The sequence below is a fragment of the Triticum aestivum genome, chromosome 1B, assembly GCF_018294505.1.
Source record: "Triticum aestivum cultivar Chinese Spring chromosome 1B, IWGSC CS RefSeq v2.1, whole genome shotgun sequence".
Taxonomy (NCBI): domain Eukaryota; kingdom Viridiplantae; phylum Streptophyta; class Magnoliopsida; order Poales; family Poaceae; genus Triticum; species Triticum aestivum.
This window is the reverse complement of record NC_057795.1, coordinates 8,700,923-8,762,807: the sequence shown is the minus strand read 5'-3', so window position 1 is coordinate 8,762,807 and position 61,885 is coordinate 8,700,923. Positions and strand designations below refer to the sequence as shown.

The window sequence follows — 61,885 nt, the reverse complement described above, 5'->3', positions numbered from 1 at the left end:
GCTATTAAGCAAACATCATCTTTATTTTATACACAATCTGCTTAAAGTGTAGGCTCTTTTGCTTGGCGAAAAAGACGAAATTTATTTGCTATTATAGGTCACTATTCATGCTATTTTGACCAAAAATATGTCTATTTGAAAACAAGTCAAAGAGTAATTTTCTTTTTGTGGAACTTTTCTCACGAGTACAATGAAAGGTCAAGTTTTTAAAAAAAATCAGAAATTTTTGACTTTTTATTGAATTACTAAAAAAAATTTCATCCGTGGCGTGCTGAGATCCACTGTACCGCTCAAGGACAAGCATAGATGCTAAACCACTGTATCTTAACTTGGCACTGACAGAAGTAAATGACACCCTTATTTTGGCAATTTCAGAAAATGGCGAGATACAGCCTTGTTGCACAAAGGCTTTGCCCAGCTGGTCCGCGAATATTTTAGCATTGTTTTCCATCACAGCAGCATTGTTTTCCATCACATTAGCATGTTTCGATAAGCTGCAGTGCACGACAGAGATCTGGTCTTTCATCCTAACATCGACAAAATATACAAACCATTCTTGCTGGTGAATGGTAGGAGAAGATACCTGCAAAAATTAACATGTATTAGAATGTTGATTGTATTATCGTTAGAATTCTGCACCACTTACGAAAATCTGCTCTATTTGCTTTGGTTTTCCCGGTCTGATTCTCTCATCACGTCTGATTCCCTGATCAGCAACCACTTTCGCAATACTTTCCAGAACTCCATCGCTGGTCTGCACCATGGATAACTTTATGGATAACTTTATCAACAGATCTCAGGACTTGTTCATGGATAACTTTATCAACAGAAAAACTTACCAAGTCTTGTGGAGGGATAATTATTCTGCGTTTGATGTAGCCGTTACTCTTATCGTCATCCTTGAGGCATTTGACAAATGCATTGATAATGCCCAGGCCATTGTCACCCAGGCCATTGTCACCTTCCTCAAAGAACTTTACAAGTTCGCCCCCCTTGATGCTAGTCCCACACACATTCAACAGCTCAGTCTCATTGCTTCACGGATTAAAAACATGAAATGAATATCAGTCAGTTAATCAATTAAAACAACTCTCAACAATAAACTTGTTAGTATAAATATCCACAAACTGACCATTCTGCTTTGACTAATTTGTAGACCTCGTCACAACTGATAGAAGACAAGAATTGACGTTCGTCAAAAGTAACGACATCATTAAACTTGATAGGAGCAAGACATATCCTCCTGCCTGGTTTCAGAACTGGTGTATCTGCTAATGATGAATTGGGGGATTGTGTGCTCTCTTCCAGGTCAAGATCAGGGTTGTCCTGTGTTCTCTCTTCCAGGTCAAGATCAGGGTTGTCCTGTGATCTCTCTTCCAGGTGATGGGCGTTGTTGTCTTGCCTGGTCTCTTCCTGGTGAGGAACAGAGTTGTCCGGGTTACTGACAACATCTACAACACCCATGCTCTCATGAGGTTCGTTCTGAGAGACAACACCCATGATCTCTTCCTGCCAACTGACATGAGGTTTGGGGTCTTCCGCATTTTGGTGGTCATCATGAGGTTCGTTCTAAGAGACATGAGGTTTGGGGTCTTCCACATTTTGGTGGTCATCTTCGGGGTTGTCCTGTGTGATCTCTTGACCGCCCCCTGCATTTTCCTCTTCCAGGTGATGGGCATGAGGTGTGATCTCTTCGGGGCGAGGAATGGAGTTGTCCTGGTCACTGCCTGGATCAAAATCCATCCTCTCTTCCTGGCCACTAACCTGAGGTCCGACCTGAGGTTCGACCTGGTTGTTCTGTGTCTCTTCCATCCTCTCTTCCCTTGCATCTTCCGCATTTTGGTCATCTTCGGGGTTGTCCTGTGTGATCTCCATCCTTTCTTCCTGGCCACTGACCTGAGGTCCGACCCGAGGTTCGACCTGGTTGTTCTGTGTCTCTTCCATCCTCTCTTCCCGTGCATCTTGGAGATGAGATTCGTCATGAGATTCGTCCATGCTCGTTTCCTGGTGACTGACAAAACCCTCATCATCATCCTCATCCTCATCGTCCTCCTCCTCCTCGGCTGCTCGGCATGGAAGGTTTCTCTTGTTCAAATTGTGACGGAGGAGGCTGATAGAAAGCTCCTTGCGGAACTTCAACACCTTTTCCTGCATTTTTCAGGCATAAATCATTTGTTTCAGAATTTGAATATAACAAAACTTGAAAAACAAGGCTCAATGTTTACCTCATCGATGTTAGATACCGCCATCTGCTCTAGCCCTTGGATATATAATAGAACATGAAATCCGCAATCACGACTGCAATAATTTAATTGCAATAATCAGCGCTAGAAAAGGTGGTAAACACAGACTACGGTTTGTGTCATCCACTTACGTATTCTTTTGATGTTCAACCTCTGGAAACTCTACATCATAATAAGAAATGTTGATGTTATGTTTAGCGCTTAAATATGATTCCAGCTTAGTCAACACATCACGTGCCACGTCTTGATGTATCCCTGGACAGGAGTCCAGGATATATTTCTTTTTTGCTGTAATAGAAACGGCAACCAAGGAATAATGATGACGGTAAACTATAGGAATGAATAGCTGAAAAAAAATCTACTGTCAAAACTCATGACATTGAAATACAAAGATCTGATACAATAAATACACAAACCTGTGTCATATCCTTCACTTTCTCTGCTGTAAGCTGCTTGTCCAGATATTTAGTTTCATCATCTAGACGCAGCAAATCACCCTGGAATAATCAAAGAGACGACAATCATAGGTCAGTCATACGTACAGGTTAGGGTTTAGGGTTAGGGTTTAAGGACAAGTACTTACAACAGAAAATTCTTCAAGGATAACTTTATCCTTCCAGCCCTTTGACCATATGTGGCATACTAAGTGTAGTATATTCGATTGCATCTGGCCAAGTGGTTTGAAACAATCTACAAACGTAGACTCGTGTACACGATAGTCACCAATCTCTAATACAATAGAGTCACGGGTTCTTTGTAAAACATATTTCTTGTTCAAATCATCAACACTATTGTCGTCAGAATTCTGATGGTAGAAATAAAGAAAAAGACTTTAGTTAGCGGTATACATATATTGGGTGGTAACATCTTGAGAAATATAAGAAGTTGCATCAAGATATTCAAGAAATATAAGGGGAGTGGCAGACATATGTTGGGCTGTAACAGGCCTTGAGGAGAAACAGAATTATATTGTGTGCTAACATACATATATTGGGTGGTAACATCTAGGAGGAGTAACAAAAGTACTATGGGGAGTGACAGACATATATTGGGCTGTAACAGGCCTTGAGGAGTAACAGAATTATATTGGGTCACCCAAAATAATTCACTCGTGCCCTAGGGGATAAGAAACTGTAGCACTCCGTATCCCCTGCCCCTCTTCTTTCACTCGTGCCCTAGGGGTAATCGCCGCACCGGCGAAGCCGAGGTGGACGGCGACGACGGCAGCATCCCCTGCCCCTCTCCTATATGACAGATTCATCATCATCCCGAAAAACGCAGCACGACCACTCCGCATCCCACTTTGGTGGTAGCATTTAGATACATTACTAGTAAGATGCCCATGCATTGCACGGAACACCAAGATTGGGGGTGGACGGTGCCGGCAGTGGCCATTACACCAGATTGATCCATAGCCTCAGATCCAGATCCGACGGCTGTTGGTGATAGATGGCAGGCACACCATCATCACCAACTCAGGTTTTCATATACAAATAACTAAGCACTTTTCCTTCCTATGTGACCGATTCATCATCGTCCCAAAAAACACGACGCAACCACTCCGTATCCCCTGCCCCTCTTCTTTCACTCGTGCCCTAGGGGTAATCGCCGCACCAGCGAAGCCGAGGTGGACGGCGATGACGGCAGCATCCCCTGCCCCTCTTCTTCCACTCGTGCCCTAGGGGTAATTGCCGCACCGTCGAAGCCGAGGTGGACGGCGATGACGGCGAACCACCCCCTCCTAGCGACCCGGATAAGTGCCATGTAACCAAGCGACATATAGGACTTGAGGAGTAACAGAAGTACATGAGGAGTAACATGTCTTGAGGAGTAACAAAATTATATTGTCTGGTAACAATAGGAGGAGTAACAGAAGTATAGGACTGCTAAATCCAAAGTACATAGGAGTGTTCAACACGAAATTACATAAGAGTGCTCAAGAGTAGATGCAAATCGCCGCACCGGCGAACCGAGGTGGACGGTGATGACGGCGAACCACCCCCTCTTAGCGACCCGGATCAACGCCAAACAGGCCTTGAGGAGTAATAGAAAAGGAGCAGGGATACTTACCAATAATTTGCCATAGCAACTTTCCTCCCAGCTAATCAACTGAAAAGGACAAAGAAATATAAAGTGGCAATAGCAACATAATTATAGAAAGATGAGATGATTTGTACTTACATTAATGTCTTCTAGTTTCTTCGTTTTCCTCACACCATGCCTGGACTTAGACTTCTTCTGAAAGGGACATAAACAAAAAAAAAGTTGCATCAACAGAAGTCCATAGTTGCATCAACAATTACTAATAGATTTCCTTTACGTAGTTTCTTACCATAGACTTCTTCTTGGGCTCAGCAGGTTCACACAAAAGATTGGTGACCATGGCATCAGTATACAAATTAACTCTACAAGCCTTTTCCATGTCCACATCATTTCCCTCGATGCAGTCCAAAAGAACAATCTGTAATGATTCTATAGTTAGCAATTACCAATGTAAAGGAAATCTATTATTTGCAGCAGCTCCTACTGAGCTTCTAGTACTTACCAAGGGCATAACCAGACAACCAGTCATAATAAAATCCTTTTTATCCTTTTTCTGCTGAAACTCGTAGTAAGCTTTCTTGAAGTGTTCAAAGACTATATGTGCCCAGTCAATGTCTTGCAGTTCTACCAACTCATTGACTGCTCCAATTATACTTGGGGTTATATAATAAGAATTTCCTGCAAGTAGATATCTGTCTAACACAACCCCAAGTATAAGCTTTACGAGCATTTCCTTGTCAACAAGTTTCGAGACCACGCTGTCTTGATATTTGTCAACCAACAAACGAATGTTTTTGTCGCTGAATAAACGTCTTTTTGCGGAGGCTTTCAACTCATGGGGCGCGACGTTTTCCTCATCGGTTCTGCCCTCGGTGTCCACTTGATTGCCCTCGGCGTCCGCAGCGTCCGCTTGATTGCCCTCGGTGTCCACTTGATTGCCCTCGGCGTCCGCAGCGTCCGCTTGATTGCCCTCGGTGTCCACTTGATTGCCCTCGGCGCATCCAGCCTTTTTTTCTTTTCCAAACGTTTTGGCTATGTAGCTCAGTGCTGTGAACATATTGTTATATTCTCCCCCTGTAGTTTCTGAACTTGGGAGCTCCTTCAAGCCCACTGGCAGGGTAAGAACATGCTGCACCACCTCCTTCGTTATCCACAATGATCTACCTTCCTTGATGCGGAATTCAATTTTATTTTCATCTTCGTGAATAATTGCTCTCTCCATGAGCAGTTTACACATCTTTCTGTTAAGTACTGATAGCTGTAAGTTGAGCAGATTAAGGAGATCTAATCGTTCAATGGTCTATTTTACTTCTTTTGGCAGATTCTTAGAGAACAGACGCACAGCAAGAAGACAGCACCGTGTGCCAATGCCTTTTTCCTCACTGCTTGGCATATTCGGACGTGCCTGATATGCAGAAAATCAAGATGAGATGTTAGTCGAAGCTCTAGCTCCCAAATGGCTGTCATTTAGTAGTATTAGTTAATACCGAGCAAGTTGCTTATGCAGACAAGATTATTTTGAACAAGCTATTTAAAGTCAGTCTATAGAACTATATACAAGGAATTGATGCCAAAAAAGCTGTTATTTGCATTAGGCGATAACAGCCCGCAAGGAGTAAAACTATGAACCAAAGGACTTTGGATCGTAACAGGCCTACTCTAAGAAGTAACAGATATACTTTGGAGTAAGGAGTAACAGGTATACTTTGGACGGTAACATGAAAAGAAAAGTAACATATCTACGACTTAAAGTAACAGCTCCACAAAGTTACAGACGAACTTTGGGCAGTAACAGATCCCGAAAAGTAACAGATCCACTTAGAGCAGTAACATGCCATCATTAGATGGTAAGATCCCCAGAGGAGTAACAGAGGTACTATGAGCGGTAATAGTGCCTATGGAGTAACAGAGTTACTTTGGAGGGTAACATCCATTACGGAGTAACAGGTTGCTTTGGACCGTAACAGTTTGTCGTGCTTATGCCAAACTTGGTTGCCTAAGATGTGGCAAACTGCTGCAACAAACCAAATAGGCCCTAAAGATAATAAAATTGACTGAATAACTGTCCTACAAGTACCTTAGGATCAACTTCGACCTCGACCTCTTCCCCACGGAAAACGTGTTGCTCCCGTTGGCGTCGCTGCACCTGGCCATGTCCTCGTGCTCCGCTGGATCGCCGGGTTGGGGCAGTGACTCCTCTGGTGCTGGCACCAAAGGCAGCCTGAAAAACAACAAGTTGTTTTCAGAAAATCCACCAAACACACAACTCAACCTCTTCTCTGAGATTAGCACCACCAGACAGCAACTTATAATTCCAGTAAAGGAACAAAACATAACAAGCATCTAAGTTGTCTAACATGACAAAATTTGGTTCATTGATGATAAGTGGCACTGAGGCTGCGATACTCTACCCAGAAGTGAATCACTTATATTCTCTCCAGTCAATATTCTCAGTGGAGGTAGATGTATAATGTTTAAAAAAACTATGAACAGAAGGCAACTAACTAGAGCAGTTACCACATTATTGAATCATTAAATGACAACAGAACATCAAACTGAACCTCGTCAAATATCGCAGCCTCAGTGCCACTTATCATCAATGAACCAAATTTTGTCATGTTAGACAACTTAGATGCATGTTATGTTTTGTTCTTTTACTGGAATTATAAGTTGCTGTCTGGTGGTGCTAATCTCAGAGAACAGGTTGAGTTGTGTGTTTGGTGGATTTTCTGAAAACGACTTGTTGTTTTTCAGGCTGCCTTTGGTGCCAGCACCAGAGGAGTCACTGCCCCAACCCGGCGATCCAGCGGAGCACGAAGACGTGGCCAGGTGCAGCGACGCCAACGGGAGCAGCACGTTTTCCGTGGGGAAGACGTCGAGGTCGAAGTTGATCCTAAGGTACTTGTAGGACAGTTATTCAGTCAATTTTATTATCTTTAGGGCCTATTTGGTTTGTTGCAGCAGTTTGCCACATCTTAGGCAGCCAAGTTTGGCATAAGCACGACAAACTGTTACAGTCCAAAGCAACCTGTTACTCCGTAATGGATGTTACCCTCCAAAGTAGCTCTGTTACTCCGTAGGCACTATTACCGCTCTTAGTACGTCTGTTACTCCTCTGGGGCTCTTACCATCTAATGATGACATGTTACCGCTCTAAGTGGATCTGTTACTTTTCGGGATCTGTTACTGCCCAAAGTTCGTCTGTAACTTTGTGGAGCTGTTACTTTAAGTCGTAGATATGTTACTTTTCTTTTCATGTTACCGTCCAAAGTATACCCGTTACTCCTTACTCCAAAGTATATCTGTTACTTCTTAGAGTAGGCCTGTTACGATCCAAAGTCCTTTGGTTCATAGTTTTACTCTTTGCGGGCTGTTATCGCCTAATGCAAATAACAGCTTTTTTGGCATCAATTCCTTGTATATAGTTCTATAGACTGACTTTAAATAGCTTGTTCAAAATAATCTTGTATGCATAAGCAACTTGCTCGGTATTAACTAATACTACTAAATGACAGCCATTTGGGAGCTAGAGCTTCGACTAACATCTCATCTTGATTTTCTGCATATCAGGCACGTCCGAATATGCCAAGCAGTGAGGAAAAAGGCATTGGCACACGGTGTTGTCTTCTTGTTGTGCGTCTGTTCTCTAAGAATCTGCCAGAAGAAGTAAAACAGACCATTGAACGATTAGATTTCCTTAATCTGCTCAACTTACAGCTATCAGTACTTAACAGAAAGATGTGTAAACTGCTCATGGAGAGAGCAGTTATTCACGAAGATGAAAATAAAATTGAATTCCGCATCAAGGAAGGTAGATCATTGTGGATAACGAAGGAGGTGGTGCAGCATGTTCTTCCCCTGCCAGTGGGCTTGAAGGAGCTCCCAAGTTCAGAAACTACAGGGGGAGAATATAACAATATGTTCACAGCACTGAGCTACATAGCCAAAACGTTTGGAAAAGAAAAAAAGGCTGGATGCGCCGAGGGCAATCAAGTGGACACCGAGGGCAATCAAGCGGACGCTGCGGACGCCGAGGGCAATCAAGTAGACACCGAGGGCAATCAAGCGGACGCTGCGGACGCCGAGGGCAATCAAGTGGACACCGAGGGCAGAACCGATGAGGAAAACGTCGCGCCCCATGAGTTGAAAGCCTCCGCAAAAAGACGTTTATTCAGCGACAAAAACATTCGTTTGTTGTTGACAAATATCAAGACAGCGTGGTCTCGAAACTTGTTGACAAGGAAATGCTCGTAAAGCTTATACTTGGGGTTGTGTTAGACAGATATCTACTTGCAGGAAATTCTTATTATATAACCCCAAGTACAATTGGAGCAGTCAATGAGTTGGTAGAACTGCAAGACATTGACTGGGCACATATAGTCTTTGAACACTTCAAGAAAGCTTGCTACGAGTTTCAGCAGAAAAAGGATAAAAAGGATTTTATTATGACTGGTTGTCTGGTTATGCCCTTGGTAAGTACTAGAAGCTCAGTAGGAGCTGCTGCAAATAATAGATTTCCTTTACATTGGTAATTGCTAACTATAGAATCATTACAAATTGTTCTTTTGGACTGCATCGAGGGAAATGATGTGGACATGGAAAAGGCTTGTAGAGTTAATTTGTATACTGATGCCATGGTCACCAATCTTTTGTGTGAACCTGCGGAGCCCAAGAAGAAGTCTATGGTAAGAAACTATGTAAAGGAAATCTATTAGTAATTGTTGATGCAACTATGGACTTCTGTTGATGCAACTTTTTTTTGTTTATGTCCCTATCAGAAGAAGTCTAAGGCCAGGTGTGGTGTGAGGAAAACGAAGAAACTAGAAGACATTAATGTAAGTACAAATCATCTCATCTTTCTATAATTATGTTGCTATTGCCACTTTATATTTCTTTGTCCTTTTCAGTTGATTAGCTGGGAGGAAAGTTGCTATGGCAAATTATTGGTAAGTATCCCTGCTCCTTTTCTGTTACTCCTCAAGGCCTGTTTGGCATTGATCCGGGTCGCTAAGAGGGGGTGGTTTGCCGTCATCACCGTCCACCTCGGTTCGCCGGTGCGGCGATTTGCATCTACTCTTGAGCACTCTTATGTAATTTCGTGTTGAACACTCCTATGTACTTTGGATTTAGCAGTCCTATACTTCTGTTACTCCTCCTATATATTGTTACCTGATAATATAATTTTGTTACTCCTCAAGACATGTTACTCCTCATGTACTTCTGTTACTCTTCAATTCCTGTTACTCCTCAAGTCCTATATGTCGCTTGGTTACATGGCACTTATCCGGGTCGCTAGGAGGGGGTGGTTCGCCGTCATCGCCGTCCACCTCGGCTTCGACAGTGCGGCGATTACCCCTAGGGCACGAGTGGAAGAAGAGGGGCAGGGGATGCTGCCGTCATCGCCGTCCACCTCGGCTTCGCTGGTGCGGCGATTACCCCTAGGGCACGAGTGAAAGAAGAGGGGCAGGGGATACGGAGTGGTTGCGTCGTGTTTTTTGGGACGATGATGAATCGGTCACATAGGAAGGAAAAGCGCTTAGTTATTTGTATATAAAAACCTGAGTTGGTGATGATGGTGTGCCTGCCATCTATCACCAACAGCCGTCGGATCTGGATCTGAGGCTATGGATCAATCTGGTGTAATGGCCACTGCCGGCACCGTCCACCCCCAATCTTGGTGTTCCGTGCAATGCATGGGCATCTTACTAGTAATGTATCTAAATGCTACCACCAAAGTGGGATGCGGAGTGGTCGTGCTGCGTTTTTCGGGACGATGATGAATCTGTCATATAGGAGAGGGGCAGGGGATGCTGCCATCGTCGCCGTCCACCTCGGCTTCGCCGGTGCGGCGATTACCCCTAGGGCACGAGTAAAAGAAGAGGGGCAGGGGATACGGAGTGCTACAGTTTCTTACCCCCTAGGGCACGAGTGAATTATTTTGGGTGACCCAATATAATTCTGTTACTCCTCAAGGCCTGTTACAGCCCAATATATGTCTGTCACTCCCCATAGTACTTTTGTTACTCCTCCTAGATGTTACCACCCAATATATGTATGTTAGCACACAATATAATTCTGTTACTCCTCAAGGCCTGTTACAGCCCAACATATGTCTGTCACTCCCCTTATATTTCTTGAATATCTTGATGCAACTTCTTATATTTCTCAAGATGTTACCACCCAATATATGTATACCGCTAACTAAAATCTTTTTCTTTATTTCTACCATCAGAATTCTGACGACAATAGTGTTGATGATTTGTACAAGAAATATGTTTTACAAAGAACCCGTGACTCTATTGTATTAGAGATTGGTGACTATCGTGTACACAAGTCTACTTTTGTAGATTGTTTCAAACCACTTGGCCAGATGCAATCGAATATACTACACTTAGTATGCCACATATGGTCAAAGGGCTGGAAGGATAAAGTTATCCTTGAAGAATTTTCTGTTGTAAGTACTTGTCCTTAAACCCTAACCCTAAACCCTAACTTGTACGTATGATTGACCTATGATTGTCGTCTCTTTGATTATTCCAGGGTGATTTGCTGCGTCTAGATGATGAAACTAAATATCTGGACAAGCAGCTTACAACAGAGAAAGTGAAGGATATGACACAGGTTTGTGTATTTATTGTATCAGATCTTTGTATTTCAATGTCATGAGTTTTGACAGTAGATTTTTTTCAGCTATTCATTCCTATAGTTTACCGTCATCATTATTCCTTGGTTGCCGTTTCTATTACGGCAAAAAAGAAATATATCCTGGACTCCTGTCCAGGGATACATCAAGACGTGGCACGTGATGTGTTGACTAAGCTGGAATCATATTTAAGCGCTAAACATAACATCAACATTTCTGATTATGATGTAGAGTTTCCAGAGGTTGAACATCAAAAGAATACGTAAGTGGATGACACAAACCGTAGTCTGTGTTTACCACCTTTTCTAGCACTGATTATTGCAATTAAATTATTGCAGTCGTGATTGTGGATTTCATGTTCTATTATATATCCAAGGGCTAGAGCAGATGGCGGTATCTAACATCGATGAGGTAAACATTGATCCTTGTTTTTCAAGTTTTGTTCTATTCAAATTCTGAAACAAATGATTTATGCCTGAAAAATGCAGGAAAAGGTGTTGAAGTTCCGCAAGGAGCTTTCTATCAGCCTCCTCCGTCACAATTTGAACAAGAGAAACCTTCCATGCCGAGCAGCCGAGGAGGAGGAGGAGGATGAGGATGAGGATGATGAGGAGGGTTTTGTCAGTCACCAGGAAACGAGCATGGACGAATCTCATGACGAATCTCATGTCCAAGATGCACGGGAAGAGAGGATGGAAGAGACACAGAACAACCAGGTCGAACCTCAGGTCGGACCTCAGGTCAGTGGCCAGGAAGAAAGGATGAAGATCACACAGGACAACCCCGAAGATGACCAAAATGCGGAAGATGCACGGGAAGAGAGGATGGAAGAGACACAGAACAACCAGGTCGAACCTCAGGTTAGTGGCCAGGAAGAGAGGATGGATTTTGATCCAGGAAGTGACCAGGACAACTCCGTTCCCTCGCCCCGAAGAGATCACACCTCATGCCCATCACCTGGAAGAGGAAAATGCAGGGGGCGGTCAAGAGATCACACAGGACAACCCCGAAGATGACCACCAAAATGTGGAAGACCCCAAACCTCATGTCTCTTAGAACGAACCTCATGATGACCACCAAAATGCGGAAGACCCCAAACCTCATGTCAGTTGCCAGGAAGAGATCATGGGTGTTGTCTCTCAGAACGAACCTCATGAGAGCATGGATGTTGTAGATGTTGTCAGTAACCCGGACAACTCTGTTCCTCACCAGGAAGAGACCAGGCAGGACAACAACGCCCATCACCTGGAAGAGAGAACACAGGACAACCCTGATCTTGACCTGGAAGAGAGAACACAGGACAACCCTGATCTTGACCTGGAAGAGAGAACACAGGACAACCCTGTGATCTTGACCTGGAAGAGAGCACACAATCCCCCAATTCATCATTAGCAGATACACCAGTTTTTGAAACCAGGCAGGAGGATATGTCTTGCTCCTATCAAGTTTAATGATGTCGTTACTTTTGACGAACGTCAATTCTTGTCTTCTATCAGTTGTGACGAGGTCTACAAATTAGTCAAAGCAGAATGGTCAGTTTGTGGATATTTATACTAACAAGTTTATTGTTGAGAGTTGTTTTAATTGATTAACTGACTGATATTCATTTCATGTTTTTAATCCGTGAAGCAATGAGACTGAGCTGTTGAATGTGTGTGGGACTAGCATCAAGGGGGGCGAACTTGTAAAGTTCTTTGAGGAAGGTGACAATGGCCTGGGTGACAATGGCCTGGGCATTATCAATGCATTTGTCAAATGCCTCAAGGATGACGATAAGAGTAACGGCTACATCAAACGCAGAATAATTATCCCTCCACAAGACTTGGTAAGTTTTTCTGTTGATAAAGTTATCCATGAACAAGTCCTGAGATCTGTTGATAAAGTTATCCATAAAGTTATCCATGGTGCAGACCAGCGATGGAGTTCTGGAAAGTATTGCGAAAGTGCTTGCTGATCAGGGAATCAGACGTGATGAGAGAATCAGACCGGGAAAACCCAAGCAAATAGAGCAGATTTTCGTAAGTGGTGCAGAATTCTAACGATAATACAATCAACATTCTAATACATGTTAATTTTTGCAGGTATCTTCTCCTAGACAGAGCACAATTTAGTCTTATGTTCTGATTATACTTCAGTCAGCAGAGCAGCTTTATATTTCATAAAATTTATTAGAACCATCTTTAAGATTAACTAACACCACGAGATTTGAACCAAGGAACAGAAAAGCCAAGAAGTGCTAACCTGGGATAGGACCAATACTTGGAATAGAAAACCAGTACATGTTTGGATCTATTAGTTGGCGTGTCTGCCAAAGATCAACATGGCACAAACAGTAAGCATGATTGGTTAAGCATAAACTCATCGTGTAGATGCAAACCATTAGTTTTTTTGGTAAACATGAAACCAGTCATACTGGAGCCATGGCATGTGAATACGGAAATACCCATGATAATGATCCCATGGAAAATACTTACCAGGAGACCAGCATTCATCAATAAGGTGATATGTTTATCTCTTGCATCACCACCATGTGATAACAGTGAGCACTGTGATGAAAAGCAGAAGACGTGAAAAGCCTGGTTAGAGCAGTACTATTTCTTGATATAGTACTAGGTATTATTACAAAACAGTATACTAAAACAAAGTGTCAGCTCAAAGTGCCCATGATAGATCCTCGCAAAGTTTCACAAAGTTAAAACTTGGTAATAATGAACGATTCTACGGAAAGGTTAAGATAGAATTCTGCAGGATCAACACTCAGCTCCAGTAAACTTGCTGAAACTTACCAGCTCTAGGTGATCAATGCTAACATCCAATTTCGAACGCAGAACATATTTCTCAAACCAATCAAACACTTCACTACCATCTTTGTTTTTACCCGTTGACCTCCTGACAGCAGATTCCATCTGCATACACTCAGTGTAAGAAAGGAACAGATCCATTGAAGCTTGTAGTACGAATTATCACATTATAACTAAAACTTTATATCAACAAGACATTAGCTACATATTGGTGTGTCTATGATGGTAAATTTGCAGTTCAGTTAGCGTGAGCTTGGTTTGTTAAACAAGGTAAATGGGATAGAGCTATCTAGCTTGGTAAGGATAGGCTTGAATGAGGTGATCCGGGTTGTCTGCTTGGTTGGGTGAGAGTATTACAAAAGATTAATTAGCTAAACAGCACCCTCTTAACTTCCATTACATTAACACCATTGGGACTGTAAAATTAAAGGCTGTGTTACAACCTACAAGTGAAAACAAAAGAAAAGGATAAATTTTGTGCAGAAATCGTACTGAATCACCATCATAAAAGGAAACACTGAATTTATATAAACATATTGCAACATGTTTTTTTTTCATTCTTACATGGAGTATTGCCACATCTTTCCATTACGAGGAGTAAACATAAAAAACAAGAGTTTAGCAGTAGGCAAGAAGCACCTCCCTACAAAGCACGGACACGGCAGAAACTGCCGATCTGCCGTTCTGATACGGCAGGATACAGGGACACGGCGGGATACGGCAGGATACGCGAACTGAGCAGTATCCCCGATTTTTGATTTTTTTAAAAAATGAAAAAATGCAGGGATACGGCAGGACACGTACGTGACAAGTTTGGGATACGGCTGGCCCAGAAACAGCCTCGGCCCAATACCTAACCCTACTCTGCACGGGTTGCACGCACACTCTCCACGGAAGGACGAGGTGCTCCCAGCCTCCCAGGCAGCACTGAACACGCCGCCGCCTCCTGGATCGAGATGCCGCCACCTGAACTCGCCGCCGCCGCCGGCGAGGCCTGGACTGGAGAGGCGACCACTACCCCCAGACCAGCAGCCTCTCCTCGCAGTCACAGGTAACCCGACAGCCTCTCATTCCTCAACCTCTTCCTATTTTATTCTTCTGATTTTCTTCCATTAAGCTCCTGGATGTTGCTTGCTGGCTTGCCGCTCTTTGAATGCTTGTGATGTTGCTGTTTGCTACCCATGTTGTGCTTCGGAATGCTTGTGCTGCTGCTGCTCGGTCGAATAGTTGAACAAATATTTATGCTTGTGCTGCTGTTCGATCTTGAATGATGAATGCTTGCTTGCTGATTGGCTGCTTGCTCTTAGCCTGTTAGGTAGCATGGCATCTGGGAGGACGGGGATCAATGAAGATAAAGAGAAAACAAACGGGGCAGTATTCTGATGTCTTTCTCATTAAGCTCTGTTTTAACTCTATATTACATGGCATATTTTTATTTTATTTTATATATACTCGCCGTATCCCCGAATGGCTGTTTTTGAAAAATGCCGTATCCTGTATCCCCATATGCGTATCCCAGTCTTTCCGTCCCCGTGTCCGTGCTTTTTAGGCACCTCCCCCCCCCCCCCCAACCCACCCCAAAAAAAATGGCAGGCATGAACCATCGCTCCACCTATGCGTTGATGTTGTTGACCATCGTCTGAAGCTCCTGGCTCTCTCCCTAGAACACTTAGTTGTGCCTCTCTCCAAATGGATGAAATTTGTAGAATCACTATCGAGTCCAGGACTTTCCGACAATCTTTTGGCAATAATTTTCACCAAGACGGTCACTAAATTCATTTGGAGCGGCGAGCTGTCCATCTTAAAATGATTTGCCAGTTACCTCAACCAGGAGCAGTGTTCACCGTCTCGGCGTGTTTGGGCAGCTGCAGGCATTTTAGCTGGTCAACTCCCAGCAATGGTGCTGCAGTGCTAACCAGATGAAGAAAAGGCACTTGACAGGCACTTTGGCTTTCCAGAGCACCTTGTGGCACAGGAATACTGTCCTGACACGAAGAATGTCCTATCAGAGAGCTGAGCTTACTGAAAGTCTGGACATAACTGTTTCCTTTTCTAAAGTCTAAATTCACACATCATACATAAGCATTGTGGATTGTGGAAAAGATTCATGTGAATTGCATAACATAAGTATCTAGTAGGTGGTTTAATGTATTTAATTAACAGCTTAACCTGCTGAAACTCAATCAATGCAACAAAATCAAACATGTATTTATGATATTATTGTTTTCCAGACAAGATTGAAATAAAAATAGAGCATGCAAATACCTTCTCTAGCTTTGGGAACTGTGTGCGCATCAACTGTAGAGCTATCAAAGTATCACTGAATATAAGGTTGTCCTCTGCATTATCAAAATTGCTAGATGTTAAAACAACTTCACAGCTTGAGATGTACAATAATCATTGTCACTGAGTGGAACATTTTTCACGTACAATTTGTAGAATCTTCTTAACAAAATATAATGTCTTTGATGTTGAATGTCAAATGCAACAACTAGAAGTGATCTAAAAATAGGTTGCAAATTATGTTGAAAGATTACTAGACTTATTCTGAGGGTGTCAGCTAGGTACCCGCTCTCCTGACTTGCACATTTGGGTTACCAAAACCATATAATCTCCAGAGCCCAAGCTAGTGTGTCCATCCAGGGTCTCTAATCATGTTCCCAATTTCGCAGCAAGCCACAGGACGCCTATAGTCCATTGTTAATTCCTCTCTGTATGTAATCTTGTTCCAGACCCACCCCAAAGAAGCTAATCAACCGGCGCTACAAATCTCTCGTACAACAGCGGCGACTAAGGACGCTCGATCCCACCAGTAGCAACCATGGTAGATACCAACGGTGGTGGTGCAACTCTGTTTCCTACTACATCAGCCACGGCAATCCGTCCTCTGCTACCTGCAGTGTCCTAGAAGGAATGGAAGCGAACGGGAGAGAGCGTCTGTAGCATATAGTGGCCCGACATATAACATTTTGTTTTCAGCAATCTCTGTAAAAAGTTGAAGCCTCTCTTGACTTGTTGCAGCTGGCCAATTTCTGCCATGTGCTAGCTGCTACGAGACCAATTTTCTAGGAGTATATAACCGAATGAACTACTGCAGCATACATCATATGAGTTTCAGTGTTTATCAGGCATGAACGTTCAAAAAGAAGAAAAAGAGACAGTGTACGGGGGTTACACGCATAACTGCACTGACTCATAGTCATCTATGTGATGCGGCAAGCTGGTGCTGATACACGGTGACCCCCTTGATTTAATTTTGACCAAATGTGGAAATTAAGAGAACGGTGACCTATTTGACAAACTTGAGCAAGTTTAGTGAGCAGCGTGTAATTTACTCAAACAGAGGATAGAGAGCAGCAAACCAAGGCTTGTGCCATGCTCGGATCTGCCTTGTGAACTTGTGGCATCGTCATTAGGAGGGCGTGGTCGCTTCTTTTTCCCACGAGATGATGATGAATACGATGGCTATGGTTCTGCCATTTGACTTTGCTGATTGTCCAGTCCAATTTAAGTCGATGGCATGAGACAAGTAAGACAAATGTCTGTCCAATCAGGAGTCAGATCCTCTATCTTGCTTCAGCAGCATGGAGCTTCCTTCCACAATCCACACTGTAAATTCAATGCAAAAGCACGGTACATGAGCAAACTGATAAGACTGATGACCTAAACTAAAAGTCAGCCATCTTTCTAACGGGAAACTGTCACTTGCGAATCCACTGGAATCTCGCAAGGCCTGTCGACACTATTTAATCTCCTTGACAATCCACAGGAGTTTGGGGAGTCAGAGAGATTCTCAGATCAAAGCAGCCTCTGAAGTGAACCTGCAAACAAATGCTAATCCCCTTCTGTTGCTCCCAACAACCTGAATCCACGCTCATTGCACAAACAAGTGAGTAATCAGATACTTGGGCACATCAAATTACTTGTATGCAGTCCTCTACCGCGAAGAAATAGGGATTTCTCCACCAACTTGATGGTATCGCCGCGGTAACAAACAGCCTATATGTATAAAGAAATTCGTCTCTGCTGCTAATATATCCATACCAGTGCTAGCATACCGAGCAACGAGCACTAATTTGATGGGCAGAGATTGGATGCCGCAGGAGCTCTGGTCTACCGCGCCGGCGGCCCCCCGCGATGGACGGCGGACTAGTAGTTTTCCGCCGTACAGGGCTATCGCGGACGGCCGGAGATGCGACGGCGGCCTCTTCGGGACACCCGCCGACCTCCGTATCTCCTCGACCTCTCCTGCCGCGCGTGGCCGTCAGCGCGCAACAACCTACGCCGCGGCGGCGGCGGCGGCGGCGGTGGCGAGGTCTGCGGTGGGGATCTGTCGCGTGGGGAACGGCAGAGAGGCCAATCAGGATTTTCTTTTTTTTTTCCAACAGATTTGATAAAAATGTATTTTTTTTTCTAAATGACAGACAACACGTGGGATCTGGGACCACCTGTCAACGATATACCTCCTTTTATCTGTACGCTGAAACTTATGACACTAGATTTCCCAAAAACAATAATATGAGAACTGGTATGTTTCTTCGTCAGCCCATCTAGGAACGGCGGTGAGTCTTCGTGTCGGTCTCGGGCGAGGAGGTGATCCGTCATTTTTTTCTTCGCAGGTAACGGGTGTCGGTGTTAAGCTCTGTAATGTTTTCAGTTTTGTCATGTCAGTCGTTACGTGACTTATACTTTATTTTTTAAATATGAATGAGACATGTATTACCATGCAAAGAAAAGAATTAACGCATTAAATTTCCAAAAAAAATCATACGAGAACTCCCATCCTATGCGTGTGTGTCTACGTGTCCAAAGTGTTTTGCACATCCTCTTTGTGCTCCTCGTCGACGGTGAAAATGCCAAAAGTTATGAATGTGATCGTAAACAAAGGGTGTAGATTTGGACTGCGGCGTCGTTGACTCATTGTCCGATGGGGCAAACACGGGCTCCCGCTTCACAAAGAGAGTGGCAGGACAAATGGACTTGTACCACTGAAGAGCAGGATAGCAAGAACGGTTGGGTGTGAGAAGATACATGTATTTATTTTTCTCTAATATTTTAGGTCGACTTAAGGTGGATAGAGAGGAGAGCAAATCTGAATTCATACCCATTGACATTCCAAAACGATGGAGTATATATATATATATAGGACATCTGTACACATCTCTTGTCTTTGATAGCTCTTTGTATTTCTAGCAAGAAAAACATGTGCTCATGGGATATGTGTTGAGCAAGTCATTCAAGAAATGCTTGTTTAATCATGTGACTAGACTACAGAATCATCTGACCATCCTACTTGCATGTTTGGTTAATCTCCAACTTCCAATTAGAAGAGCGTAGTATGCATTGTATGCTAGTTCTCTCATATGTACCATCACGACCAAGTCCATTGCATCATCTAAGAGGTGTGAAACACGATAAGTGATTCATTTTAGCTATCTTCTCAGCTCGGTTTCAAGAACATCATATCATCCGTGTGATGGTATCAAGCAAGGTATTCAACACTTGGGTAAGTTGATAAGTCTAATCATAATGGTTGAAATCCACTTCTTTTCTCGCGATTGAATCATATCTTTACCATGCATGTTGGTAGATGAAAAGGAAGGGTCACGTCGTGAGGTCAATCCTCCACTTAATTAGAATTGCCGAATTGAAGGCGGAGCGTCAAAGTCGGAACTAGCTAGCCTTCGTTAGCAACCTTAGATCATCTCCAACAGGTACACAAAAGTTTCGCGCTTTAAAATAGTTTTAGTGCGCCACTGTAGCATTTTTAGTGCGTTGGACCCAACATTGCTTTACCAGATGCCCAAAAACACACACCCAAAAATACACGTAGTGAAAATTATGAAGCGCGCGCATTCCGGCGCCTCAAATTTGCAGCACGCGATAGCATTTTTCAGTGAGCGCCCAACCCTTTTTCACGCGTGCACTATTTTACAGCTTCTGCTGGAGCTGTCCGGTACCTAAAAAATCCGAATTTTAGCACGCGGAGCAGTTTTTGGGCGCCTATTGGAGATGCTCTTAAAAAAGTGTAAACTATGCCCCGTAAACAAATGGGCTAGATTTTCCTTTTTCTCTAACCGGGTTGAGCCCCTTTCCATTACATAGAACGAAAATACAATCTATCCAAGGAACATCCAGGAGAGGAGGAATGAGAGGTAGTGAGTTCAACGCATTGCCAGAAAACCCACCGCACTCGCCCACATCGAAACGAGTGCTATAGGGCGAAAACATTACAACACCAAAATAACTAGCCCTATTTCAGATCAGAGGGGCACAAACCTAGAACAGCTGGGGTAGTAGAGAATAATGAATTTGGCAACAAAGGCACAACAGCGACTAGCAGTACCAAAACAACCCAAAAGAAGTAAACTAACGACATGAACAGAGCTATCCCATGCATGGCAGCATCATAACAACAACTTTGAGCCTGAAGCTGAGACTGCAACTCAAATCACCAAGAGAGTACACACCTCGCACCATCGCCCAGCCGCCTGGACGTATCACAGAGCTTCATCAATTTCATAGTACTGGGTCTCACCATGTTCGCACCCTGGTGAAGCTTCTCCACTCTCCTTGCTGGTTGAAGACCTGCCCAGAAGAAAAGAACAAATCAAGAACACTATCTCAAAAAGGAGATTTAATAAACTTTTTCTCAAAAGTGGCCCTGTTGCGAGCTAGCCAAATCGCCCAGGTGACAGCGGCTAGTCCTACTATATGAAAACTGGTTTCAGCAGGAAGGAATTTGTGACACCAAACATAGCATTGCCAATAGTCATTAGGAGACAAGTTAGTTCCCAGAACCACCCCAATCGATCTCCATACTGCACGAGCCACGGGGCAGGTAAAGAAAAGGTGAGCGGCGGTCTCAGCCTCATGACAGAAAGCGCAGGCTGGGTTGCCAGGCCATTTTCTCTTCTTCATCACCTGCCTAGTGAGCACTGCATCCTGAGCCATTTGCCACATGCAAATCTGAATTTTTGAGGGGTATTTTTGCCTCCCAGATCCATTTGTAATTGCAGCCATGAAGAGGTTTTTTGTGCTAACATATTGTTCTAGTGCCCAGTGTCAGTTTCCTGTTTGCTATGCACTGTAAATCTGTGTTTCGATCATCTAAGTTATCAAGCAGTGCATCATCATCAGCCATAGTCCTTGTTAGAGTAATTGCACTGACTCATTTCTGGACTACAAATTGTAAAGAATGAGTCATACCTGCTTGCCCCGCATCTGATGCTGGAATGTGCCGGTCCTCGAGAATCAGAGTCTCTTCTTACATTTCCAGTTCTTTATGTTGACACATCTCTTGCTACGGCACCTTAGCTGCCGGCGTTGGATGTTGGTTAGCCTGAGCGACAACACCTTGGGTCACTGTATCAGCAGCTACAATTGTTTCCGCAACTTCTCTAGTTGTACTACTTCCTTCCAATATGGCACCTGGCATCAAACGATGACCTCCTTAGAACATCTGTACATTCCTCTACTAGTTATATGAAAGACTAGGGGCTTGCATGCCCGCGGGAACTCACGTGCTTCCGTGGCTATGGTGGGCAGCCATGTGCCGTGGATCTGGTCCCCAATCTAATATGTCATTGGTGGGGCCCGTGGCCAGCTGGCGATGCGTAGAGGGGTCGGCGCGGGATGCTGAATACATGTCGGCCATCACGGCGAGGCTCAACGTGGTTCCGGGTAGTTACTGCTTCGGTGTGGCGTGATTGCCAGTGAAAATTGTGTCGACCTCAGCCATGGAGGGCGATAGCGGCGTCGTGAAGGACATCTTATTGTTGAAGACACCGTCAGTTGCAACCGTTGTCACCGCGTTCCGGCTGCTCCAGGAAAAACCCTAGATCTGGACGATGGGGGTGCCTTATCTTGAGGGCATTGTTTTGGAGTGATGTTGCCTGGAAGGGACAAGAGGAGGAGCGGTGTGTATCTATCGCATTGATGACAGGGTCGCAAGGCCCTGCCATCGTGATTCGGGATCGATCTCCCCATTGAACGGAAATAAGCACCAGGAATTCAGGACAAAAGTTGGCTCCGCTTGCTAGCGATGGAGTTGCCAGATTTTGTGGTTGTGTGTGACTACTGAACACGTCCTTAGCCCCTCAAAGCTGATTTTTTTACTCCGTTAACCTATTAGAGGATACTATTAGGAGGAGTTACGTTGAAGGTTATGTGTATCGTATGCCATAGGAGCTTGGCAAGTAGGCATCTGTATCGTATAGTATATGCTCTATTAAACTGCTTTACATAACTTCCCGCAAAAAAACTGCTTTACATAACACATCCCAATGTGCATGGGTGAAAAACCTCTTGTGGTTGTGAACTTAGTTCTTCGGAAAGTAATTTACAACAAGGTAACATATCGCAAGTCTGCCTGAATCTCTGCTCAACATTTTTACTCTTCAGCGCCAAGAAAGTGTAGTTAGCTTTCACATACAGAATCTCTGCAGCCTACATGGCTGCCATGATTAACTCATACCACCGTCCTGTTGGGGAACATTGCAGAAAATAAAAATTTTCCTACGGTTTCACCAAGATCTATCTATGAGTTCATCTAAGCAACGAGTGATAGAAGAGAGATGCACCTACATACCACTTGTAGATCGCGTGCGGAAGCGTTCAAGAGAACGGGGTTGAGGTAGTCGTTCTCGTCGTGATCCTATCACCGGAGATCCTAGCGCCGAACGGACGGCACCTCCGCGTTCAACACACGTACGGTCAGCGTGACTTCTCCTCCGTCTTGATCCAGCAAGGGGGAAGGAGAGGTTGATGAAGATCCAGCAGCACAAAGGCATGGTGGTGGATGCAGCAGAACTCCGGCAGGGCTTCGCCAAGCTATTGCGGGAGGAGGAAGAGGTGTAGCAGGGGGAGGGAGGCGTCAAGATACAGGGTGCGGCTGCCCTCCCTCCCCACTCCTTTATATAGGCCCCCAGGGGGGCGGCCCTGGGAGATCCAATCTCCCAAGGGGGGCGGCGGCCAGGGGGGTGGAGTGCCCCCCAAGGCAAGTGGGGCGCGCCCCCCACCTAGGGTTTCCAACCCTAGGCGCAGGGGGGGCCCAGGGGGGGCGCACCAGCCCACTAGGGGCTGGTTCCCCTCCCACTTCAGCCCACGGGGCCCTCCGGGATAGGTGGCCCCACCCGGTGGACCCCCGGGACCCTTCCGGTGGTCCCGGTACAATACCGGGTGACCCCGAAACTTTTCCGATGGCCGAAATAGCACTTCCCATATATAATTCTTTACCTCCGGACCATTCCGGAACTCCTCGTGACATCCGGGGTCTCATACGGGACTCTGAACAACATTCGGTTTGCTGCATACTCATATTCATACAACCCTAGCGTCACCGAACCTTAAGTGTGTAGACCCTACGAGTTCGGGAGACATGCAGACATGACCGAGATGGCTCTCCGGTCAATAACCAACAGCGGGATCTGGATACCCATGTTGGTTCCCACATACTCCTCGATGATCTCATCGGATGAACCACGATGTCGAGGATTCAAGCAACCCCGTATACTATTCCCTTTGTCAGACGGTATGTTACTTGCCCGAGATTCGATCGTCGGTATCCCAATACCTCGTTCAATCTCGTTGCCGGCAAGTCACTTTACTCGTACCGTAATGCATGATCCCGTGACCAGACACTTGGTCACTTTGAGCTCATTATGATGATGCACTATCGAGTGGGCCCAGTGATACCTCTCCGTTATACGGAGTGACAATTCCCAGTCTCGATCCGTGTCAACCCAACAGACACTTTCGGAGATACCTGTAGTGCACCTTTATAGTCACCCAGTTACGTTGTGACGTTTGGTACACCCAAAGCACTCCTACGGTATCCGGGAGTTACACGATCTCATGGTCTAAGGAAGAGATACTTGACATTGGAAAAGCTCTAGCAAAACGAACTACACGATCTTATGCTATGCTTAGGATTGGGTCTTGTCCATCACATCATTCTCCTAATGATGTGATCCCGTTATCAACGACATCCAATGTCCATAGTCAGGAAACCATGACTATCTGTTGATCAACGAGCTAGTCAACTAGAGGCAAGGGCAATAGCTCCAGTGTTGTCACAGAAGAGAGTGATTGGCCCCGACGCATTGGGTATGACTCCTAGGTCGGTGATGAACTCCTTCATCCATATTGCTTCATGTGCTGCCTCTGAGGCTGCCATGTACTCCGCTTCACATGTAGATCCCGCCACGATGCTCTGCTTGCAACTGCACCAGCTTACTGCTCCACGATTCAACATATACACGTATCCGGTTTGTGACTTAGAGTCATCCAGATCTGTGTCAAAGCTAGCATCGACGTAACCCTTTACGACGAGCTCTTCGTCACCTCCATAAACGAGAAACATGTCCTTTGTCCTTTTCAGGTACCTCAGGATATTCTTGACCGCTGTCCAGTGTTCCTTGCCGGGATTACTTTGGTACCTTCCTACCAAACTTACGACAAGGTTTACATCAGGTCTGGTACACAGCATGGCATACATAATAGATCCTATGGCTGAGGCATAGGGGATGACACTCATCTCTTCTTTATCTTTTGCCGTGGTCGGGCATTGAGCCGAGCTCAATCTCACACCTTGCAATACAGGCAAGAACCCTTTCTTGGACTGATCCATTTTGAACTTCTTCAAAATCTTATCAAGGTATGTGCTTTGTGAAAGACCTATGAGGCGTCTCGATCTATCCCTATAGATCTTGATTGCTAATATGTAAGCAGCTTCTCCAAGGTCCTTCATTGAAAAACACTTATTCAAGTAGGCCTTAATGCTGTCCAAGAGTTCTATATCATTTCCCATCAAAAGTATGTCATCTACATATAATATGAGAAATGCTACAGAGCTCCCACTTACTTTCTTGTAAACGCAGTCTTCTCCATAAGTCTGCATAAACCCAAACGCTTTGATCATCTCATCAAAGCGAATGTTCCAACTCCGAGATGCTTGCACCAGCCCATAAATGGATCGTTGGAGCTTGCATACTTTGTTAGCATTCTTAGGATCGACAAAACCTTCCGACTGCATCATATACAACTCTTCCTTAAGATAACCGTTAAGGAATGCCGTTTTGACGTCCATCTGCCATATCTCATAATCATAGTATGCGGCAATTGCTAACATGATTCGGACGGACTTAAGCTTTGCTACGGGAGAGAAAGTCTCATCGTAGTCAACCCCTTGAACTTGTCGATAACCCTTAGCAACAAGTCGAGCTTTATAGATGGTCACATTACCATCCGCGTCTGTCTTCTTCTTAAAGATCCATTTGTTTTCTATCGCTCGCCGATCATCGGGCAAGTCAGTCAAAGTCCATACTTTGTTTTCATACATGGATTCTATCTTGGATTGCATGGCTTCTAGCCATTTGTTGGAATCTGGGCCCGCCATCGCTTCTTCACAGTTCGAAGGTTTATCGTTATCTAACAACATGATTTCCAGGACAGGGTTGCCATACCACTCTGGTGTGGAACATGTCCTCGTGGACCTACGAAGTTCAGTAGCAACTTGATCCGAAGTACCTTGATCATCATTATTAATTTCCTCTCCAGTCGGTGTAGGCACCACAGGAACATTTTCCTGAGCTGCACTACTTTCCGGTTCAAGAGGTAGTACTTCATCGAGTTCTACTTTCCTCCCACTTACTCCTTTCGAGAGAAACTCTTTTTCCAGAAAGGATCCGTTCTTGGCAACAAAGATCTTGCCTTCAGATCTAAGGTAGAAGGTATACCCAATGGTTTCCTTAGGGTATCCTATGAAGACGCATTTTTCCGACTTGGGTTCGAGCTTTTCAGGTTGAAGTTTCTTGACATAAGCATCGCATCCCCAAACTTTTAGAAACGACAGCTTAGGTTTCTTCCCAAACCATAATTCATACGGTGTCGTCTCAACGGATTTAGACGGTGCCCTATTTAAAGTGAATGTAGCTGTCTCTAGAGCGTATCCCCAAAATGATAGCGGTAATCGGTAAGAGACATCATAGATCGCACCATGTCCAATAGAGTGCGATTACGACATTCGGACACACTGTTACGCTGAGGTGTTCTAGGCGGCGTGAGTTGTGAAACGATTCCACATTTTCTTAAGTGCGTATCAAATTCGTGACTTAAATATTCTCCTCCACGATCTGATCGTAAAATTTTTATCTTTCGGTCACGTTGATTCTCTACTTCATTCTGAAATTCCTTGAACCTTTCAAAGGTCTCAGACTTGTGTTTCATCAAGTAGACATACCCATATCTACTTAAGTCATCAGTGAGAGTGAGAACATAACGATATCCTCCGCGAGCCTCAACGCTCATTGGACCACACACATCAGTATGTATGATTTCCAATAAGTTGGTTGCTCGCTCCATAGTTTCGGAGAAGGGAGTCTTGGTCATTTTGCCCATGAGGCATGGTTCGCATGTGTCAAATGATTCATAATCGAGAGACTCTAAAAGCCCATCAGCATGGAGCTTCTTCATGCGGTTGACACTAATGTGACCAAGGCGGCAGTGCCACAAGTATGTGGGACTATCGTTATCAACTTTACATCTTTTGGTATTCACACTATGAATATGTGTAACATTACGTTCGAGATTCATTAAGAATAAACCATTGACCATCGGGGCATGACCATAAAACATATCTCTCATATAAATAGAACAACCATTATTCTCGGATTTAAATGAGTAGCCATCTCGCATTAAACGAGATCCAGATACAATGTTTATGCTCAAATTTGGCACTAAATAACAATTATTGAGGTTCATAACTAATCCCATGGGTAAATGTAGAGGTAGAGTGCCGACGGCGATCACATCGACCTTGAAACCATTCCCGACGTGCATCGTCACCTCGTCCTTCGCCAGTCTCTGCTTATTCCGCAGCTCCTGCTGTGAGTTACAAATATGAGCAACGGCACCATATCAAATACCCTGGAGTTACTACGAGTACTGGTAAGGTACACATCAATTATATGTATATCACATATACCTTTAGTGTTGCCGGCTTTCTTGTCCGCTAAGTATTTGGGGCAGTTCCGCTTCCAGTGACCCTTTCCTTTGCAATAAAAGCACTCAGTCTCAGTCTTGGGTCCATTCTTTGACTTCTTCCCGGCAACTGGCTTACCGGGCGCGGCAACATCTTTGCCGTCCTTCTTAAAGTTCTTATTTACCCTTGCCCTTCTTGAACTTAGTGGTCTTATTGACCATCAACACTTGATGTTCTTTCTTGATTTCAACCTCTGCCGACTTCAGCATTGAAAATACTTCAGGAATGGTCTTCACCATCCCCTGCATGTTGTACTTCATCACAAAGCTCTTGTAGCTTGGTGGGAGCGACTGAAGGATTCTGTCAATGACCGCCTCGTCCGGGAGGTTGATCTCCAGCTGGGACAGGCGGTTGTGCCACCCAGACATTTTGAGTATGTGCTCACTGACATAACTGTTTTCCTCCATCTTACAACTATAGAACTTGTCGGAGACTTCATATCTCTCGACCCGGGCATGAGCTTAAAAAACCATTTTCAGCTCCTCGAACATCTCATATGCTCCGTGTTGCTCAAAACGCTTTTGGAGCCCCGGTTCTAAGCTGTAAAGCATGCCACATTGAACGAGGGAGTAATCATCAACACGTGACTGCCAAGCGTTCATAACGTCTTGGTTCTTTGGGATGGATGCTTCACCTAGCGGTCCTTCTAGGACATATGCTTTCTTGGCTGCTATGAGGATAATCCTCAGGTTCCGAACCCAGTCCGAATAGTTGTTGCCATCATCTTTCAGCTTGGTTTTCTCTAGGAACGCATTGAAGTTCATGTTGACATGAGCGTTGGCCATTTGATCTACAAGACATATTTTGCAAAGATTTTAGACTAAGTTCATGATAATTAACTTCATTTAATCAAATTATTTAATGAACTCCCATTCAGATTTGACATCCCTCTAGTCATCTAAGTGTTACACGATCCGAGTCGACTAGGCCGTGTCCGATCATCACGTGAGACGGACTAGTCATCATTGGTGAACATCTCCATGTTGATCGTATCTTCCATACGACTCATGTTCGACCTTTTGGTATCTTGTGTTCCGAGGCCATGTCAGTACATGCTAGGCTCGTCAAGTTAACCCTAAGTGTTTATGCATGTGTAAAACTGTCTTACACCCGTTGTATGTGAACGTAAGGATCTATCACACCCGATCATCACGTGGTGCTTCGAAACGACGAACTTTGGCAATGGTGCACAGTTAGGGGGAACACTTTCTTGAAATTATTATAAGGGATCATCTTATTTACTACCGCCGTTCTAAGTAAACAAGATGCATAAAACATAATAAACATCACATGCAATTATATAAAGTAGTGACATGATATGGCCAATATCATATAGCTCCTTCGATCTCCATCTTCGGGGCTCCATGATCATCTTCGTCACCGGCATGACACCATGATCTCCATCATCGTGCCTCCATGAAGTTGCTCGCCAACTATTACTTCTACTACTATAGCTAACGGTTTAGCAATAAAGTAAAGTAATTACATGGCATTAAATCATCGACACGCAGGTCATACAATAATTAAGACAACTCCTATGGCTCATGTCGGTTGTCATACTCATCGACATGCAAGTCGTGATTCCTATTACAAGAACATGATCTCATACATCACAATATATCATTCATCATTCATCACAACTTCTGGCCATATCACATCACATGACAATTGCTGTAAAAACAAGTTAGACGTCCTCTAATTGTTGTTGCATCTTTTACGTGGCTGCAATTGGGTTCTAGCAAGAACGTTTTCTTACCTACGAATAACCACAACGTGATTTTGTCAACTTCTATTTACCCTTCATAAGGATCCTTTTCATCGAATCCGCTCCAACTAAAGTAGGAGAGACAGACACCCGCTAGCCACCTTATGCAACTAGTGCATGTCAGTCAGTGGAACCTGTCTCACGTAAGCGTACGTGTAAGGTCGGTCCGGGCCGCTTCATCCCACAATACCGCTGAAGCAAGAAAATACTAGTAGTGGCAAGCAAGTTGACAAGATCTACGCCCACAACAGATTTGTGTTCTACTCGTGCAATAGAGAACTATGCATAGACCTAGCTCATGATGCCACTGTTGGGGAACGTTGCAGAAAATAAAATTTTTCCTACGGTTTCACCAAGATCCATCTATGAGTTCATCTAAGCAACGAGTGATAGGAGAGAGATGCATCTACATACCACTTGTAGATCGCGTGCGGAAGCGTTCAAGAGAACGGGGTTGAGGTAGTCGTTCTCGTCGTGATCCTATCACCGGAGATCCTAGCGCCGAACGGACGGCACCTCCGCGTTCAACACACGTACAGTCAGCGTGACGTCTCCTCCGTCTTGATCTAGCACGGGGGAAGGAGAGGTTGATGAAGATCCAGCAGCACAACGGCGTGGTGGTGAATGCAGCAGAACTCCGGCAGGGCTTCGCCAAGCTATTGCGGGAGGAGGAAGAGGTGTAGTAGGGGGAGGGAGGCACCAAGATACAGGGTGCGGCTGCCCTCCCTCCCCCTCCTTTATATAGGCCCCCAGGGGGGGCGCCGGCCCTGGGAGATCCAATCTCCCAAGGGGGGCGGCAGCCAGGGGGGTGGAGTGCCCCCCAAGGCAAGTGGGCCGCGCCCCCCACCTAGGGTTTCCAACCCTAGGCGCAGGGGGCCCCAGGGGGGCACACCAGCCCACTAGGGGCTGGTTCCCCTCCCACTTCAGCCCACGGGGTCCTCCGGGATAGGTGGCCCCACCCAGTGGACCCCCGGGACCCTTCCGGTGGTCCCGGTACAATACTGGGTGACCCCGAAACTTTCCCGACGGCCGAAACAACACTTCCTATATATAATTCTTTACCTCCGGACCATTCCGGAACTCCTCGTGACGTCCGGGATCTCATCCGGGACTCCGAACAACATTCAGTTTGCTGCATACTCATATTCATACAACCCTAGCGTCACCGAACATTAAGTGTGTAGACCCTACGGGTTCGAGAGACATGCAGACATGACCGAGACGGCTCTCTGATCAATAACCAACAGCGGGATCTGGATACCCATGTTGGTTCCCACATACTCCTCGATGATCTCATCGGATGAACCACGATGTCGAGGATTCAAGCAACCCCGTATACTATTTCCTTTGTCAGACGGTATGTTACTTGCCCGAGATTCGATCGTCGGTATCCCAATACCTCGTTCAATCTCGTTGCCGGCAAGTCACTTTACTCGTACCGTAATGCATGATCACGTGACCAGACACTCTGTCACTTTTGAGCTCATTATGATGATGCACTACCGAGTGGGCCCAGTGATACCTCTCCGTTATACGGAGTGACAAATCCCAGTCTCGATCCGTGTCAACCCAAGAGACACTTTCAGAGATACCTGTAGTGCACCTTTATAGTCACCCAGTTACGTTGTGACGTTTGGTACACCCAAAGCACTCCTACGGTATCCGGGAGTTACACGATCTCATGGTCTAAGGAAGAGATACTTGACATTGGAAAAGCTCTAGCAAAACGAACTACACGATCTTGTGCTATGCTTAGGATTGGGTCTTGTCCATCACATCATTCTCCTAATGATGTGATCCCGTTATCAACGACATCCAATGTCCATAGTCAGGAAACCATGACTATCTGTTGATCAACGAGCTAGTCAACTAGAGGCTCACTAGGGACATGTTGTGGTCTAAGTATTCACACGTGTATTACGATTTCCGGATAATACAATTATAGCATGAATAAAAGACAACTATCATGAACAAAGAAATATAATAATAATTCTTTTATTATTGCCTCTAGGGCATATTTCCAACACGTCCAAGTGCTCAAGATCGCTTTGTTTCCGACATGGATGGCAAAGAGTGTAAATTTTGTTATGATGGGCAGCAGCATGTGAAAGATAAAAGAATGGAGAAGCAAGACAGAACAAGGACGAAACTGACTTGCAATTTCATGGTGTGTCAATAACTCAATGGGATTATGGATGGCCACACCAAATTTCAACACAACAAGTGGCAAGTGCTAGATGATGCAATTTCAGCAAGGGCTTGTCTGAAGGGGTAGCTTTACATTTATTTATATCCCATGGTAATTAATATAATACTAGATACAAGGCACACTGTAAGGTTTTCACTCAAACGATATACACATACATATGTATGTTCCCTTGAGCAGAGAAGGGATTCATGGCGTGACAGGCATATAGCTAGCACTCCTGCCAGCTAACAAAGGGCTCCCTGCTTTTATTGCAACCACACACTAAAACAGTACTAGTAGTATAGTAGTACTAGCACGGAGACATGATGAACCGATCATGCAGCAAAGCCCGCATACATGCCAAAGGAGTCAATGTAAGTCGTCCCCGCAGCTCCAAAGAAGCCGATGATCCGGGCGGAAACTAGCGGGACGTTGAAAGAACCCCCAGAGCCGGCACTGCCGCCACGGATAGTCCGACCCTTGTTGGTAACCAATTCAAGAGATGTTGCATATGATTCAGGGGGTGAACCATACGTTCCTGAAATTTCCAACACATATTCTAATTCTTGAAGGAGCAACTGCATGCACACCCCGCAAAAAAAAACTGCATGCACAAAAAATTGATAGCTCATAATTAGGACTATGTACGTTGTAGAAGAGTGCTTGTGTATATATATATGACAACATGACGTGTTAGCAAAAAAAATCTATGGTTTATTAGCCGATTCACACACCTCCTCAAATTTCTCCCCCTCGGAGCCTCCCCATTCCTCCTCATGCAGATTCCCACTGGTATCCACGTAAGTAAACCCGATAGCGTTGATTGCGTCCCCGCTACGAATTGCCACACGAACTAGTGCGAGAGGAGTGTATTCGATGTCGCGAGGTTCGCCTCCATCGCCACCCCATGGCCCGATCTTCACGGGCTTGCTCTGTGATGCATGACCACAAATGAAATTATTAGAGTACGTACATGCCATCATCACAATCTTAAGAAGAGTGCATACCATCTTGAACCTAGCTAGCAAAGTTCAACTCAAATGAAGCACAAGATGTACTAGTTGCTTGCTATGTGGAATATGAGGGAGAGCTTTCTGGCCTCCTTCAATGCCCGAGCACCCCTATATATAGTCAAGCTCATTAATGAATGAATTAGTTAGCAAGCACAACATTTCACGTACTACTGTATTACATAGGCATGGACATGACATACTAGCTAGGTTCCCTGTTTATCGAAAATGACAAGGCAATCCAGGGACATTGTGCCTATCTCCTTAAAAAAATCTAAGCTAGGGCGCAAAATCCTGCAATTCATTACCAGGAAACAAAAATTGTCATGCATAGTTACATATTACAGGGAGGGCGCATGCGAGACGCAGCCACACATAGCATACAAAGGATGGAAGCCAAGCGAAAACTACACACATAGATACAAGAACGTGAAAGAAGAGGGGGTTAGCCAGAGCCAATCAACCGTCCCCCACAACAAGTGTGAAAATCCTTAGTCACTAGGCAAGAAGCTGCCACCATGAGGGATTGAGCGTCGCGGCCTAGATGGTGCAAGCCAGGGACAGCGGCGAAAGCACAAGACCTCAGAAACCTCAAGCCCAAACCAGACGAAGAGCTCCGCTAACAACCTCGCATCACCGAAAGCAAGAACTAGTTGGATGGAGGAATCAGTAGCTAGGGATAACACTCATCTGCGTCAGTTTCTCCAACGAAACTGCCTAGAATACTTTTCAATCGAGGCGGTTTAGTTTTTGAAACATTCTCAATTACTTCTTATAGTTTTGTGCGACAAAGTATAGGCCTTACAATTTTTCAATTTTTCAATTGATAGATACGTCCACCAAGTTTCACAATATAATTCTTGAGATGGATGCAACAAGGGTGGGGAGTCATTTAGTGCACGAGTTGTCCCGTCAGGCGTCAAAGAAGTACACACGTAGTTAGTGTGACTTTCCATACGGAACTGTCAATGTCATTCATTCATTCATACTCGATGGTGACGCGAGAGATCTATCTCTACGATGTGTGTCGGTCTGTGGCCTTGTAGTTAGTTGCATGATAGTAACTCATCAATCAACGTATTAGCCTAGTCTGCTATCCACTCAAATCCAAGGACTGAAAATATATAGAGCAGCTCACGTTTTCTTGCCTTCCCCTCCCTATTGGTGAAAGAGCTTAGAAAGCGGAAATCTGCGTCTGAGCCCAGGTTCAGTTGCACCCCATGAATGGTACATTAAAAAAAGTAAGAAAAACAAAAAGAATCGATTTTTTTTGCATGCAAGATGCTCAGATGTGCAAGATGCATGAGAACTTTCATGGTGTTTGGAGATTCTAGGAGCTTGTGAAAAAAACAAAACCTGTTATACAGGGACACTTTTTCAAAGTTCCTTTCAGAAGCCAAATTTGTTGTTTCTGCCACGAGCTCCCCACATGTCCAAATACCATGAAATTTTGCACGTACCTTGAGCACCCAAGCATCTTGGATGTCAAAAGTTCAAAGAACAATTGAATTGTTTTTTATTTACTGTTCATCGATGGGTGCAACTGAGCCTGGGCTCCGAATCACCATATCCCTTAAAATGGATCTACTCTACCTATAGCGACATTGGCAATGCAAGTGTACTAATACTTTGGTAGTACATGGATGCTGACAATACAAGTGCATTAATACTTTGGTAGCACAAGATGTCGACAACACAAGTGCACGAATGCTTCGGTAGTGTTGAAATTATGGGAAGCATCTCAACCTCCTAGAGGCCTGTGTGGTGTTTACAGATTGATCGGCCCTTATCCCGTGAGGCATACATTGTGTCGTGCAAGGCACGTACACACACACACACACACACACACACACACACACACAGAGAGAGAGAGAGAGATGCCGGGGGGGGGGGGGTAGTGAGAACTTTACATAGTTAAGATTACGCTTGAATTCTTCAAAGGTTCTTGTGGGCAACGCTTTTGTAAAGTCATTTGCAACTTGATCTTTTGAATGCACAAACCGAATATCTAACTCCTTGCGAGCAACTCTTTCTCTTACAAAATGCAAATCAATTTTAGTGTTGGCCCTTGCATGAAAGACTGGATTAACAGATAAATATGTGCCACCAAGATTGTCACACCAAAGACATCAAGCTTGTTCATGTCATATTCCAAGTTCTTTCGGCATGGATGAACCCAAATACTTTTTATTGTTTCTTTGCACATTACTCTCAATGCTTTGTATTCTACTTCTGTACATGATCTTGAAATTAAGGCTTGTTTCTTTGCACATCATGAGATTAAATCAGGACCAATAAGTATTTCAAAACCACTTGTTGACTGTCTATCATCCAAGCATCCTGCCCAACCAGAATCAGAAAAAGCACTAACAAGGATGGATGATGCTCATTGAGAGTACGTACATGTCATGATCAGAATCTTGAGAGGAATGCATATACCATATTGAGCCTAACTAGCAAATCTCAACACAATTGAAGCACAAGATGTACTAGTATGCTTGGTATATGGAATATGAAGGAGAGCTTGCGGGCCTCCTTCAATAGCCGAGCATCCCTATATGTATTAGAGCTCTTTAATGAATGACTTATTAGTTAGCAAGCACAACACCGTACATATGGTATTACTTAGGCATGGACATGACATACTTGCTAGGTTCCCTGTATATCTAAAATGACAAGGCAATTAATGAGTGAATACCGATGACAAGGGACATTGTGCCTATCTCCTTAGAAAAATCTAACATGCTAGGGCGCAAAAGCTAACAGTTCATTAATGGGAAATAAAAAATTTCATGAATATTTACAGGTTACAGACAGGGTGCATGCAACACACGGCCACGCAGAGATTACAAAGGATGGAAGCCAAGCTAAAACAACACAAATATAAACAAGAACATGAGAGGAGAGGGGAGTTATCAAGAAGCCAATCAACCCTCCCCAGAAGCCGAGACCACGAGGGATTGAGCGCCCCAGCCTAGATGGGCAAGCCTAGAGCAGTGACGAAAGAACGACACCTCAAAAACATCAAGCCCAAGGCAGACGAAGAGCTCCGCTGACAACCTCGCACCACAGAAAGCAAGAACTACTGGGATGGAGGAAACAGTAGCTAGGGATAATACTCATCTGAGCCCGTTTCTCCTACAAAACCGTCTAGAATACTTTTTAATCGAGGCGGTTTAGTTTTTAAAACATTCCCAATTACTTCTTAGAGTTTTGTGCGACAAAGTATAGGCCTTACAATTTTGCATATTTCAATTGATAGATACGTCCACCAAGTTTCACAATATAATTCTTGAGATGGATGCAACAAGGGTGGGGAGTCATTCAGTGCACGAGTTGTCCCGCCAGGCGTCAAAGAAGTACACACGTGGTTAGTGTGACTTTCCATACGGAACTGTCAGTATCATTCATTCATGTGCTCGATGGTGACTAGGGAGAGAGATCTATGGTGTGTGTACGTCCATGGCCTAGTAGTTAGTTGCATGATAGTAACTCACCAACCATCATGTAATCATGTTAGCCTAGTGTGGGTTTGCCTATGCATTTAAATCCAAGGACAGGTTAGTGATCTAAAAGGTGTTACATAAGTCTACGGAGGAATACTTAATAGTCAGAATAGAAAGTACTTAGTTGTAAACGAGTTTAACATGCTTATTTGCCAGATTACAGGTGCTCGGTTACCAAATTTAAAAGGCTTATTCGCTGGTTTTATTTGACTATATCGAATGACTTGTTTCAAGCTGTGGTGCAGGACGATGATGATGCATACACGGTCTGAACTAAGCTCAATGGGCTCTTCACCGACAATTGCCTTCATCGGCTTGTGTTCCTACAACAAGAGTCTTTGGATGCCAACAAAACGACTCGTCCATTGATGAGTTTTGTACGCGCCTGAAACGACTCTCCGACGAGCTCCGCGACATCGGCAAGAAGGTTTCCGATGAGCTCCTCCATAGCATAGTCATGGCTGGCCTCAACGACGAGTTCAATAATGCGGCATCCAACCTCACACTAATTACCGAGCCAACCTTTCCCAAGGTCGACGGCCGGTTGCAGGATCTGCTAGAGATGCTCACAGTCCGACCCATAAAAATTTTACGGGCGGCCCGTAAACCGCCCCCAACTCCCACATATATACATGAGCGACCCCGTTTTAGGGTTTGCATCCGGCATTCCCGTATCCCCCTCCGTGCAAATCGGGTACTCCGGTGAGAAATCCTCCACTGCCTGGCCGCTGTTTGCCGCACGCGTAGACAGCGAAAGCTTGCCCGGATGTCGAGCACGGGTCACAAGAGGGGTGACCAAGGGGTGTGCAGCGGTTGCGGTGGCTCGCCGCCACGCAAGCGACGAGGTGGGGAGCTCCTCCCTCTGCCCACCAGTGGAGGAGTGGCGCAAGATGTAGGCTCAGAACTGCGGCGCGCTCTATAGCAGCGCAGGCCGACAAGTGTGGAGCAACTTTGACCGCCGCAACCGGATCTTCTCGCCCCGGTCAAGCGACTCCGGGAGGCGAAGCACACGTGGTTCAACGCAAAGAAGTCAGCCGCCGCCGGAGACGAAGCTTCCGCGGCAGGGGTGGCAGCGGCGAAGGAGGAGTACGACCTGGTGTTCATCCTCTCCAACTCTCTAATGGAGTGCCACCTCCATGTCAAGAAGCGTGGTGATGATGATGAGTAGATTTAGGTTTTATTATGTTTTCATGCTAGTATGAACTCTGGCTTTCGTATGAACTTCGGCAATATAAGATGGTGCGAATTGCTAGTTTAAATTGTGTGGTGTGTGTATGCCGGATCTGTTCTTTCTCGCCGTCTGCGGTATCACAAATTCAGTTTACATGATTCCGTAAGCGAAATTTGTGGTACCACGGCTTGCGCCAGAATCGGGAGAAGATACAAGTATTTGTTTTCCTCCAATATTTTGGACGGATTCAAGATGGACAGACATGGGAACAAATCTGAATTCATATCACACTCACATTAATATCCCAAGCTGGTGGAGTATATATAGGGCTATACATCTCTTGCGTGTTTGAATAAGTCATTCAAGAAATGTTTGTTTGATCATGTGACCATCCTACTTGCATGTTTAGGTTAGTCTCCAATTTCCTAGTTGAAGAACTTAGTATAGATTGTATGCCAGTTCTCTCGTATGTATCATCATGCCAAATTCATTGCATCATGAAAGACATTCACGCGACAAATGATTCCATTTTAGCTATCTTTTCAGCTCCCTTTCAAGAACATCAAAGCATCCATGTGATGGTATTAAGCAAGGTATTTCGGAGTTGTTTGTCATTTCTTTGTTAAGTGAGTACACTGCATAATACAAGTCCTGATAAATTTATACAAGTAAAAAGAATTTTGGGGGTTTTGGCATTACTTGATTCTTCTCCATATCTCTGCTCAAGAAAAGGATACTGAGATTGTAGGGGAATATGCTACGCTACAAAAAAATTATCCTACATAATCACACTCAGGAACACAATGAAGATGGAGATAACGATCAAACTCACCGATGGCGCGGAGTAGCGGAAGCAGTGACGAGTTGGTGCTGCGTCAGAATCACCATGTGAAGCATCCATGCCAATTTTCATTTATTTCTGACATTTTATGCATTTTCCACCCATTTGCATCACCATGGCAAGCATCCATGCAAATTTTCATTTATTTATGACATTTTATGCATTTTCTAGGGTTTTCTCGGTGAAAAACCCTAAAGTACAAGCCGGTTGTGAGGCAACGTGCATATGGTGTCTGACTTCGTTCAAATTCTGTATGGAGGTCTATTGTGGGCATTCAGTGAGAGGTCGCATCCACTCTGGGCCAACATCAATACGGAGCAGCCGCTCTAAGCGGCATGAATGTAGGCAGCTGGCTTTGGACGGGAAAACGTGCGGGAGAGGGAGAGAGATTTGGGTGGGCTAGGTTTGTCAAGAGCAGGTGTGGTAGCGGTCCGGACGCCCGCCCTCCCCAGTTTGCTGGAAAATTGACGTACGAACCGCCAAGCAGACTGATATAGGACCGCGTCGAACGACAAAACACATTTGGATTGTGCAGTCTGGATAGTTATGGGCGTTTTAAGAGTCCGCGTTAGAGATGCCATTAGTCTCAAACTTCCAAATAGAAAAAGTTAGTATACATGATATGCCAGTTCTCTCAATTTTTTCTAGAAAAGGAGGATGCACCCCCGGCCTCTGCATCTAGACGATGCATGCAGCCATATTATTAATTATTCACAAAGATCATACAAGGTGATACATCAACAAGGTTGAAGCCGTCATCTTGTAAACACCGTTGCTACTCCTATCCCCTTGACGAAGGCATGCCGAATGTCCGGGCCTAATACCAAACAGACATTGCACCCAAGACTAACATCTAAGCTGGGGTATCCCATCCAAGCCACTACCTGGATTGGGTCCCACACCAGTCTGGCACACTCCCAGTGAGCAACACATGCTGCAAGGGCCGTCACCTCCATCATCTCTCGGTCCATCCTTAGAGCAGAACTGAAGCACCGACCTTGCCAGACCTCTCTGCCATCAACGCCACCATGACGTTGGACATCTTCCTCCTCCTGCGCGAGTCCATCTCCGCGCATCAGACGCCGAGTCTCCACAGCGCCACGCCGCCGAGAATCCGCCACCATCAATGTGTAAGATGAAGCACCGCTCCACCAAAGTCATCGTCCTCCGGTCCCTCGAGCCCGTGTGCACCTCCAAGAATGACGCCCCCAAGGAGGAAACGACACTAGAGAGGCACCGTCATCCGATCTACTGATCTAGGGTCCCCCCCCCCCCCGAGATAGCAGAGAGTGGCCTTGAACTTCTCCACGACGATGCCTTCAGGAAGGGAACGACGCAGACAGTGTCACCATCTCCAGCCTTGGCAATAGCCAATAGCAGGTTTTCACCCAGATTTGATCGAAGACCTCCATCTCTCGTGCACGGGTCGCCGCCATCCTTGCCGGGATCTGGATGATTCAGGCCGCCGCTGCCAGATCTCAGCAAGGAGAAATCCACCCACCGAGACCCGCCGGCTGAGCAGGGGAGGCCGAGACCGCGCCCGCAGGACCAAATCCGCGATGGATCCATGCCCGCGCCGCTGCCCCAGAGCCAACCCTGCGCGTAGCCGCCACGGCCTGGCCGCCCGCTCGCGCCGCCGTCTGGCCGCCGCGCCGCCCGACGCGCCCTCGCCGCATCAGCATCAAGACTCCGCCGCGCCGCCGCATCTCGCGCTACAGCCGCACGACAGGTATCGTCACGACAAGTCCATGGCATCATGAAAGACGCGTGAAACGTGAGAAGTGGTTCCTTTTAGCCATCTTTTCAGCTCCCTTTCAAGAAAATTGTAGCACCCACGTGATGGTATTTCGGTGATGATTACCATTTCTTTATTATGTGAGGACATTATGTAATATAAGTCCCGATAAATTTATACAAGTGATAGGTATTTGTTTACCATTTCTTTATCATGTGAGAACACAATCATAATCTATGACCTGTAATTCTATACAGGTGAAAAGAGCTAATCTTTCATGGTTGGAAGTTCTGGAAAGAGGAGTTGAGCGAGAGCAATTGCATGACAGGACTAAATATAGTCATGGCAAGAATATCTAAGCCCAAATATAAATAAACAAAAGTGGTTCTCACTAATGCCCAGAACTCCAGAAGGAGAGCCAAAGGTGATCTTAGGATGGATGGTTTCGCACATGTTGACTACACGAACGATATGAAGAAGCTTGGATAACCCCTTCGAGAGATCAAAGCAGACGGCCTTGGCTTCCTTGGCCTTCGTCAGCATATCAGCGAAGTGCGGCGACTCCTTGGAGACAGGGCTAGCATGACCTGAAAGTTCAGCCGACGACACACTTGTCGCGGACCTGGTGTTTGAGCACCACATCTTTGTGGGAAATTACCTTGGCCGGCATTTGAACAGCGGGAACAACTTTGGAGTGTGGCCCCGTTGCCACGATCTCTGGTGGCAAAGACACCAGCTCCAACTCGACAATTGGAGTGGCACGGTGGATGGATTTGTAGCACTGAAGAGCAAGAGGGGGAAAGGTATTAGGCAGGGTAGGATTTATGTATTTGTTTTCCTCCAATATTTTAGATAGACTGGAGCAGGATAGAGAGGGAAGCAAATCTGTAATCATACCACACACACTTTGACATCCTAAGACAATGGAGCATATGTAGGACTTGTATATATACATCTCGTCTTTGTTAGCTCTTTTTAGGAAAAATAAAAAACAATGTGAGCATGGGATATGTGTTGGGCAAGTCATTCAAGATCTGTTTACCATGCCTTATTACTCATGTTTTCGTAGCCAAAAACAAAGTGAATAGAAGCATTGTGTTTTTGTTGAATTGAGATCACACTAAAAGAATGGCGAGAAGTTTCTGAATGAGTGAGTAGTTGAACGGCAATTGGATTTACAAGTAGGTTACTCTTGTATGATTCAAAATAAACCATCCCTAAAGCAGTACACGAACTTAATATGCATGGTATGCTATGTGTACCATCACTTGACTAGGAAGTAAGAGCAGAGAATCATGAAATATGTGTGTTATTGGAACCAGCTCATTTTAGCTAAGTTTCGAACTCCCTTTCAAGAACAACATGTTATCCAGGCCGCAGGTCATTTTAAAGTGATCAGTAGTACACTGACAAATCTCTGACCAGCAATTCAATACAAGTGGAAATGATGCTTTCCTGATGTGATGTTAACAAATGAGTAGTGAAAAACGGACAAATAATCTTCGTAAAAAAGTTACTAATTAAGAAGAATGACACGAACATCCAAACTTAAATTTTTTTAACACAGTACATACTCGGACGCTCATACATACGCCATCCAAACTTGGAAGTTGACAAGTTAATTACATGTGTAAATGGAACGGCACGAGTTTCTCAGTTTCCCTTGGAAAAAAAAGATTATCTCTGCTACCATGGCATAATTAAATGTATAATCAAGACCACTATTGCAAGTATACCTATTTACACAAGGCCACACATAACTATAACTGAAATCCAAGTTGCAGCTACAAATGCCATCTCGCTGCATATACAGATAAGTGTTTCCAAAAGAAAAATCCTTAAGAGTTATACAACTCGTGCCAAATATCATCTATACATCAGATGAGCTCCTTAGAAAGCTAAGCCCAAGTCCAGGTAGCTTCCACCTCATGCTTCCTTCACTCGAGGGTAACACCTTGTGGCTCTCCTGGAATGCAAGGCAGCAAAACCAACTTGATTTGTGTAAACAGAGTGCATCGATAAAAGGGGTCATTGTTTGCAATGTTCGGAATCTGAAACCAAACCTGGCTTTCTTGCGACCGTTTGAAGAGATACAAGAGGAGACTGCGGCAACTGCAGGAAAGTAACATGCAGCAAGAAACACATAAATTAGATTCCCGGTGGCAAGAGCTGGAAAGGCAGAGCCTTTTTTTCACCTAAAAAACTTCTAATACGAAAACAAAGGTTAGTCTTATTTACAATTTTGATCTTTTGCTCTGATGAGGATCCTAGAGCTGGAAGGAACGATGAAACCTGAAATTGAAAATATCTCTTCAGAGTTAAGACTCGAGAAGTACGGTGGTTGATGCAGAACCACTAGCAAATCATGTCAGCAGCATGCCACTAAGGAATTGCATAAGCTAGGCCGACTTCCCTGACGAATATTGGGATTATGGCCACCATGTTCCAGTTGCTGGCTGAACCCAACCAAGGCTTCAATTGCGCGCACAGTACGATCCTGATACAGGTTTGAAAGTAGATAATATCAGCAACATGTAAAGAAAAAACGGCGTCGGTGTGGGTTAGATGAAGGGAAAGGGTGTGTAATGGACATGTACTTACCTGGGTGTCCTCGATACCGGACAGCCTTGACCCCTGCGTATTCAAGATAAATACATGTTTCAGAGTGATATGTAGCTCCAGTAAGCAAGGTATACATGTTTCAGGGTACAAGGCACCTACCCATATTTCAACCGTACGGCTGACTTCTTGGAGCTCCTTCTGAAAGGCGCTCAGATCCACATGGATCACTGCGACCTACAAGATAGTAAATAAATTTAGTAAAAAATCCAAATGAAATAAATAAATGATAAATCCAAAAAAAATAAGTCGAGGATAGAAGAGCCTAGATTCCAAATGAAGAAATGAAAACTCGAAAAGGATCCTTCTCATTCTCAAAGAATGAGGGGCAAGGGGATTGATACTGAGAAAATTTTCTTTTGATGATGAGGTGGTTTGATCTGCATTTGTTTGGTAAAAGAACAATCTTCTTCCTTAATCATATGATAGATGGAAAGTGTTCAATTATGATTAAATGGAAAGTGTTCAATTAGAACATGAAAACGTGACTCAGTTGGTCTTAGCTAGTCCTCAGGGTGGAGACTCTCGAATGAGGAAACGAATCCCTTCGAAAGAATTGACCGAGGAGCCGTATGAGGTGAAAATCTCATGTACGGTTCCGTAGAGGTATCGCTGTTTCGTTTCACCATCCAAAAGTACAAGAAAGGAAAATATTTATGCAGCAGGAATGTTCCAACCTCATCCCTTCTCCCTTTGATTATTTCTTGTGTTTCGTCTAGATTAGCATCGGCCCGGTCGATCCTCCAGGGGGTAGCATCTGACATGAGCTCTTATGGTGACTCCACATGTCAGGATAAACTCGTTGCAAGGTCTTATGGTGGCGTAGACATGAGCGCTGGCTCAGTAAAGGGAGTGGCAGGGCGGATGAACTCATACAACCGAAGAGAAAGATTGGCAGATGAATTAAGTAGGAGAGGGTACATGTATTTGTTTTCCTCCAATATCTTAGATAGGCTGAAACTGGATAAAGACTAAAGAAGGAAGCAAATCTGAGAACATGAACATATCACACTGACTTGCTTGGCATCCTAAGATGATAGTGGAGTATATATACGACTTCCATGCATCTCTTATACTATTCGTCAGCTCTTTCTAATAAGAATAAAGATATAAATCAGAAGCATGGGATATGTTTTGAGCAAGTCATTCAAAAACTGTCTATCATGTCTTTTTAATCCCATGAGATCGGACTACAGAGTCGTGTGCATATTTAGTTTATGATCCCTTACAAAAACAGAGTGAAGGGAAATATTGTGTTTGGTTGGAGGGAGCTCGTACTAAAAGAACAGCGAGAAGTTTCTGAATCAGTGAGTAGTTGAGCGGCAATTACATTTGCGAATAGCGTAGTCCTGAATGATCCAAAGTAACCTACTTATTCCAAGTAATAGAGAACTTAATATGCATGGTGTTCTAGTTCTGTACACTTGGCTACAAGTTAATAACAGAGGCGAGCATGGGATACATGTTGAAGCCATTCAAGAAATGTTTATCATCTCTTTTTAATCATGTGTCTGGACTGCACAATCATGTGATCATCCTACTTGCGTGTTTAGTTGATGATCCCTTGATAAAAACAAGTGAAGGGAAATATTGTGTTTGGTTGGAGGGAACTTGCATGGAAGGAATGGTGTGGAGTTTCTGAATGAGTGAGTACTTGAAGGATGTGTATTCCATGCCCATTGCATCATGAAAGATGTGTGAAATGTGGGAACCGACTCATTTCAGCACATGATATCATCCACATGATAGGTATTTGTTTACCATTTCTTTATCACATGTAATTCTATACAAATGAAAAGAACTAATCTTTCATGGTGGGAAGTTCTAGAATGAGGAGTTTAGCGAGAGCAATTGCATGACAAGACTAAATATAGTCATGGCAAGAATATCTAAGCCTGAATATAAATAAACAAAAGTGGCTCTCACTAATGCCCATAAGGAGAGCAAAAGGTGATCTTAGGATGGATGGTTTCGCACATGCCGACTGCACGAACGACAGAAGAAGCTTGGATAACCCCTTCGAGAGATCAAAGCGGACCGCTTGGCATTATTGGCATTGGTCTTCATATCAACTAAATGTGGCGCCTCCTTGGAAGCGAGGCATGTGTTGCATCGTGACCTGAAAATAGTCAACAACACACTTGCCGCAGACCAGGTGTTTGAGCGCCGCATCTTTGTGGGTCATCAGCTCGTCCGCGTTTGAAGAGCGGATACCACTTCGAAGTGTGGCATCGTTGCCACATCGTCTGGTGGCATAGACACGAGCTCCGACTCGATGATCAGAGTGGTAAGGTGGGTGGATTGGTACCAGTGAAGAGCAAGACGAGGAAAGGGATTAGGCAGGGTAGGATATATGTATTTGTTCTCCTCCAATATTTTAGATAGACCGGAGCTGGATAGGGAGAGAAGCAAAGTTGTAATCATACCACACACACTTTGACATCCTAAGACAATGGCGTATATGTAGGACTTCTATATATACATCTCGTCTTTATTAGCTCTTTTTAGGAAAAATAAATAAACTGTGAGCATGGGATATGTGTTGGGCAAGTCATTCAAGATTTGTTCACCATGCCTTATTAATCATGTTTTCATAACCATAAACAAAGAATGGCGAGAAGTTTTTGAATGGGTGAGTAGTTGGACGGCAATTGGATTTCCAAGTAGGTTACTCTTGTATGATCCAAAAGAACCATCCCTCAAGCAGTACACCAACTTAACCATCACTTGACTAGGAAGTAAGAGCACAACATCATGAAATATGTGTGTAATTGGAACCAGCACATTGTAGCCAAGTTCCCAGCTCCCTTTGGAGAACAACATATCATCCAGGCTACAGGTGTTTAAGCAAGGCATTTTAGCAAGTGGTCAGTACACTGCAGAATCTCTGACCACTAATTCATACTGTAGAAGACTATAGGATGCAACTCAATTGTATTCCATCGGAGTCGGTTACAATATATACAGGTGGTGTATTGCGTGACAAGCCAACTAACCCTACAATATCTCTAGAGATCAATTTATACAAGGCTAGAGATAATAGGAGAATCAGTCGGAAATAAATACAAAGATATCACGTTTCAACACCCCCCCCCCCCCGCAGTCGAAGCGTCGGCATCGGCGATGCAAAGACTGGAACGGAACTCCTGGAATGCAGCGGTAGGCAATCCCTTGGTCATGATGTTGGCAAACTGTTGGGTGGTCGGTACATGAAGAACACGAAGCTGACCCAACTGAACCTTCTCGCGCACAAAGTAACATCGAGCTCAATGTGTTTGGTGCGCTTGTGCTGCACAGGATTAGCCGCAAGATAGGTGGCCGACACGTTGTCACAGAAGACCACAGTAGCCTTCGGAAGAGAAATCCGAAGCTCACTGAGAAGATGACGAAGCCAACAAGTCTCCGCAACGACGTTGGCGACAGCTCGGTACTCGGCCTCAACACTCGAACGGGAGATAGTAGGCTGCCGTTTAGAGGACCAGGAGACCAAAGAGTCACCGAAGAAGACACAATAGCCAGACGTGGAACGTCGAGTGTCTGGACAGCCAGCCCAATCCGCGTCAGTATAAGCAAGAAGCTCAGTCGAGGCGGAAGCACGGAGACGAAGACCGTAGGTCGAGGTGCCACGAATGTACCAAAGAATGCGCTTGACCAAAGACCAGTGGACATCACGGGGCGAGTGCATATGCAAGCAGACTTGCTGCACTGCGAACTGAATGTCTGGTCTGGTGAGCGTGAGGTATTGAAGGGCACCCACAATGCTGCGGTAAAGAGCAGCGTCGGTGGCAGGCTGGCCGGTGGTGCCGGAGAGCTTCGGCTTGGCCTCAGCAGGTGTGGCGGCTGGCTTGCAGTCAGTCATGCCGGCACGGTCCAGAAGATCAAGAGCGTACTGTCCCTGATGCAGAAAGAATCCAGTGGCATCACGTCGCACATTAATGCCGAGAAAGAAGTGCAACGCGCCAAGATCCTTCAGCTGAAACTCAGAACCGAGATGACCAATGATGTCGCGAAGAAGATCCGCGCGGGAGGCAGTGATGACAATATCATCAACATAGAGCAGAAGCATAGCCACATGATCAGCCCGATGCAGCACGAACAGCGACGTGTCAGAGGTGGTGCTGCAAAAACCGAGAAGACCAAGGAACCCGGCGATGCACTGGTACCAGGCGCGCGGGGCCTGTTTGAGGCGATATAATGACCGTGATAACAGGCAGACATCATCCGGTCGCTGAGGGTCAACGAACCCAGTCGGCTGCTGATAGAGGACTCGCTCCTGAAGATGGCCGTACAAAAAGGCATTGTTGATGTCGAGCTGATGTACGGGCCAGTGACGAGATGCAGCCAGCTGAAGAACCACATGAATCGTGGCGGGTTTGACGACCGGAGAGAAAGTCTCAGAGAAGTCAACACCAGCACGTTGTGCAAATCCACGGACAACCCAGCGAGCCTTGTACCTATCCAGAGAACCGTCCGGGTGGAGTTTGTGATGAAAACCCACTTGCCCGAGATGATGTTCGCTCCCGGGGGACGAGGAACAAGGGTCCAAGTCTGGTTGGCGACAAGAGCATCGTACTCAGCACGCATAGCGGCGGTCCAATGCGGATCACTCAACGCAGAACGCACCGATCGCGGAACCGGAGAGAGGGTCGTGACGCTGAGGTTGTGGTAGCGCGGGTTCGGCTGGTGCACACCGGCCTTGGCACGCGTCACCATATGATGGTGAGGCGGCGGGGGAGGTGGGCGTGGACCGCGGCGCCGAGGATCCACAACAGCCGGCTCGGATGACGAGGAAGATGACTGCGAGGCCACTGGTGTTGGTGTCGAGGGCATCGCGAGGCATGAGAAGGCCCGGCCGACGGGGCTGAGAGGGTCGGCTCCTCTAGAGCCGACAAGGAGCCAGGAGACTCTGGCTCGGTCGTAGACGGTGATGAGGGCGCAGACGAGCCCGAGAGCCCAGCTGGGGTCGCGCCCGACTCCACCAGAGCCGAGAGGCGGCGACCCGGCGAGGCCTGGGAAGCCGGCTCCTCCAGAGCCAAGAGGCGGGGGCCCGGCGTGGCCGGGAAGGCCGACTCCTCCTGAGTAAGCGGAGGAAACGCCGAGGGCGTCGAGACAGCGGGCGACGAGGCCGCAGCCGCGCCCGACCGGCGAGGTGGTGGGAGCGTAAGGGCTCCACGAGTCCGTCGAGGAGAGGCGTCCAGAGATGGCGAGGGACGCGACGCTGCCTGCAGAAACGGAAAAACAACCTCATCAAAATACACGTGCCTGGACACGATCACACAATGGACTCCGGGTCGTAGCAACGGAAGCCTTTTGTGTTTGGTTGGTAGCCAAGAAAGACACAAGCGATGGAGCGAGGCGCGAGCTTATGTGGTGTCGTGGCGGTGATATTAGGATAACAAAGGCAACCGAAAACATGAAGATCATCATATGACGGAGGTGACTCGAATAAGAGGTGATGAGGGGTGTAGTTCCATCGGGGTTTGCAAGGCCGGATGTTAAGAAGAAGGGTAGCTGTGGCGAGAGCATCGGGCCAAAACCGAGCAGGCATGTGTGCGTGGAAGAGCAATGCGCGAACACTCTCATTAAGAGTGCGGAGAACACGTTCAGCACGACCGTTTTGCTGAGATGTGTATGGACATGTGAGGCGAAAAATCGTGCCATGAGTGGATAAAAGGGTGCGAATAGCGAGGTTATCAAATTCCTTTCCATTGTCGGTTTGAAGATGGGCAATGGTGCGGTGAAAGTGGGTGGCAACATAGGCGTAAAAAGCATGAAGGGAGGAAGCGACGTCGGATTTGCGGCGCAACGGAAAGGTCCAAGTAAAGTGAGAAAAATCATCCAAAATCACAAGGTAATATGATAAATCCGAATTGCTAGGCACGGGAGATGTCCAAACATCACAATGAATAACATCAAAAGGAAAAGTAGCAATTGATGATGAAGTTGAAAACGGCAAACGAACGTGTTTTCCTATGCGACAGGCATGACAAGTGTGTGCTGCCGATTTATTACATGAAAAAGGAAAAGTCTGCAAAACTTTATGAAGAGTGTCGGCGCCGGGATGGCCAAGGCGAGCATGCCAGAGAGAGACGTCGGCGTGGAGGGCGACGGGACCACTGCTTGTCGTTTGGCCACACGGGTAAAGATCGCCGGGGGAATCACATCGGTGCAGAACCTTCCGCGAGTGGGCATCCTTGACAGAAAAACCATGTTTGTCAAACTCAACGGTAACAGGATGTTCACGAGTAAGAGTACGGACAGAACATAAATTTTTTATTAAGGATGGAGACACAAGTACGTTATTGAGAGGTAAGGAAGATGATGAGAGAGGGAGAGAGGACGCGCCGTGGTGGGTGATGGGAAGCGTAGAGCCATCACCAACGACAATGCGAGAAAAAAGAGGGTACGGAGAGACACGAGAGAGGATACCGGGGTTCGATGCCATATGAGCAGCGGCGCCTGTGTCCATATACCAGTCCCCGCCGCCGGAGTAGTTGCTTGGGGAAGGGGTGGCGTGGATGGCGGCTAGAAGCGCTGGGTCGTAGGTGTAGCCGGTCGGTGCAGCGCCGTAGGGAGGTGACATGGCAGCGCCGTGAGCCATGGTCCCGTTGTACGCCGAAGAGCTACCGGGTCCGGAGCCACCTGGCGCGGCCAAGAGGGCCTGATGAAGACCCGGGCGAGGGCCAAGTAAGCCCGGAGCAGGCGCCCGCAGAAGTGGCATCGAGTAGGCGTGCACCACCCCCGTCCAGGGGTTGTACCCCGTGAGCCAGGGCGGGGGTGCCGCGGCCTGAGCAGGAGCGGGTGGAGCCGCCTGGCGGGGCTGAGAGCCGCCGTTGCGGCCACGGCCGTCGCGACCTCCCCGCCTCTTCTGGCGGCCCTGGTCAGGGGCGGCGGGCGGCTGTGGAGCCGGCGCGCGGGGAGGCTGCGGGAGGGCGGCGGGCCCCTTGACGGTGCCGGCGTGGAGGGCGGCGAGAGGAGCTTGCCGCGCCGCGTGACGAAGACGCTTCTCCTCCATGCGAAGATACGTGACCGCCTTGGCGTACGTCGGCGTGATGTGGGAGAGGTTGGCGGCGGATTGGCCGAGGTCGGGGTGGAGGCCGCGAAGGAGGTTGGTGAGGAGGACGGAGTCGTCGATGTTCATGCCGACATCGCGGAGCTCGTCCGCAAGAACCTTCATCCGCGTACAGTACTCGTCGATCTAGAGATCGTTTTGCTGCATGGTGAAAAAATCACCTTGGAGGAAGACACGACGCTGGAGTTGATTGTCGAGGAAGAGATTGCACAGCCGTGTCCACATAGCGTACGCGGACGGATCACGGGAGTTCACCATGTTGAAGAGACCTGGAGAGATGGTGAGAAAAAGCCACTTGACGATGCAGGCGTCCACAGCAAGCCACTCGTCGTCGTCCTTCATGTCGCGGATGTCGACGCTGCCATCAACATGCTCGATGAGGCGGAAGGAGCGGAAGAGGAGCGCGAAGTAGGTGCGCCATGCGTTGTAGTAAGGAGAGTCGAGGTCGAGGACGACGGGAACGTGGTCTTTGATGTGGAGCTTGTTGAGGCAATCGGAGGTGAAGGCAGCACCGGCGAAGGAGCCGGCGTCGGAGATGTCGGGTTTGGAGCGAGACATGGTAGTGGCGTCGGCTGGATAGTGGTAGGGAGAGACGGCGGCGGCGGCTACAGAGGAGGGAGTAGCGGCGGCGGCGTGATAGGGTTTAGGGTTGGTTGTGGCGGCGGCGGCTGCTGCTGTAGGAGGAGTGGCGGCGGCGGCGGCGTAGGAGGGTTAGGGTTTTTGTTTGGGCGGCGGCGGCGGCGTGTGGAACAGGCGGCGGCGGCGGCAGGTAGAGAGGGGCGACGGCGGCGTGAGACGCGGCGGCGGCCTAGAGCGGAAGCGAGAGAGATCGGGAGAAAACTGATACCATGTAAAAGACTATAGGATGCAACTCAATTGTATTCCATCGGAGTCGGTTACAATATATACAGGTGGTGTCTTGCGTGACAAGCCAACTAACCCTACAATATCTCTAGAGATCAATTTATACAAGGCTAGAGATAATAGGAGAATCAGTCCCAATAATTACAAAGATATCACGTTTCAACACATACAAGTGAAAATGATGCTTTCATGGTGTGAAGTTCCTGAATGAGTAGTAAAAAACGTACAAATCCTCTTAGTAAAAGAAGTTACTAAAAAGAATGGCACGAACATCCAAACTTGGAGGTCGACAAGTTGATTACATGTGTAAATGGAACGGCATGAGTTTATCATTTTCCCTTGGCAAAAAATGATTATCTCTTCTACCATGGTATAATCAAGACCACTACGCAAGTATACCTATTTACACAAGGCCACACATAACTATAAGTGAAAGAGTTATACAACTCATGCCAGAAATGTCATCTATACATTAGATGAACTCCTTAGAAAGCTAAGTCCGAGTCCAGGTAGCTTCCACCCCATGCTTCCTTCGCTCGAGGGCAACACCTTGTGATTCTCCTGGAATGCATGCAACTAGAGCCAATTAAAATCATCATCCAAAGCAGCAAAACCAACTTAATTTGTGTAAACAGAGCACATTGATAAAAAGGGATCATCATTGTTTGCAAAGTTAGAAAACTGAAACCAAACCTGGCTTTCGTCCTCGCTAGGCTCGGCTACTGATGCGACCATTTGAAGAGATACAAGAGGAGAATGCGGCAGCTGCAGGAAAGTAACATGCAGCAAGAAACACATATATTAGGTTTCTGATGGCAAGAGCTGGAAAAGAACAGAGCCTTTACTTTGAATACAAAAACAAAGTTTAGTCTTATTTACCATTTTATTAATGTTTTGCTCTGAAGGGGAGGATCCTAGAGCTGGAAGGAACGATGAGACCTGAAATTGAAAATATCTCTTCAAAGTAAGACTCTAGAAGTACGGTGGTTGATGCAGAACCCGTAGCGAATCATGTAAGCAACACGCCAGTAAAGAATTGCATAAGATAGACCGACGACTTGCCTGGCGAATATCCACCACCATGTTCCAGTTGTTGGCTGAACCCAACCAAGGCTTCGGTTGCACGCACGGTACGATCCTGATACAGGTTTGAAAGTAGTAGATAAAATCAGCAACATGTAAAGTAGTAGTAGATAACAGTATAATGGGCGTGTACTTACCTGGGTGTCCTCGATACCAGACAGCCTTGACCCCTGCATATTCAACAAGATAAATAAGTGCAACCGTGAGTGATATGTAGCTCCAGAAAGCAAGGTATATACATACATGTTTCGGTACAAGGCACCTACCCATATCTCAACCGTACGGCTGACTTCTTGGAGCTCCTTCTGAAAGGCGCTCAGATCCACATGGATCACTGCGACCTACAAAGACAGTAAATAAATTTAGTGTTGCTGTTTCGTTTCGCCATCCAAAAGTACCAGAAAAGGGAATATTTATGGAGCAGGAATGTTCCAACGAACCTCATCCCTTGTCCCTTCGATAATTTCTTGTGTTTCGTCTAGATTAGCATCGACCCGGTCGATCCTTCCAGCGAGATGTTTCTTGGTAACCTGAAATGGACATATATGTTCTTCTTCATGCATGTAAGATACATATATGTTCGGCACAACAGTCGATGTGCAACATCAGCAAGAAAGAAAGAAAGACCTTACCTGTACTGTATTTGAAACATCATCTAACTGTTTACCCACGACATCGCAAGCATCGGCCAGACCGCGCTTCGTCACCCACATCATGTCCGAAATCTTCCAACCCTGTAAATTATTGCGCGAACTTTAGATACTGGCACGGTGAATTAGCAATTCTGGACATGACTTCAAAAGCAGAATGACCTGTAACTAGAATAATCTAGGATAGTATTACAGCCTCGGTGTTGCGTAATCTTGGATCGCCCAAAAGAATGAGAGTTTACCTTCCACCTGACGTATGCGTAGCCGATAAGCCCAGCAACAACAATTGCCATTACGGTATACGAACCAGACCCTACAAAAAAAGAAGGTAAGATATAATAATAATAATTCACATAGTATTAAATATGTACCAGCTATAAGAATTCACATATTCAGAAAAGAATTCTACAAACCAGAGGGCCAAAATCATATAATTAACCGTGTACGTCTAAAGGGCATGATGAAACGATAGATCAAATCAAACATAATTAAGACATTTGCATAATCAATCTGGTTGAGAATCGAGACAAGAAAACAAGCGAGCACTGACCTGATGTGTCGGAGATAACCGTAACATTCTCGTCTCTGCGGCGTACGGCTTGCTGTATCTCATCCCTGATACTGTCGAGCTGAAAACGTTTAGCGGAGTCAAGCGCCGCGATTTTAGATCTAGAGCCTGTCAAACCAATCTGGCCGACACGAAAAACAAACACATCCACAACAAACAAACCTGAGATGCCAACTGATCGCTACCGTCATGTGTCCCGGCCTTCCCGGTGTTCTTCACAAACTAGAGGAGGAGACAAACAAAGATACAAAAGGTGTCATGGCCGGCCATGGCTCGGCGTGTATGGGATCGAATCAACCCGACTGAGAATAAAGGCATGGAGGCAAGGTAAGTGATCATTAAAGTAGGTAATTACATGGGCAAGCGTGTCCCCGATGATGGGGACTTTCTTGGCGTCGCCTCCTGTAAGAACAGTGCTGAGATATCCTGCCAACAGACCGAGAAGAAACAAAGTTTTTGCAATCCGTTAGTAAGCTTTGAGGAAGAACCTGCGGCGTTCCCCTAAAGGCGTATGGCAGATTGGATTATTTGCAGCCATCAAAGTAAACTAGAGTAGGAACGAAAGTGATCCGTTAATCTGTATGTATCCACCCAGCGAGTATAGGTAAGCTAAAACCCTAAGCAGGAAGCTAGATGTAAGCTAAACCCCAGCATCAGCAGCACATCAGATAGATTCGCAAGGACGCGACGGTCGCCGGCGGCTGCGAGAGCACCATAGATTCCTCCGTGGTAGATAGATGTGGACCGAAGCTGGGGGGTGATGAGCATGGGAACTCACCAGAGCCGAGCACGATGGCGATGTTGCCGAGCGCCATGGCGCCCAAGCGAAGCCGGGCAGCACGGCCGAACGACCGAGCACCGGAGCACGCGGCCCTCGACGGCGGGCGCACACGTACGGCCGGCGGTGGGCGATTCCGCTCCCTGCTGGTTTATTGTTCTCTCGTACGTCTGTATCGTCGTCTGGCGACGGTTAAAGCCGACGAACGAATAAACGGAAGCAGAATCTCGTTGGATTTAGTTCCTTTCATTCAATCACACGATCGAAACTCCTTCCTTCCTTTTTCCGGAGACACCCTCGAGAGGGCCATCCGCCAGGGATTTTCCCTGGCCGTTGGGTACTAGATGGACGGATGCGCGCGATCCGGCGGGCAAAGCGGTAAATTTGTATGCCCTAAACTTTTTTTTTACAACTATTCGTATGTCCTACTTTTTTTTTTTGCCAGCCAACACACGCCCCTCATTCTTGGGAGATCATGGAAGGAAAGGATGCAGTCTATTACAGTGAATGCATTCATGTTCCAACCTATTCACACATCATCCATCCAAAAGACCGAACTGGTAGAGAGAGAGAGAGAGAGAGACGGGCAACATATTTCAACACAGCGACGACAAACCAGAGGACCCTGCCTCCAGAAGGTACTACTCCATCCGTTGCAAAACTGAAGGTCAAACATCAAAAATCCTGATTTATTTCTGAGGGACAGAAACAGTACACCTTATATTTTGAAGCGGAGACTGTATTTTGAAGCGGAGGCAGTATCATATCATAACTTCCAGACACCGCGGCTACCATTCACACAAACAAAAAGCATCATCAACTCCAAACTCCATCCATGCCAGGAATGAAAATGCTCCATCTAACTAACAGCACCCATTATTATCAATACAAACCAAACCCATGGTCCTGGGCAGGTTGAGAGGCAGCAGCTAGTTAAGGGAGAGCATTTGTTTATGAGGATCCCGGGGTGGAGGTGCTTGCGGCTGCGGAGGCGGCAGCCTCCTCCTTCTTCTTAAGGTCCTCAAACTTGTTGATGGTGACCTGCAGCTCGTCGGTGCTGCCCACCGCCCACGTGGTGTAGTAGTACACCCCGAAGACGAACCCCGTCAGCCCGCCCGCCACCACCACGTTCTTCGTCTTGGGCGCCAGGCTGCCGAACCCTGCCATCGACGACGACGAGGAGGAGGTTGCTGCAGGACAAAAATGTGAAAATGTTACATGTGGTTACGAATCCAAGGTGTGAAACATGAAAGATGGTCCTCTGACAACTTGAGAGACAAGTGGCCGGTTCCATGCTGGTATCAAATTCAACGCAGGGCACGGATGTGCAAATATGTTACTACATGTGGGCACCGCTTCAAAATACAGTATGTACACTTTCGAACTGGGCATTACGGGGACAGTTTGAAGATATGGAGATTTGTGTTGTACTACAATCTGTGGCTCCCCTCTGGTGCTTGTATAATTCGTCATTCAGCAGCTTTGCGACAACTGACAATTTCTGCCACACGAACAAGAAAAATAGGGGTTACTGGCGCATAGCCTCCCCATCTGAACCAAATATTGTCTGCACATCACAGCACGACCTACTGAGGCATCCTTGGGCCATACAAAGCACTCTAGCAAGCACTAGAACATGGGACCTGAACAATCGTCTCTGTCTCTCTCACAAGGCCTGTCTACCTGGTTCTGCTGGGACTTGCCGGGGAGTGACAACGATGCACTGATCCCAGAAACAGAGACAAAGAGAGATCCATTGGAGCTAAAACCGTTGGAAACGAGAAGACGCTGTTGCAAAACAATTCTCCACAGACATGTGTGAGATATCTTGGATCATAAGACCAGTAAGTAATAAATCATCTATCAACTGAAACCTTCGTTCCCCCCGTCAAAAACTCTCCAAGCGACCAACCGTGGAGCTCGGCGACGGCAGACGGGCAGAGGGATTCCTACGCCATACGGGATCGAGACTCGGGGTGCGGAAGGATCCTCTCCACGGTTCTTCTGCCTTGAGCTCCCTTGCTCCTAGTCCTAGGGCATCGTCGTACTGATGAAAGAAGGGGTGAATCGGGGCGGAGAGGAGAGGGCGTACCTGACTGGTGGGCAGACGAATCGGAGCGGGGGAGATGCGGCGGCGACGGCTCACGGCGACGACGACGGCGGGCAGGGCAGGGGGAGAAGGATAGGAATGGAGAGGAGCAGGGGAGGGGAAAACCGGTCGGTCTTGGCTGGTGCGCTGGGCTGGGCCTCGACTGTCGTGGTGGGCTTTGGCAAATTTTCTTCAAATCACTTTGAGGCCTCATTTGGTTTCAGGCAATCCCGGGGGGATCCCTGCCTATTCCCCGGGCCAGGAAACCAGGAGCGAATTTATCCCTGGGCGATCCACCAGCGCATTTGGAAGCCCATCAGACCTGGGCAGATCTGCTCTTTCCACGAGTTTTCCCTGGTTGAGGCTTCCACGCCTCATGAGGTCGGGAGGAAACCCTGGAAAATCCTATATGCCGCTCGTTGCGTCAAACTGCCGGCGCTTCGCACACGCGAGCGACCGAGCAGCGACGCAACGGGCCGGCCCGTTTAACCGTTCCAGCGCTCCCGGTTTTGAGAACCTTCTAGAGGTTCTCAGCTGGGTTTTTTCCGGTTTTAGGAACCTTCTAGAAGGTTTCTGAACCGGTTTTTTATTTTCCTTTCTTTTTTTATTTTTGTTTCTTTTACTTTTCTTTTTTTATTTTTTCTTTTTCAAGTTTATGTTTTCTCTCTCCAAAAAAATGTTAACGCTTTTACAAAAATGTTCAATTTTTTGATAAATGTTTGTGAACAAGTTTGTTCAAAAACTGTTCTTTTCATCCATAAATTTGTTCTCAAGATTCAAAAAATGTTCATGCTTTAAGAAATTGACAAAATTTGTTCTTCGTTTCAAATTTTGTTCTCAAGATTCAAAAAAAATCGTACTTTTAGAAAATATTTATGTTCAAATTTTGTTCTCAATTTGAAAATTTTGTTCTCTAAATTCAAAAATGTTCAGTATATAAATTTTTGTTGAAAAAATGTTCTTTTCATTCATAAATTTGTTCTCAAGATTCAAAAAATGTTCATGCTTTAAGAAATTATCCAAATTTGTTCTTCGTTTCAAAATTTGTTCTCAAGATTCAAAAAATGTTCGTACTTTTAGAAAATATTTCTTTTTTCTCGTTTCATTGTTTTTCTTTTTAATGTTTTTTTACTTTTTCTTTGTAAGCTTTTCGAAAAGTTCAAATATGGTTCAGAATTTTCAAAAATGTACTTTTTTGTCAAATATGTTCATATTTCTGAAATAGTGTTCACGTTTACAAAATTTTGTTCACAATTTCGAAAAATGTTCATGATTTTTTTGTTTGTTTTTTCAGATTTTCAAAATTTTGTTCACATATTTAATATTTTTAAATTAATTCAAAAACTTTTTGAGTTTCAAATCTTGTTTGCGTTTTCAAAAATTGTTCACAATTTGAAATAATGTTCGCATTGCCAAATTTTGTTCAAAGTTACAAAAATGCTCCCTTTCTCAAAAATTGTTCACAGATCCAAAAATATGTTCGCTTTCTTCAAATTTTGTTCCAACTTAAAAAAAAGACGTTCGAGTTTCCAATCTTGTTCGCATTTTCAAAAAATGTTCAAAATTTGAAATAATGTTCGCATTGCCAAATTTTGTTCAGAGTTACAAAAAATGTTCCCTTTCTCAAACAATGTTCACAAATCCAAAAATATGTTCGCTTTCTTCAAATTTTGTTCCAAGTTTCAAAAAATGTTCTCTTTTTCTATTTTTTGTTTAAAATTTTATGAAATGTTCTTGTTTTTGAAAATTTCTTCAACATTACAAAAAAACTTTGCTGTTTTTCAAAAAATTGTTCACAGGTCAAAAAATGTTCAACATTTTAAAATAATTATTCACTATTTTTGGAATTGTCCGCATTCAAAAAAAATACAGGTTTTGAAAATGAACTGCGTTTTTCCTGCAAAAAAAAAGAACTGCGTTCGAACTTCTAAAAAAGTTTAGATCTGTCGTGGATTATGTTCTTATAGTGTTTGCTGATTAATATTTGCATGGAACGTTTAGCGGTGCAATGGCTTGCACGCGCGGGTATTAATCGGGAGGTCTCGAGTTCGAATCTCCAGTCTCCTTCAATTTTTTGCGTTGTACTATATATTTTACGTCAGTAGCTGCTCCTTCGTGGGCCGGCCCAAACAAGGCACCCCCTGTGCGAAGCTCCTCCAGTCTGCGGCAGATAGGCGGTCCCGGAAACCCTCGTCGCTCGTTCTCGCGAACGAGAAGCGGCGGCGCAAGATCGAGCGCTCCGTCCTCCTCCGTCCAATGCTCCACCCTTCTCTGGCAAGACCGTCCCCCCTCCCCCCACCCTCCCTCTCCCCCCTCCACCTCCACCTCCACGGTCCGCCACTCGGGCGGGAGCGACGGCGTCTGTTGCGCTGCTGCTGCATGGCTTTCTGTAGGTGAGTGGTGCAGTTATTCATGGCTGCCGGATAACACGCTCGACGGCCACATGAACTAGATGATATAGGATGGAGCAGGTGCATGGCGTGCTTGATCCAGCTGCATAGCTCCAGCACCTCGCGGGGGAAGAAGTGACAGAAATAAATCCCCACCCCTCTGATGCCCCCAAATGGTGATGTGAATCTTCCACGTGGTTTTCATTTGTCAAGAATATTTCGACCAGGGCCTCTCTTCCCAGGGACTATCCCCCATAAAAAACCAAACATAGCCTGAGGGTGGCCTTCTCTCTCTCAAAAAAAAGGATGCCTTTGCAAAGGTTACCCCAAAAGCTTCTCGTGATAATAAATGTCATGAGCCATGAGCCAAAAAAAAAGTTGGTCTTCAAAAAATAAAGTTGTTCCATGGCTAATGGGGAGGCGGATCCGGCAGTGTAAATGGAGGTGGCCGTCGGGAGGGGTGATCGACACAGGCCGTCCATGGTGCCCACTTAAAAGCCCACTTAATTTGCTTCCGTGAACACCCCCATAGATGAACACCAAAAAGATGTGGACTATGTCTGCTAATCCCACGGTGCCCACTTATCCAGCTCAGAGAATCAAAGCCTATTTCAATATTTAAAAAACAAGACATATTATCCAAACTAAAACTTAAATTTAATGGTTCAGAGTTCACCGAAGGTGGTCCATGGGACCAGAGCACAAAGCCTACATATCACTCACTTGACATTATGTTTCCCCTCGCACCGCAACACCTATTTATCTAACCTTTTCTTTTTCCTTCTTATTTCCTTTAAAGGAAAAGGGGGAAATAAATATAGAAGGGAAAACCTGTAGAGAAAAACAAAGTAAAAAAAAAAACAATAAGAATGACCAAACCGAAACCTTCCTAAGACATCATCTCGTCAGTTATTACTGCAAAGCTGGAGTGGACATGCACGCGGACGGACGACCACTTCTCGTATATATAAGAGAAGATGGTGGTGTGGTGAAGATAACAACAAGAGGCAGCGTACTGCATGGACAAAGGGAAGAAGGCCATGCCGCGGATCGCTGAGGTGGCGCAACCAAGGCCCTCCCTCAGCTGATGCCCATCCCTAGACAGGCACACACATTCATTTCGTTTCATTTACAGCAAGGGGAGTTAAGTGGCACGACTTTCTCACGGGCACGTCATTCAATCAGGATTGCTTCTTTCCAAGGCGTTTGCCATCAGATCAATCCGTTTTCATGTAATGTTTCACATGCTTCTTGGACGAGGGAGGCCAAACCGTTAAATGTTGTATATATACAACCAAAACAAAAAGTGTTTTTACATATGAGAATATATATTTTTTTTGAACCAACTTTGCCGTTTCTAAACAAGGCCGTTAAATGCCGAGTCAACTCCGGCAGATGGTGATGAATTCAATTAATTTGAGTGAAGCAACCTTTGTAGAATGAAACATGGCCTCGTAACTCATGGCATAGCTCTGTGTTCAAGTCGCCTCGACTCCGCCTCATTGTTCCAAACTCAGGACGGACTTCCTCCACCCACCCTCGGCTATGTGAAACAGCGACAACTATTTGGCAAAATCCTACTGCTTGGTAATTCATTGGAACCACAAGTTATAAATTGCGACCTAATACAACTCACTGAACCGTGGTGTAGTGATCTAGAGAAAAACTCTCAAAAGGATAGGGACACACTTACTAATAGATAGATAGATAGCCATGAAACTAAATGATCACCATGCTAATTAAAGATGCTTATTCTCAACATTAACATCTCTCTTTCTTTACACTTGGTTGCACATACGCAGTGTTGTATGTCCTTCATACAAGAGAGAGGGACATTGACACGCATGTAGTAAGAGGCCAGCCAATAAACTAGGCAAAACTACACCTGTTCAAAATCACAGCGTTGATCATGGAAACTAAAGCACCAGCATCACAAATTCTTTTCTTCGACAGACAATTGACTTCTCCGAGATCAAAACAAACAAGCGAGTCAAAGTGTTTCATCCGGTACTAGAGCTCAAGCCACCGAAGGGTGCGCCGGCCTGGCCACCACCAGGTTCTCCTCCATCTTGGCGCCGAACCCCACCATCGACAACCTGGTGATGCTGTTGCAGGACATGCAGATGGGACATGTTACACATGTAGGCATGTAGATATCAATTGAGGTTGCAAAATTTGAGATGATTAATCATGGCATAGGCATAGGCAGGAAGACAAAACCACAACAAGGGCATGAACACATCACAAAAAGAAAACTATCATCGGCTCAATGGCCGACACACAAAGTCCAGATCGTGTACCAGGTTCTTCTTCATCTTGGCGCTGAACCCCATCATCGATGACCCGGTGCTGCTCATGTAGCCTGCAGGACACAAAATTTTGAGATTATTAATCATCACATAGGCATAGGCAGGAAGCCAAAACCACAACCAGGGCATGAACACATCACAGCAAGAAAACTACCATCCGCTAAGCAAAGTCTAGATCGTGTACCAGATTCTTCTTCATCTTGGCGCTAAACCCCATCATCAACGACCCGGTGCTGCTCATGTAGCTTGCAGGACACAGAGATGGAACTTGATTAACACATATCTATGCAGATACAGATTCAAGATACACCCCGTGCATGCACAGTTTTGAACTAGGCATTATGGATGGGCGCATGCACCTAGAAAATATACATGATTTGACTTCCCTTCTCTTGGTTGCCATAGAATATGGCACTCGCTAGTTTTGACAATCTATATTATCATATTATAACAGTAATAAAATGAACCAAATTTTCCATGCTCATCCATCAATAACAGGGCCCAATGAGACATCATCCTTCGGCCATACAAGAAAGCACTCACTCTAGTAAGCATGTGAATCGACATGATCGCAAGGACTAGTTTTCGCATGCACATGCAAAGATCAATTGAAATTTATGAAAGCATTAAGCATCATTCAGTTGGACAACCGGGCTGAAGTTTTCTTGACATACTAGCACTGGAAACTGTCAACTAAATATATATCTCAAACAGTAGAGGAATGATTCTGGAATAGAGAAGACTGAAAACGCACAACATGGAGGAGGGCGAGTGAGACAGAAGGGGACTCACCATTAGGCGCCTTTTTTAGTTGAAGTAGGCCTCACACTGGCGCACTCCCGGGTGATTGTCTCCTCGGCGCACCTACATCAGGAAATCAATACACTTTGAGAATGAGATATGCAACTATATGGATTAGTGCGCTTCTAAAGCCTGCATCAACTTCATGACCAACACAAATGGTATGACCAATACAGAAGACAACGGCCTGAATTAGAGCAATGGTTTAATAAAGATCACTACTTACTACTCCAATGCTTCCATCCTACCAAGGAAACATGTTTGACAACACACCAAGCAAGCTATCATTTGTCGGCTATTATTCACAATTCTGAAAAGAACTAACTGATCAACCAATGGCTCCATCCATCATCATGGTCTCAGGCTTCACGACCACAATGTTCGTCCTTCAGTAACACCACAAGCTAAGAAGAACCAGCCAACAGCACTTTCTTGAACACAAAATGAGCCAAGGTAACAAAACAAGAAGCCATACATCAAACTTCCATGTTTCTGCAGGTCCAAGCCCCTACCTGGGCAAAGAGAGAGAAAACAAGTTTATTATATCAGCCCATCCAAAACTTCCCTATGTCACAGTAAAGAAAACAATGAGAGTTCTGTCTTCACTCCCAAAGCCAGCCACACTTGTTGTTTACTACAAGCAGGAGAGCGCCTAGTCCAAAAGAAACCGCACAAACACTGCCTTTCAAGTGCCTTTTCTTCATCTGGTTAGCACTGCAGCACCATTTCTGGGACAGTTGACCAGCTTAAATGCCTGCAGCTGCCCAAACACGCCGAGACGGTGAACACTGCTCTTGGTTGAGGTAACTGGCAAATCATTTTAAGATGGACAGCTTGCCGCTCCAAATGAATTTGGTGGATGTCTTGGTGAAAATCAATGCCAAAAGATTGTCGGGAAGTCCTGGACTTGATAGTGATTCTACAAATTTCGTCCATTTGGAGAGAGGCACAACTAGGTGTTCTAGGGAGAGAGCCAGGAGCTTCAGACGATGGTCAACAACATCAACGCATAGGTGGAGCGACGGTTCATGCCTGCCATTTTTTTGGGGGGTGGGTGGGTGGGGGCGTGCTTCTTGCCTACTGCTAATCTCTTGTTTTTTATGTTTGCTCCTCCTCGTAATGGAAAGATGTGGCAATACTCCATGTAAGAATGAAAAAAACATGTTGCAATATGTTTATATAAATTAAGTGTTTCCTTTTATGATGGTGATTCAGTACCATTTCGGCACAAAATGTATCCTTTGCTTTTGTTTCCACTTGTAGGGTGTAACACAGCCTTTCATTTTACAGTCCCAATTGTATAGCAGCGTGAAGGACAGGACACAAGTTGATAGAGATTTGGAGGTTTTGTTTTGAACTTATGCAATAATTCTTTATGTGGACACCACTTTTGTAATGCAATGATAAGTTTGTGTTTTACCTTTGGATTCTTTTCTAGTGATTCTCGTGTTCAATTTTGGTGATTATCATAGACTAATGTATATTAATATCCAATTGCATCAGAGATAATTTTTCCTTGCTCTGATGAAACCTGAACATAGAAATACTTTTTGCAGTCACTGAAGAAAGACAGAGTACTCCGTGTATTCAAACTCAATACTGGGCAGGATGACCATGCAATCATGTTCATGGATGATTATCTGAAACAGGTATATGTTTTTCCGGTATGACTTA

At 45.4% G+C, this 61,885-nt stretch overlaps 5 protein-coding genes and 1 long non-coding RNA gene across 16 annotated transcripts in view; 1 reads left to right on the top strand and 5 right to left on the bottom strand.

The window, feature by feature from the left end:
* Window positions 1-1,554: 1,554 nt before the first annotated feature.
* Window positions 1,555-18,102, bottom strand: LOC123103182 (uncharacterized). Of its 9 annotated transcripts, XR_006449694.1 has the most exons (10): window positions 17,093-18,102; window positions 15,996-16,069; window positions 15,553-15,715; window positions 13,716-13,835; window positions 13,404-13,475; window positions 13,171-13,234; window positions 2,660-2,740; window positions 2,375-2,531; window positions 2,226-2,298; window positions 1,555-2,148 (listed from the first exon to the last, which is right to left on the bottom strand). XR_006449694.1 is itself a non-coding variant. In XM_044524690.1 (7 exons), exons 2-6 carry the CDS (start codon window positions 16,023-16,025, stop codon window positions 11,791-11,793), a joined length of 933 nt encoding a protein of 310 aa, XP_044380625.1. In that variant the 5' UTR covers window positions 16,026-16,069; window positions 17,093-18,102; the 3' UTR covers window positions 7,241-7,940; window positions 11,785-11,790. The 9 variants fall into 9 exon arrangements, 7 of the variants coding, with proteins under 7 accessions (XP_044380625.1, XP_044380640.1, XP_044380648.1 ...); XR_006449693.1 differs by lacking the exons at window positions 1,555-2,148; window positions 2,226-2,298; window positions 2,375-2,531; window positions 2,660-2,740; window positions 15,553-15,715 and adding exons at window positions 7,247-7,940; window positions 11,785-11,886; window positions 11,993-12,437; XM_044524690.1 differs by lacking the exons at window positions 1,555-2,148; window positions 2,226-2,298; window positions 2,375-2,531; window positions 2,660-2,740; window positions 15,553-15,715 and adding exons at window positions 7,241-7,940; window positions 11,785-12,437.
* Window positions 3,517-4,736, bottom strand: LOC123103223 (uncharacterized). The gene is made up of 3 exons (XM_044524738.1): window positions 4,576-4,736; window positions 4,425-4,481; window positions 3,517-4,352 (listed from the first exon to the last, which is right to left on the bottom strand). The coding sequence occupies exons 1-3, from the start codon at window positions 4,663-4,665 to the stop codon at window positions 4,155-4,157; spliced, it is 345 nt and encodes a 114-aa protein (XP_044380673.1). The 5' UTR covers window positions 4,666-4,736; the 3' UTR covers window positions 3,517-4,154.
* Window positions 18,103-30,783: 12,681 nt separating the features above from the next.
* On the bottom strand, window positions 30,784-31,861 carry LOC123083909 (horcolin). 3 transcript variants are annotated; one of them, XR_006439362.1, is made up of 3 exons: window positions 31,733-31,861; window positions 31,460-31,657; window positions 30,784-31,329 (listed from the first exon to the last, which is right to left on the bottom strand). XR_006439362.1 is itself a non-coding variant. In XM_044505784.1 (3 exons), the coding sequence occupies exons 1-3, from the start codon at window positions 31,733-31,735 to the stop codon at window positions 31,061-31,063; spliced, it is 444 nt and encodes a 147-aa protein (XP_044361719.1). In that variant the 5' UTR covers window positions 31,736-31,861; the 3' UTR covers window positions 30,784-31,060. The 3 variants fall into 3 exon arrangements, 2 of the variants coding, with proteins under 2 accessions (XP_044361719.1, XP_044361715.1); XM_044505784.1 differs by having other exon boundaries at window positions 30,784-31,303; XM_044505780.1 differs by having other exon boundaries at window positions 30,784-31,303; window positions 31,460-31,803.
* Window positions 31,862-49,754: 17,893 nt separating this feature from the next.
* On the bottom strand, window positions 49,755-50,480 carry LOC123083902 (uncharacterized). The gene is made up of 3 exons (XR_006439360.1): window positions 50,423-50,480; window positions 50,237-50,308; window positions 49,755-50,104 (listed from the first exon to the last, which is right to left on the bottom strand). It is a non-coding gene; the product is annotated as an uncharacterized lncRNA (long non-coding RNA).
* Window positions 50,481-50,552: 72 nt separating this feature from the next.
* On the bottom strand, window positions 50,553-52,776 carry LOC123075598 (uncharacterized). Its single transcript, XM_044498166.1, has 10 exons — window positions 52,623-52,776; window positions 52,200-52,270; window positions 52,007-52,066; window positions 51,827-51,905; window positions 51,519-51,589; window positions 51,259-51,360; window positions 51,067-51,156; window positions 50,893-50,967; window positions 50,764-50,796; window positions 50,553-50,681 (listed from the first exon to the last, which is right to left on the bottom strand). Exons 1-10 carry the CDS (start codon window positions 52,657-52,659, stop codon window positions 50,553-50,555), a joined length of 747 nt encoding a protein of 248 aa, XP_044354101.1. The 5' UTR covers window positions 52,660-52,776.
* Window positions 52,777-60,546: 7,770 nt separating this feature from the next.
* The window catches only part of LOC123075587 (serine/threonine-protein kinase 19-like), a 4,788-nt gene continuing 3,449 nt past the window's right edge, over window positions 60,547-61,885 (top strand). Inside the window, exons 1-4 of the mRNA XM_044498157.1 lie at window positions 60,547-60,602; window positions 60,932-60,992; window positions 61,475-61,555; window positions 61,768-61,860. Coding sequence (XP_044354092.1) covers window positions 60,547-60,602; window positions 60,932-60,992; window positions 61,475-61,555; window positions 61,768-61,860 — 291 coding nt within the window. The remainder of the gene's footprint in view (window positions 60,603-60,931; window positions 60,993-61,474; window positions 61,556-61,767; window positions 61,861-61,885) is intronic.

Excerpts from the sequence above, each read along its gene's own strand:
- LOC123103223 (XM_044524738.1), bottom strand. The coding sequence starts at position 4,665 with ATGGAAAAGGCTTGTAGAGTTAATTTGTATACTGATGCCATGGTCACC. Across the intron at positions 4,482-4,575 it reads AGCCCAAGAAGAAGTCTATG|AAGAAGTCTAAGTCCAGGCA; the intron begins GTAAGAAACTAC and ends TGTCCCTTTCAG. Across the intron at positions 4,353-4,424 it reads AGAAACTAGAAGACATTAAT|TTGATTAGCTGGGAGGAAAG; the intron begins GTAAGTACAAAT and ends TGTCCTTTTCAG.
- LOC123103182 (XM_044524690.1), bottom strand. The coding sequence starts at position 16,025 with ATGCGCACACAGTTCCCAAAGCTAGAGAAG. Across the intron at positions 13,476-13,715 it reads GCATTGATCACCTAGAGCTG|TGCTCACTGTTATCACATGG; the intron begins GTAAGTTTCAGC and ends TTTTCATCACAG. Across the intron at positions 13,235-13,403 it reads TGATGAATGCTGGTCTCCTG|ACACGCCAACTAATAGATCC; the intron begins GTAAGTATTTTC and ends GATCTTTGGCAG.
- LOC123083909 (XM_044505780.1), bottom strand. The coding sequence starts at position 31,735 with ATGGTATGCACTCTTCTTAAGATTGTGATGATGGCATGTACGTACTCT. Across the intron at positions 31,304-31,459 it reads AGGGGGAGAAATTTGAGGAG|TTGCTCCTTCAAGAATTAGA; the intron begins GTGTGTGAATCG and ends GTGTGCATGCAG.
- LOC123075598 (XM_044498166.1), bottom strand. The coding sequence starts at position 52,659 with ATGGCGCTCGGCAACATCGCCATCGTGCTCGGCTCTG. Across the intron at positions 52,271-52,622 it reads CGCCATCGTGCTCGGCTCTG|GATATCTCAGCACTGTTCTT; the intron begins GTGAGTTCCCAT and ends GTCTGTTGGCAG. Across the intron at positions 50,682-50,763 it reads CTGGTATCGAGGACACCCAG|GATCGTACCGTGCGTGCAAC; the intron begins GTAAGTACACGC and ends AACCTGTATCAG.